Source organism: Metopolophium dirhodum, chromosome 7 (genome assembly GCF_019925205.1).
Source record: "Metopolophium dirhodum isolate CAU chromosome 7, ASM1992520v1, whole genome shotgun sequence".
Classification (NCBI taxonomy): Eukaryota; Metazoa; Arthropoda; class Insecta; order Hemiptera; family Aphididae; genus Metopolophium; species Metopolophium dirhodum.
Window position 1 is genome coordinate 18,117,011 of NC_083566.1, and position 72,089 is coordinate 18,189,099.

Genomic DNA, 72,089 nt, shown 5'->3' on the forward strand with positions numbered 1-72,089 from the left:
ATCCTTATCTTTAATGAACTAAATATTTTAAATAGTTTTTTTTGCTTAAGAAACTGGGCATTTTAGTTTGTACTTTGTATTGTGTAATCATACTGTTAAATTTTTTCAAAAAATTTTTTTGGTTTCCTATCATGCATTTGCCTGCGGGCGCCAACACCCTCCTTCAATTTTTATTTTTTGATTTTACCTCTAGCCAAATTTTTTAAACATTGACAATCTGGTATCCTTTAATAATCCTTGTTCAATGAAATAAATATTTTGAAAAAGTTATTTCTATTTAAGATTCTGGGCATTTTAGTTTGTACTTTGTAATGTGTAATCATACAGTTAATATTGTTCAAAATTTTTTTTTGGTTTCCTAAAATGCATTAGCCTGCGGGCGCCAACACCCTCCTTCAATTTTTTTTTTTTTGATTTAACCTCAAGCCAAATTTTTTAAACATTGACAATCTGGTACCTTTGAATAATCCTTATCTTTAATGAACTAAATATTTTAAATGGTTTTTTTTGTTTAAGAAACTGGGCATTTTAGTTTGTACTTTGTAATGTGTAATCATACAGTTAATATTGTTCAAAATTTTTTTTTGGTTTCCTAAAATGCATTTGCCTGCGGGCGCCAACACCCTCCTTCAATTTTTTTTTTTTTGATTTAACCTCAAGCCAAATTTTTTAAACATTGACAATCTGGTACCTTTGAATAATCCTTATCTTTAATGAACTAAATATTTTAAATGGTTTTTTTTGTTTAAGAAACTGGGCATTTTAGTTTGTACTTTGTAATGTGTAATCATACAGTTAATATTGTTCAAAATTTTTTTTTGGTTTCCTAAAATGCATTTGCCTGCGGGCGCCAACACCCTCCTTCAATTTTTATTTTTTGATTTTACCTCTATCCAAATTTTTTAAACATTGACAATCTGGTATCCTTTAATAATCCTTGTTGAATATTTTGAATAGTTTTTTCTGTTTAAGATTCTGGGCATTTTAGACGTCCGTGAAGTTGGCCCTTACACTTTTTCAAAAAATGTTTTGCACAGTGCCAATATTTTGCAAGTAATTAGTAAGAATTTTCAAGTTCAATCCCAGAATTTGCAAGTCAAAAATAAAGTAATTATAAGGGGTGGAACCGAGGAAGGGCTTACTTCACGTAGCCCTTACTTGTTCTCAAAACTTATGAAACTATTCTCAAAACACTCGTTATAATTAGCAAGAATTTCCAAGTCCACTCCCGAAATTTGCAAATCAATATACCCATCCCTACGATTTTTCAAAGTTTTCCACCCCAGCCCTTACTTTATGTCAGAAACTTTCAAAACTGGTGTCAAAACACTCGCTATAATTAGCAAGAATTTGCAAGTCCACTCCCGAAATTTGCAATTCAAAAATCTCACCCCTACTATTTTTCAAAGAGATCCACCCCAGCCCTGACTTGTTGTCAGACACTTTCAAAACTAGTCCACCACAAATAATTACGTAGAATCATTAGGTTTGTAACAAATTAACATTGGTATAAACATAGTTATGAGTTTCAGTTTGATACCTATTTAATTATTATGTACAGTAATTTATTTTGATAATAAGAAAAAAAAAATTAAATACTTCTAAAGATATCAATGTATTCATTTTTAATATGTCAAACGTAATATTATAAATTATAATGTTTATTTAACACTTGTTTTTCTAGAGATTTAAGAGATAAGTAATACATGAAAATATGAATTATTGAAACCATACCAGTTTATTTAGCTCCAAAGCGATTTTTGTGAATTTTGTTTTTTAAAATGTGTGTTTTTATAAGCATAATAATGGCACTTTTAAAAAAAGTCGGTTAAATTTTCTTTGGAAGTTATGGTTGAAAATCTTCAAAATCTTATTATTAAGTTTAAAATTCTGTTTTTTTAGGGTTCCGTAGCAAAAAACGGAACCCTTATAGATTCGTCATGTCTGTCTGTCTGTCCGTCATGGTGTCACTGCCACTTTTCTTCGAAACTATGAGAGCTATACTGTTAAAAGTTAAAACTTGGTAAGTAGATGTATTCTATGAACCGCATTAAGATTAGCCCTTCTTCGGTTCCACCCCTTATAACTCCTTTATTTTTGACTTGCAAATTCTGGGATTGGACTTGCAAATTTTTGCTAATTACTTGCAAAATATTGGCACTGTGCAAAACTTTTTTTGAAAAAGTGTAAGGGCCAATTTCACGGCGGTGGTCGACCCCGACCATTATATTATCCATATTATACTATATTAGCATTATACAACATTTATGCCACCAAAACGGTTTATTTTGGACCAAAACGCACAGCAGCCTACGACGTATTTGATGGTTTTGAACGAATAACTCGGAAAACTAAAAGTTGATGACTTTTAAATCTGTTTTTAAAATAATGGAAACACAAGAGTGTAGACCTTACTGGGCATTTAAAACGGTTTTAGCATTTTTTTTTTTGCTATTCGGAATAGTCAACCAGCATAAAATATTCATATTAATATATCACTATAGTATACATGGCTGGAAATACTCGTAAGTCTCTCATCGTTTATTTACATACTTATAATACGACACCACGTGGCACGTGTGCTACGCCGAATTCATATTACATATATTTACATATATTCAAAACCCATATTATAGAATAATGACGACATATTAAAATCCCTATGTAGATGCGTTTTTTTTATTTGTTTTGACGATTTTGGGACAATCAGTGTTGAATCCAGGTTATAAATAATATTTTGTTTTAAATTACGATAATATATATTATTTGTAATATGCCTCGTGCCTACATTTAATAAATTATTGTTTGATAAATATTATTATTATTACTTATATTTTGTATAATATTTTTGTATACTATGTTTGTGAAGTTGTTAAATTAATTAAGTTGAATTACACATAATATTATTATGTATAATGTATAATTTTTTTAATAATATAATATAATATAATATACGTATTTGTAATTGAATATTAATAATGCGGTAAATGATAATTATAGATACATGTATATGTTACATGTGGTTGTGAGTAATATTGTAGTCTAGGGATTTTTTTTCCGGGATTCTGTAGATCGTGCATCGTGGGTTATATCTTATATTCATATTATAACCTCCCTGCATGACGAGCAAACAATTTTCTTTCATGAAATTGTTTTTGTAGAATAGTCTGGTTGTTGCATAGATCCCTGCATAGTGCATTACCTTTGATGACTTGCTGTGATCGATGAACGTAGAGGCGTGCCAAAAAATAGTATGTTCGGTGGCTCGTGCTGGAAGGCAATTTCAGCCTTTATTGAAATGAGGCTCGCTACACACGTCACCCACGAATGAAATTGCTCACTTCCAGCCCTTGCCTCACAATATACTATTGTATATACCTACATAAGTAATACCTGAAGTAACTTTAATGACGTTATATACCTATTGGCTATTATTAATTTTTATTGTTATTGTTATAATAATATTATTATGACGTATAAACAGTTAACACTATGTCGTTTATAAAATAAAATTGTTATTATACTGTGTTGGCTAGTATTGTTTATTGTTGACGACGATTGTGCCTATACACTGTTTAATCGAATAGAATTCGTTTATTTATATTATATTGTAATATTTCTACAGTAAATTGTTTTAATGAATGTATCCAATAAGCGTTTAACTTTTTTTTTAGTTTAATATTTATATAAAGTGTTTAAAGTAAAGTAAAGCAAAGAAATGTTTTCAATTAATTGAATTATTTTTCATCGACTTAAAATAGCTGCCAACACAGTACTTAGCGTGCTAAGTTTACGCGTGAAGTGATATTCCGTCAACCAATTAAGATGTGGCTGCAGGTCATTGTTTAGATTGCATTAATTAAAATTAATTATACAGTTATATGTGCACTTAGGATAGATTTGATAATCCAAATTTATTCAAAAACCGCTTTAAGTTAATTAATTTATCAGCAAAAGGCCCATCAGCAATGGGTTCATATGGGCTCGTTATATTATGTTTAAAATGTATACGAGACTTATTAATTCCTTTCAAAATTCAAACCCTAAGACCACCTATGGTTATCGTAGTAAATATTAGAACTAATTTATTCTTGTTGTCGAGTCCGGTTTTATAATACGCCAATAATAATAGTACTAACATAATATATACATTTTTTTATAAAAACACAACAATAATAAAAAAAAAGGAAAAAATTCATAATACAAACAAAACACAACTTAATAATGGAAAAAAATAAATGAATACATTTGGTAACGAATTCGGTAAATCTAATAAATAAAAATCACATACCTATTTGGTAACGTCCTAAATATTGTATTTTTAAACGTAATTTCGCTATAATAATAAGTTATTAGGTAGGTACTATGCAGACTTCAGACTCTACAAAATGTAAAATATTATAAACTTTATAACATCAGGTCTATATAAATTAATGTAGGTACTTTAAGTATTTGATTAAGATTTTAACTCATTAGGGTTACCTAATCATTTTTTAATTACAACAAAAACATCAAAATAAATTTAATTCAAAACTAGTGTAGTGTAAATATTTCCGTTTTACCGCTGATTTTTGTTGCCAAGTTGTTACCTATTATTTGCAATAGTTAAATAGGTATAACTTATATTTATAAATATTTTAATCTTGTTTTGAACTTTTAGTTCTTGGCCATAAAAATTGAACATTATATACATTTTTAAATACAAAATAATTTGATGATGTTTGCGATTATGATTGAGTTTGTCAAAATTTGAAATTTAAATGCTCAAAATAAAATCGTACCTTTAATCTTTATATGTTCATTACTTTTGAACTTCTAATATGAAATAAATTATGTTTAGGCACATGGTCTTCTAAACATTAAAATTGTATTTGACTATGATCCTACCTGGTTTATTATTTCTATGATTAATAAATAGTTAGGTTAGCCGTTTAATTCTTACTAATGCCAAATAACATATTTATTTCCCAATATATTTTTACTATATTTCTGAAACCTTAATTTTCTAAAATATACAAGTATCTACATTAAATCTTTTCATAATCACCTTTTAAATATAACAATCAAGTTACTTAAATATTTGATTTTATCAATGTGGTAACGATCAACAAATGATTCAATTTACACTAATCTGTATATACCATTATATATTTTAATACTCAGTACTCTTGTTGTATTAAGGACTGTAATATTGTATACAATTTTTCTTAATACCTACGTCAAATGTTACATATAATACATTTGGCAAAAATTTAAACTGGTAAAAATATAAACATATAATATACAATTTAACGTGGTATTAGAGTTCATTTTATGGTAACCTGGTGAAGCGTAGTGATTGAACGCAGTCACTAATATAGTAATGTGTGCACTGTGCAGCGGTCAAGCAGGCTCCCAGATGGGTGACCACCCGGGTTCTTTGTAACGATCTATCTGCATCACATATTAAAACGCGTACCAACCGTAGCCCCCACACAAACCGAATGGTGTCAAAAAACGAAGTTAATTTTATGATTTATTTTTGAACTTCTTGCATGACATAGTGAATTGCAAGTATAAAATAATGGTGTGGAATATTGTCCACAGTAAAATCTAGGTAATAACCATGAAGTTTGAAGTCTTAAAAAAAATGATACTATAACCTTATAGTTATTTACCCGAGGACTTCAATTTATTGGCTGCGACGAAAAAAGTGTTTACTAACTTATTCTCAAACGTTACAGCATTGAGATTATCGCTGTACCTAGCACAGTGCTTGAATGTACACTTATTAATTAGTTTTTACAGTCTCCTCTCATACGATGCCAGCTCCATCTTCATCTCTTTCATAAAAATAATATACTGATAATTCTCAAACATCAGCAACAAGTTGTAATCATTTAACAACTGCAACTTTCGCCTTAGAGTAAACTTTATATATATGGCAGAGGTTGCATTGCGTCGCTGCTTCATGGGCCTGGACATCATCCACGGTTATATTTATTGGTACGTATTTGTCTTCAGTAATTTTTCGATGTTCAATGATATTTTGGTGACGGTCTCCACGAAATGTCTCACTACATCCGACCGACTCTCGCTTCTTCGGTATATTATAGGCTCAGTAGGTATTTCATGTTCCTCCATTAACTCTGCCAGTACATCTTCGCTCACCTTCACAACGAGTCCATAGCTCATTGCCTCATGTTTATGGATAATTGTTGTTTTTTTCCCCTTCTTCTCGTCCATCTTCATCAGAAACGTCTCAAAATCTGCGTAAATTACAATGGGTTATCTCTGCGTGTTTCTCCACGCTACAAATTCGGCACACTCACCATCTTTCGGCATTTATGTACTGTAATATAGGTTTGTGCGTCCCACAAATCAGCTTATGCTGCTCCGACGCTTCCTGTCCACTTCTTACAAAACACAACTCTCTCCCTATGTCCTGTTTTCCGTGTAAAATTGGATATGTATGTATGTCGTCTGCCACCAACAATAGATCGAAATGATTGGTCTTCTCTTCGTCGACTACACGTATCGGGTATACCTTATAAGTCGGGTATTTTCTAGGTGACTGGGACTTCTTATCGAGTCCGTAAACATTTATGGACACTTTCGAATTTAGAAATATCCGATAGAGGTGTCGGGAACGAAATACCCTCAAAATTATATTTTCCCTCGTGCAGTTTATAATTTTTACCGACACACAATTTATATTTATTTGCTAAATTCGCTGCCTCATGCCTCGCAAGAATCGCCCACTTGAAATATTATTGGTCGCTGTTTTGAGGGTTGTAGTGGCCGCTTATTATCAATAAACGCTGGCAATTCGATATACGACGATCCGACCATCGTCGTATATTTATATACCGTCAACAATAACCCGTCTATGCTCTCCTTGTTAAAGCTACTTCCGCGTGATTTATATTCCTCTGCCACTGCCATCAACTTCATTTACGCCCTCTCAATAACCTCCGTAATATTACTATCATTAATAATGTCGACCGCCGTTGTCTTGAATGCCCTCTGAATGAATTAGTCACGTTTGGTCGGTTATTGTAGGTCGCCTCGAGTTTGAGATTGAATTTTATCGGGTGGTCTCGTACTCTAGTTTTTAATAATTGTTTTATAGCTCAGGCATGGGCGAGTGGAGAAATATTATTAATATTTTTGGCATACTACCACACGATTTTTTTACCTGCCGATGACGAAATCTCGACGAACCCGAGGGACTATACCATATCCATATGCGCCTTTTTCGCCCTAGCAGCCTGCTAACACGTTGTTGCCAGTTGAGACGCGTTTGCCATTAGTAGTAGTAGTAGTAGTAGTAGTGTAAGAAATAAGAATCTTTAGAAAAATGAAAAAACCTAATTAATAATCTGGTAAAATAAATGTGTTGTAAGAATCTATTAAAAATCTAATTAACCTCGCGACTGTTAAATAAAATCGAACGATACAACTATTTCACAAATCTATTTAATTTGTATCGAATAATAAAATAAAACTAATGAACGCGTCTTTTAAAAATCTAATTAATTCATGTAAATAATCCACGATTGATAAGATAAAATCAGCGAGTCTTTTAAAAATCTAATTAATTCGGGTCTGATAAATAAAATAAAACTAACCTGAAATAACGTCCTGACTTTCATACTCGTCCATTGCAATCATATACACATGTCGTTGTCAGATACATGATTAGATCCACCGGTCGGGACATCGGGGACAAATATTTGAGGGCCAGTGTGTATATATTCTGTTGTTGAGTAAGTTGGACAATGCCAGGCGCAAACTTACTGTAAACACTCTCTGTTGAGCAATCGGTGGATCAGGTTGGCGATAAGCCTGAACGTTGACGATAGGTACACCTATTAAAAATAAAAGATATAAATTAATATTTAGTGAAGAGAAAAACAAATAACATTATATATTTAAATATAAAATAAAAATACACACCATGGATGTTTTTCAGATGTTTGCTTACGTTGGACTTTTCATTGAATAATTTAATACATACATTGAATGGAAAACACATACCGGTATGAGTTTTTCCATGTCTGAGCAAACCGTCTTTACGCGCGAACACTGACGCGACGGGCACTGTACGCATTGAAACATATTTAAATTGCTTAAGGAATAAACGAAAAGAAAAAAAAATGTTTAAAAAATTAAACACAGGAAAATTTAAACGGACTGTGTAAAGCGTGAATAATGTTGAACGAAATATGAGGATAGTTGAAACACGGAGAGAGCGAAGGCAAGGTAAACGAAAAGGTGTCTGTAACAGACTGACTCTAGCTTGGTGAACGGCAGGTCTGGTGTCTAGAAATCTCCGCATTTCTTGGAGAGGGAATCATCAATTTAAGCCACGGACTACCAAAATATTAATTGGGTATTTACTATGCTAATTGGATAATACGTCATGGATTTCAGACTATTTTGGGGATCATTATTTCTCGGTACAATTCTAGGAATAATTGACCTGTGCGTGTTGACAACAACGCAACGGTAGAGTGGTTGGGTCGTTACGCTAACAATAGGAGATGTAAAGATGTTTACCGTACAGCATTTTATCAAACGCGCTTTGATTATTCGCTCTCATTATTCAGAAAAAAAAACAGATAATCAGATATCGACGTGGTTAACACAAGTTTACACAACTATATTTAAAAAATCTAGTGCACATTTGCACATCACATTCATACTGCCTGAAAAAACCACTACTAATCTAATAGAAACTTAGTTCAACAAATTTAGCACCACCTACGTTTCATAAATTGTCTAAGTTTGCCTCAATCGTAACCATTGTAGTAACAAGTAACTACTTACTAACTACCTACGTCCGTGCGTCACCAATATTCTATTTTAGTTTAACTAACTTAGTTTTTACCTGGATCACAGATTATCTTCGTATATAATCTGTGCCTGTATATTGGGTGGGTAAGTACCCAATATAAGTCTATAAGTATTAGGTAGGCGTATGATGTAAGTAGGTACCTAGGTGGTACACCAGACACCTTATACGCCATACGGAACACAACACCACGACATGGCGATTGCCACTGGTGAATACACCGTAAAAACTACACTTGAAAATGGTTATTGAGATTGGTGTATTGACTATCGACACAGAATGGATCATCATTTGTATAAATTATAAACAACCCAACTGGACTTTTGCGATCATACCATGTTGTTTAATGTTTATATCATGGAATAGATTTAAATAAATAAATTTAATAAATTTAATCTTTTCTGTGGTATACACCTTGATTATTGGTTACAGTTTTGTTTATAAATAATCATATTTTTATAATATGTACCTAGTCAATGTATTATCAGTGGTATAGGTATTTATCACGGCTCGGTGGCTGTAGATTGTATAATATGTATTATACTATTATCAAATAATATCAATATCAACAATAAAATTGCAGCCGCAGCACAGAATATTCTGTGGCCGTAGTACTCAAGTAGTCAGTCATTACTCAATACTAATTACTCATTTAGTATTTACTCATTTGTTCATACTTTTAAATTAGAAACTAGAAAATGAGTTCCTTCTGACCGCGACTCGGAGTTATGTTCACTCATCCGAGGTCAATAAAGAAAAACAATTCTTTATAGATTTTTGACCTCCACAACTTCCACATTGATCGATGGACCGCCGACTTAAGAACGCCCTGTGCGCAGTGTCCGCTGGGGTCTGCGGTTCATCAGCCGGCTTGTTCGGCAAAATTGGAATGAGTGTCAACGAGTTCATCGGCTCAAACGATCAAGTAAAATTGTTTATATTAAATCCTATAGATCATATTATTATTATTATTGTATTAAACATTTATAATACTGTGAAGTAAAATGCACAACAAATCTACACCATCTAAACTTTTTTTTACTTACACACAGCATTGGGATTGATTATTAACGAGGGATGTAAAAATTAAAAACATTACGAATGCCAAATAATATTATATTGATAATTAAAAACTAATATTTTTATCGTTCAATAATAATAATAAATATAACAAATTTGTTGAATTATTGCGGGCCGCATGAGACCACTGCCCTAAAGAGTCGATGACGACAGCAACAACATTGAAGCCCAGGTCCTGATAATCTGTTAATTTTTGTTTTCCTCTCACAGGCTTTGTACACAAATTTAGCCAGATTTGTCATGTTGGCAATGGTCGTGCTGGCCAACATTGGCGGTTGGCTAATGTATACCAGATCCCTACGATTTGGTTCCACGTTGGTATCCACTGGCATCAGCATCGCATCCAATTACATTTTCACAGTGAGTAACTAGAGACTAGCCATTTGGACTTTTGCATGGCTTCCCCATTTGTTTTCAATATCATAATACTCTATTAAACCTATGCCATAGCCACTCAACATTTACATCAATAAATTTTTTTTTTTTATTGAACAAAAAAATTTATATTTACAATCTGTATTTACACATTATACACTAAGTAAATTTGATGTGGTTTGATTGATAGGAGGGGGAATTCACCCAATGGGGGCACCCTGTGGCAATCAATAATTTTATAGTTTTTATTTTGATATGTTAAACAAGGGGTAAAACATTGATATTTTGTCTCTGATTAATTATACCTACCTATGACAATTCAAAATTATTTTATGTTTTTGAAACTCTAAAAACTTGTAATTAATAACTAAATTATTTTAAATGTTACATTCAAAATGAAAATGATTTTTTCTTTAAATTTTTACCATTAACATAAGTAATATGATTTTTAGTGCAACTATTTAAATATAAAACAATATATGTTTATATCAGCAAAAATTAATCTAAAAATGTATAATAATAATTTATATTTACGGGCAGAAAAAATAAATTAAGTTAAGTGGTTGTTAAATTGAGATGGCTCCTTAACAAGTTGACTGTCTTGATACAAGTAAAATTTTCAATTATTATTGCCCTTCATATTTTACTTATATTTGCCAATTTCATCTTGAGTATCATAATATATAATACTCGACAATTTTTTGATGGTATTTGCCAATTTCATCTTGAGTATCATAATATATGATACTCGACAATTTTTGATGGTATTTATTAATTTATATCTAGGGAATTTTTCATGTCAGAAACTCTTATGAAAATCTGAGTATCATGATACTTAGCCTACTTTTATAAAACTACTGGGTACATTATGATACTCGAAGCATTTGTAAGATCATCGAAATTGATATGGAAGTCAACTTGTTAAGTAGGTACCTACCGTCCTAACTTCTTGTCTATATTCTATATTATATATTTCTATATCAACTTATAAACTTATTGTGCATTTAATCTTATACATTGTTCATGTCAAATAAAATGTATAATATATATCTTGAATCAAATTCTTCAGCTATGTAGAAAAGTTTAATATCACATTACAATCCTCAGGTATTCACTTCAAAAGACTACTATATACATTACTTATAATGTTATCTTTTTGTGGACTTTTGTAAGATAATCTCTTGCATAATCCTAATCAAAACATATTTTAATTTAATACTGTTTTCTCGTTATTGTAATTTGTAAATGTTCTTTACTATAATTTGTTTTTTATCACTCGCATCCAACATTTAATAAAATAATACCTAAACAATAATTAGTTGATTGAAGATTTTTATAATTTGCCTTTACTACCTACTAATTTTTATGTTGGTTATTACCAACTATTAAAATTAAAATTTAGTATTTGATGCCATTATTTTATAACAGTGTATATATTTCAGGCTCTAACTGGTGTACTATTGTTTGCTGAGAGCTGTTCAGTTCTGTGGGCATGCGGCACACTTTCTGTCATGATTGGAGTTATACTGATGTCCATTTGAATGTTTTATAAATAAAAATATTTACTGATCTCATGTATATAAGTATTATTACTCAAAAAAATGTACTTATAATAATTCTATTTTTTCTATTTTTGATAATTCAATAGAATTATTATTTAATAAAATTGACATCTATGTGTAATCAACCAATAGTTACGTAACGATCCGGTCAAAAAATAAACCCGAGACTTGTAAAACAAGATTAGGTACGACATATTATTATATTGCAAGAACAAAAAATACAATTTTTATGTTGATTTTGTTTTTGTTTTTTCATATTCCTATAAATTTGTCAAAATTGATAAAAAAAATGTTAGAATAGTATGCACATGTAACACCTGCAGTATAATATATTTTTATCTTATGAACTATTCATCAAGTATAAAACCATAAATCAGTCTAACTTGTTAAAAATTAGAATTTGCTGTCTATTAAATCAGCATAGTGATTAATTTTTAATGAATATTTTGAGTTCACACTTTCAAATTTTTTTAGCCCATTGGTCAAAAGTGCCGATGTCGAATGTTGTCAATAATAGAATATACATTAAGATCAATTTAATTTATTTAGCTGATTTTCACTGTCAGTTTTTATGATCTTAAAGAAAAAAATATTGTAAAATAGAAGTTTAAAGTACCTGCAATGCTAAATTTTTGCAAAGAAATTCAAATTAAATTAAATAATTTAGTTTACTGTGTTTTCGTTACTTAACTACACTTTTCTAATCTACAGATGTCCTACTTCAGATAAGATTATTAGAACGATAATACTTTATGTAAGTACCTACTTTGATAAATGTAAATATATAATTTAGAAAAGACTCAATGTATATGATTTATTAGAGGAATATAATTAAACAGAAATATGCAATACAGTTCTTTGAGTTGTTGGATGTAAACATATTGTTATTTTCCAAAAGTAGAAAAAACAAAAATGTGCACTAGCAATTCACTATAACAATATGTAAACAACAATTAATTTAATTACTGCACTAAAGGATACAAGTTAACTAATATCATGAGAATGTATGATAAAATTATTTTTTAATACATTCATTTGGTTTTTTTAGGATAAATAAAACAAAGCCTTTTCTTTACTAAAAAAATACTGTTATATTTTATGTTGTGAACTGGCACAAGACTCAAGTATTATAAAAAATAACTGGCTAATATTGTTACCACATCACAGTCTCTTTGGAACAGATAACAGTTATAAAAATTAATTAGCACTCCAATATATTATATAAAGTAACAATAATTATATTATAACATATCGGCGGACTATCTAATATTATATACTTTATCTTTCAAAAATTTCAAATGATTACAATACAAATGGATGCGAAAAATTAAACAACATAATTGTATGTAAATATAAATAATAAATTGTAATAACTGGACGGATACAATTAAATATAATTTTAAAAAAATGTTATCCAATATTTCTTAAACATATATGATAATAGTTACATTTTTATCATTTTTATTATGCTTTTTTTTAAAAAAAAGTAACTGTTTATATACACAACAAATTATATATAATATAACACACATATAATTGATAACATTTGTTGGAAATATGTAGTGGAAAAAAAATTGGTAGACATTAATGAGGTGGCCACATAATAATATTATGTAAGTACGATGACAACAACAATAATTGAGATAATGTCTATTGAAAGACACTGGTCTCCAACTTCACCAATCAATAGTATTAGGAACATTGTGTGTATGTGTATGCGTGAATATCTGTTATTATAATCAAATTATAACGATATTTCATAAATTTTGTTTGACTTCCAACAGTTCGGGATGGTTTTCGACAATGTTCAGCAGAATATTATCAATGTAAGCCCGTAACTGATCGTTCACCTCCTGTTGATCTTTCAAGGCGGTTTTCATCTGAAAACGATTAAAATCATCAGTAAAATAACCCATATATTTTATTATTACATTATGTAAATAAGAAAATAAAAATGTACAACGTGCAGCCAAGATAGTTATTATTATTACCATTTAATATTTAAATGGCTTTAAGCATCTTCAGGTGACATAAATAAAGAAAACATTGAATAAACACTAAAATAAAACATAAGTCTACACCAAAAAGTTTAAAAGTTAATAAAAAATAAAGTTGTACGGTAATAAAATTGTGTTCAATTTATTTACCCATTATGATTAAAATGTATTTTATAAGATTTTATAGTATAGATATACTCATGAATAATGCATTTTGTTTATACAATAGTTATTAATTCTTTTTGATATTTATGAATATATTGGAAATTATCAATTAATTTTCTAATATAACTATGAAATTAAGGGACACCGAGGCTATATTGTGGTTAATTTAGCATTATAATATGTACCTAGTTAGAATATATTAAGCTCAAGTGAAATTGTTTTTTTTTTATACCTATAATATTATTATATTATAATGTAATAATAATTCAATCTTTTCGCAAATAATATAATATATTGATTTTTAATGAAAAAATTAAATTATATAACAATTCCCAACCAATAAACTAAATATAAATGTAGGTATTACTTGTGTTGTCAATCAAATAAAATAATACCTAAATAATCAAAAAAATCATAAATTAATATTTATCAGTTTTAGTACGCATGCAACAAAGCATACACAAAACGTAATAAAATGTCAAGTGTGTTATATTAATTAATTCCATGCAAAAGGCTTTTGATAATATTGAATTGTTTGCAAATTCTTATCGCTTTTGAGTGTATGTGTACATCTCGTATATATATCGATTGTGTCGATCGACATTCCTATAAATTTGCGTCAACACAATAAAAATGTTGTAATCATTCATTCAGGCTACTCGACGACACGGCAAAATGAATGTAAGAAGGCACCACCGTGACAATATTATCGATGTTTGTATTCCCGCAGCTACTCGACGACGAGACGACACCGATGACATTGAGTTAACGACCGCGACTAGATTAAATCGTTTTCAACTACTATTGTTAAACCCTCGGAATACGTACAATATCATGTCTATTAATCAATATTAGCCGATTCTATTTTTGCGGGTTTTATAAAGTACGATGTAATGTTATGTTGTGGTATAATTACCGGGTGCGGTTAGAAAAAAAAATTATGAAAAAGCCAAACACTGTTAATTTGATCAAAAAAAAAAAAACATATTTTAGTAACCAAATTGAAATTACCTTGTTTATTTGCAAAGACGAGGGACTGTGCTGTGAAAAGGAGCAAAAAAAAATAATAATTACATATAATATTACTTCAAGTGTGTTGTTACATCAACATTCTACATAATATTATTATATTATAACTTATAAGGTGTATCATAATATTATCATTTGCATTTTGCACGCGTGTGATATTATTTGCTCATATTATTGCTCTATTATGTGTACTACTTCTACTTACATATTATGACAAATTGTATTAACATAATTCAGGTTAGATGTATTATTTGGTATTGTTTTTGTTTTTTTAACGGTTTAAAAAAATGTTATTTGTAAGCACGGGTACGCGAGATTATTAGACATTTAGACGAACGACACGTTAAAAAAATATATTCCAAATATGAGTAACCATTAGTCGTGTATAATACAACAACACTTACGTCATCGTGAGTCAGTCCGTCGAGTTCGGACGCGAGGCTGGGCGACTCTGTCAATAGCAGCCTGCCTCTCTCGATGCCTTTGGCTATGGAGGAAGCTTGTAACTCGTCATAGGAGTCCTTCAATGCTGCCGAAAAAATAAAAATAAAACATTTGCAATTCACTCACTTTAACTTCTATAGGGTGTATGTTTTGCGATAAGAAAATCACCACGATATAATTATATTACATATTATAATCTTAGTAGCAGTGATTTTCCACCTTTTTTTAAACACGGTCAACTTCGAAAAATGTTCAGGGCACATGTCTCAACAATGAACAACTTTTTCTTATTTAATTTTTCAGAACAAATTGATAAATAAAATTGTATGCATTAATATTAAGAGGACGCTACACGGATATTTGTTGTCTTCGTCTTACAAGTGAGTAACATACCAAATTTATGCTCAAGAGAACGCGTTTAGCTCCGTTAGTTTAAAAATCAGGGTGAATCGATTACTTGATGGTAAGTAAATTATATGTGTATGTATGTGGTTTTTTACTATAGTTCATTTTTTTAGTAAGTTATGCGTATATAATATAGCGTAAATTAAAAATGCTCATAACTCGCTTGAAAACTGAATTATCGTAAACCCACATACAAACCCAGATAATGTTCTTACCATAAAGTTTCATAAAAGGTCTATTTACTCAATTTTTTTAACTAACTGAGGTAAACGTGATATTATACACTTGTAAGGCGGAGATAACAAATATCTGTGTAGCATCCTCTTAAGTGATTTATATTTAAAGATTGTAAAACCGATTATAAACAACTACTTTATAGATTACACTTACATCGATTCTGATGTTTTAGCGAATCCAGCTGGGCTGTAAGTTCAGTAACATACGGCGAAGGCGAATTTAGTTCGGCGATCATGGCTTCCTTTTCAAGTCGAGATATTTCCAACTCTTTGGTCAGACCTTCGATGATCTATAAATATATATACGACATACATGTAATATAAGAAATACAACCACACAAGGTACAAAAAATTCATTATATCAATACATAGTGTTGTCGTTATTAATGTTTTAATTATTATAAGCGGAGACGGTTTTATATTGTTCTATACTGACCTCTTCGTTAGCCCTTTCTCTCTGTTTCAACTTCCTGAGTTCGGCCTCCAGAAGACGTATTTCATCTTTGAACGATTGAGCACCCACGTTGAGATCGCTTACACGTTGTTCCAACGAAATCTTTTCGGTTCGCATCGTCTCTAACGCGGACTTGCACTTTTCAGCCTCCAATCGTAAATTCTCGTTAGCCGACTCGATACTTTGAAGTCTATGAACAATTATAAAATATAGTGTGAATTTATAACTATAAAATATTATAGGAACCTATATTACTGCTTAGTTGCAAAAAAAGTGCTAAAAAAATATCCATGTCTATACCATTAAAGAATATAATATTATATTGTACGATAAATAAATACACTTTATACGAAAAATACGCATATAACTTATACAGCATTGATTACTATGTTTAAAAATTAATAAAAAAGCTTTAAAATCGTTTCATTTATACGGCCTTAAACATTTCCTTATTATAAGTTAGCGAAACAATATCCATTCTTAACTATCGTTAAAAAAGGCAATTTCATAGCAATTATAACACTTAAAAATGTCACGTATTTCTTATAACAGAGTTTATTACTGCTGCAAAGAGTCATCAATTCATCCTTATATTCGTTCACACTACTGCAATTTACAATATAATTATCCTGAGAGTATCATACTTACATTTATTAAAATTAAATTATATCATATACAATAATTATACACTATACTGCAACTGATTACATAATATAATTAATATAATATGTGTGATTATAATTTGAATTGACGTTATTAATTGTTAGAAATCAATCAGAAATTATGAATATAACTTTTATAAGAATAATGATTTTTTTATATATAACAATATATTATTATCCCTATTATAGTATTATGGTAATAATTCATTACTATTAATTAATTTTATGAAACGTGACATTATAATATAATATATTTAATTACATGACTATTAGAACACTGGATGGATACTAGTGATACTACACGACGAGGCAAAAATGTAAATACGATGAAGCCAATTTATCATTATAAATATAAAATTTAAGCCCATATGAGTATTAGTACCTGGCTATAATGACATATTGTGTTGTATTTACCTTATGGCACAATTATCGATATGCAATTGTTTTTCCCTATCAACCCGGGTGACGAGCTCCCTGTGTCTGCGTTCTTCGGACGCAAGCCGCTCCTCGCACCTGAGTTCGGTGTCGCGGAGCTGCTCTTCAAGCATGTGGACGCGGGCTTGGAGAGCGGCGTTCTCCTCCTTGGTACGCGCGTACCGTTCGTCCGTTAGGTGTTGATTGTCGGTCAGGGAATTCATCTGTTTCTGCAACACTTGTACCTGCATATACACATACAAACACATTATAATTTATACGACGACATCGGTTAGTGTAATTGTTGTAGTAATTACTTCGAATACAACACGCGAGTACTTTTAATATATATTATAATATGGGTGGTTAAAACAAAGGCGCATTGGTGTGACAATATACATATATTATATTACATACCTATAATAAGTACATACGCAAACATTACGCACGCGAGTGATTATTATAAGTGTAGGTAGGTATAGTAAAAAAAAAAATATGTAAAAATAGTCATAAGCGAACGATGAGACGAAATTACTTTTTGCACGCCAAAAACATGCGAGTTTCGTGAAATTTTAGGCAATTTCAACACGTCGACTCCGATGGGGCCCGCGTCATAGGCGTTGCCCACAAATTCGAATTGTCCATCCCACATGTCGAACTCAAGCTCGGAGCAACAGTTTTCTAAAATGTCAGCCTTGTTCTTCATGGACGATGACGACGACGACGACGACATGACAAACAACATAACTTCTTAAGAAAGTGACTATGCGAGCGTAAGTATGAGACTACGGTGTAATACACTGCGGACGGCCTTTTGGCCGATTTTCAGAATAGAAGCCATTTCGCTTATCTTAATAATGAATATTGATAACGACAGCATCAATTAACTATATTATCGAACGCGAGCGTGTATGTAAGTGTGTGGTGTGTGGACTATTGGAGCGTTTGTCGAGATATGACGTGTTTTTTTACTGAACTTTGATCACACTGCGTCGAGAGAATATGATGTGCACTCTAATAATATCGACGATGACTTATTTTGGCTCGGTGACAAAAATTTTTTTTTTCCCAAAAGTCGACTATAATTTCTTGATTCGTATATTTTATGTAGCTGCCCAAGCCAAGCCACGTATATGCGCTTCAATGGACGGAATAATAATAACAATTAAAATAAGACCGTAGTAAACAGACGATAAAAGTATGCTGTACCACACGCAGGCCCCTTACAACGGTGTTATTGTCGTTGATAAATATTTCGACACAATTTGCCCAACGATATAGCGAAAAAAAAACGAGAGCGTACGCGAAAATGTTACCTCACTGACGACTACCATTATACATTATGTACGACTATTCACTGTCGACACACTCACATACACAGACAGATAACAATATCGGGACCGACAGCGCGCATATACTACTGAACGATATTATTAAAAAAAAACCTAATATAATAACTCTACATCGTTATATATATGTACAGTATGATATTATGTAGTATACACTAGTACTCTACTATGACATTATGTACAATTATTCGTTCGTTAAACGATGATGACGATGGGCTTTTATCATCTGCGACCACCACGTTGGTCCCCTACCCAATATACACGTGGTTGCCATATACTTATATACAGTTGAGTATACGACTTGAAAACGTTCTATCACAAATTGTTGTCACTCATCGAATGCACCACTATAATCACTTTATATTACTGCTACGTATCCTATACAAATGACAACTACAATTTATAGTGTGTGCCGTAGCGAATTATTTTTTCTGGCTTGTATTATATTATATTATATTATGTTTGATAAAAATTAAAAGTTAAGGTTTTCGAAAGCAAACCATTTTTAAGGGATCGGATTTAGGAAATATTCTACATCCATCGTTAGTGCTGTGTGACTGTGTGTGTGAGTTCCCCGAATGCTCTATGTAATTAAACATACACTATGGCCGAGATTTTAGGAAATGTATGTACACGCAGTCACACGTTACTATATTTTGCGATAAAAAAATATTCAACTCCCATGTGCCACAAAATTCCCAAAAAGCAGAAAAAAATTTCATCCAGTACCAAAAACCCTATTTTAATTTTGAAAACATATTTTAATTCCTAAATCTCTTTTCTAGGTTGTGTAGGAAATTGATTTTTGATTTGTTATATTGTTTAATTAGTATAGGTAATATCAAATTATTTTTTTTCAAAATTCACTATTTTTTAGTATTACTAAAAAAAAAAATTTGCATTCTACAAAATACAGACAAAAACGGAGAAATTCTTATATTTTTCGAATTTAAAATAAGACTTCTGGAAGTAAATATTTTTTCTGCTTATTGATCTAAAATCTAAATGCACGAAAAAACGACTAGATTTCAACAGTCTTAATATAGTCATGTATTCTTGTTGGTAAATTTTAATAATATTCGAATAAAAAATTGAAAAGTTCTGTTCTACAACCCATAATGAGATAATGATATATTAATAAACACATTAACCTATGGTTTACATTGTTTACAATAATATTAATAATTTGTTATATTAAATGTAGGTACCATAGTTGTTAACATAAATATATATTCATAAAAGGAATAGATACACTTTATAAACAAAGGGGTCATAATTATATATTCTAGCATTGCAAAAACTAGAGAAACAAATTAAGTATGCCCCCCAGTGTGCATCACACTCGCGTACACTATACGGACACACATCCATTATTATTACGAGATAGTTAAAAGTTACAACTAATAGAAGCGAAACGATTAGCCGCGAGGACGATACTGCACAACCAAAAATACGGCGACATGAACGATAGGCAAAAACGCGTGTTATACAAAAGCCACTCCAAAGACAAACGAGCAATTTAAATAAGATAAAATATTAAATATATTAACATTCTACGAAAAATAATATTCACGGAAATGTTAAGCCAATTATTGAAAACAAAAGTGATAAATATCTTCTTTCCAATGTATATACATAACCTATCTATATAAGATAAATACTTTTTATTTGTTTTAGTAATGCGCTAATTTTTATTTTAATTTTGTAGTTTAATTATTATTTATGATCTGTTTAAAAAGTCAATCGCTAAATGTTCTAAATTAAAAAAAAAATAATATTATAATTATTATTTTTATTTTTTGTATAGCTTATAAGACGTTATAACCTATATAACAGAATTTAAATTATAGCCAAATATAAATTTAAATAAATAATAAACTAGACGAAAAAGGGGGGACTAATGACTTTTATCACTATAAATACGAAATTGGTTCCCGGGTCAAAAAAAATTGTTATTAACGAATTGGTTCTCTATCTTACTAAAGTAATATACAACTGTTCGAATTACTTAAACGTACAAGTATTAAGATCTGAAGACTGTGATTTTTCACTAAAAATGAGGATGATATTTTCATTTCCTTCAGAACCAACAACATATATTATTGTTGCAAGTCTCTTAACGCAAAATGTAATTCCGCTCTCCCAATTGCCAATATTATATTGCATGCCATGTGGCAAGGACAGGAAGTGAGCTATTTCAGTCGCGAGCGTCGATTACGGCACGCAGGCGAGAGCTGCAATTTTCCCAAGACTGAAATTGCCTTCCCACACATACTATGTTTTGTCACGCCTCTGCCTCTTCTTCAAAAACGTCTCATCGATATATTATGGTAATCCATAATGAACTATACTTGCTGTACTCGGTATGTAGATTCGTCAGACAGTTTCATATTATTGAACAGCACGCGAGCAACACGTGGGTGGATTGGCCATTTTAGGCATACCGGGAAATTTAAAAAGCCCCCCGGAAAAAAAGCCGTCAGAGTCAAACGATAAAAAAGGACCCATTGCCCAAATACGGAGAGGTATGCCTACCGGGAAATTCCCGGCTTCCCGGTAGTCCAAATCCACCCATATTGAACCCACCCAACAGCTAGTATTTAATCTTTTTAAATTATTTATTTCATCTACATTACCTAAATGTAATATATAGATGATAACCTTTCGGACCGCTGTCAGAGTGAGTATTTCTACTTTACTGCCCGCTGAATTCTGGGATTTCCAATTTACCACACACCGGTCATAAAAAAAATTAATATTTACTTTTTTGTTTAAATAAATATTTACTAAATATTTACTTTCCACTGGACGTAAAGAGGTCATTTTCAAACGCTAAAATAAACTAGCATCAAAAATTAAACTTTTGGCACAGGTGTGACAATAGTATATTGTGTGGCAAGGGCGGGAAGTGAGCTATTTCAGTCACGATGGTCGCATTTCGCCCAAGACTGAAATTGCCTTCCCGAACGAGCCACACATACTATTTTTTGTCACGCCTCTGCATTCATCGATCACGGCAAAGGTAATGCAGGGATCTATGCAACAACTAGACTATAATTATACATTATTTCACGAAAGAAACGATTTGGTTTTATTTATTTTAAGCGTCACGCATGGAGATTATAATGTGAATATAAGATGTAACCAAAAGTTTATGTTTTTTAAAGACAGACAACTGTGGTATAGATTGCAATGTCTGTTTATGCAGGGTATATATATAACGCAAGTGAAATGTGCGCGCAGCACTTTTGAGGATTTCCACTTTGCCTCCCGGAATTTTTTGGGATATCCACTTTACCGCCCGGCTGGACGGAAAAAGGATGCTTTCCAACGCTTCAACCGCTATCAAAAACCAAACTTTCGGTGCAGGCGTGACAAAAAAATATTTTCTTCATTAACTGAAAAATATACCCGAACAGTAAAAACTGTACACGTTTTAAAGGTGTATCACGTTAATTTTTTTACTATCACATATTTTAAACTTAACTTAAGTATTTGGTATTTGACAGGGTGGACTATTATTACAGAAGCCAATGTTATTATTAGTTGTATTGAGTTGTAGGTTTAAAATACAATAATTTTTCAACCACGGTTGAATTAGTTAATTTTAACATGATTTTATTATTAAAATGAAAGTTTATAGGAGCGAATTCGTAAGTTACCTTTAACCCCCCAGGGAACCTATTCGTATGTATACCTTATATAGACTACCCGAGAACCAATTGGGTAATTGAGAACCAACTAGTATGGGGGTGTCCATATAAATACGTAGATAGCTAATAGGTACTAAATAGTAATAATTACAAATATAATCAATTTAAGATTAAATCAAAAATACATTTTTGAAAACTAACACTTAAATTTAAATTAATAACGTATATTTTTCTTTAATTGAACTATTGTATACATACAAATAATTGATTCTCCACTTGAGCAACATAATTGCAATATTGAATTAAAATGTTTTATTGATTCCCGGCCTAATTGCTATTTCTTTATTCCGTAATACACAGTAGTCAAATTCGTTCACCTTGCAAATTGGTTATATTTTTTAGTAGAATTTAAAAATAACTCAAATTGGCAATCACCGTTGCTGTAGCTGTCAAAACGGGCGAATAACAATGCAGATAGGAACTATTCTACGACGCGTACCTATATAAACAAAAATCGAGTATACTATACTCGTTTCCTGTGGACGGCGAAGGAAATCGTTTACACGCCACCAGCGCGCACAGGAATGCTGTTTAGTAGCCGTGATGGGATTTATCACGTATAAAATACGAATGTAGAAATAATAATGATACGTCTTGGTAGTGGCGGTGAGGTACTGAGGTATAATAATAATAATTACGCGATGGCAGCTATACCTATTATATGGTCTTACCTTATTGTTGAGGTCGTGAACGTCTTCTTCGATGGATGTATCGGAATACACATCGTCGGGCGTATCGCAAATGGAACTGCGACCGGACGAATTGAAACTTGAGCTCCGATATAGATCACTGAAACACAACAACGACAATGATATTATTATCTAATAATATGTAGAAACAACGAAGACATTAATAATAAACGCCATTAAATATTTTACCTGGCGAGTGCGTTTGAACTGATCCTTTTGCTCGATCTGTGTGAAACAAATCGCAAATATATTATTATTTAATAATTATATACTTAAATATTACACAATAATAATGATAATAAAAAAAAAAATGTTAAAAAGTAAAAGTGGTCTGTAAACTACGCTTAATATGCATTTTTAAAAGACCATAACGCGTTTTCCTCAGAAATATCTATTCATTAGGATAATAATAGCTGTGGCAGCATCAACGGCGACGTTTATGCTGCAGATATGGAAAGCTACTTTCTATAAACATTACTTACTATAAGCACTGTTCTTAACACCACACACGCACTGCGCGTCTATTAATTATCATTACAACAAATGTTATCAAATTTTCAAAGACAAAAAAAAAGAAATGCATTTCTTCTACATACACGGACTGATTTACTCAGATTACGATCGGCAAAATGTTGCAGTTATGCTCGCATTAACACGATATGTATGTTTTGCATGTAGTTTTATTTCGCCTCGATTGCAATTTTTCTACTAAATTGAGTGCACTTTTCGAAAGCCTATATACACATAACTTAAATGAATTCATTATTCTAAAACGACGTAGATATATTTTCACTATTTAAAAAGAATCATCGCTCCGTTTAATAAAAATGATAATCGAATAATTGTGTTTCAAAACAAGACTATAAAATAATATCTAATAATTAATAATATGTAAGAGGTTAACTAATTAGTAGTTAGTGATAAATGTATAATTGAGTGTAATCTTTTTATCAATTAATTCTCAATATTATTACAAACGAATTCGACATAATCGTTCTTAAATTAATGTGTATTCTTTCACATCTAACATTTAAAACGGTATAACTCCTATCTACCAATACGCAATCAAAATGTATATGCTTCCAAGGACAATGTGTAAAACATAAATTTATAATTTTTTTTTCACTGGCTCCTATTTTTTAACAGTATAATATATATATAGTGAAACTTACCGGGAAACTAAACAAAAAGAAAAACAGAGGTTTTCACTATACTCGTACGCGATGATAATTACATTTTCCTAGAACTCGGGAAATCATTCTTAAAAAATCATTGAAACTAGGTCGTTGTCCGTACGATAAGTATACAGAAAACGTACAACAGTATACACCCAACAATTAAATATATAGGTACTTGTATGATCTGTATTAAGAACAAACGGGTGAGATATCAGTGCATTATAAATATATTGATCTAAAATTAAAAATTAAAAAGCTAATCCAGAAAATTACATTATGTGTAAGATTTTAAGGATGTTTCTATTGTCACAGGGGAAACTAATATCTCGTGGACTCCGTTATTATATACTATTATAATATACCCTATATACCCTTACTGCTATTTCTAGCATAATTGTCACTAAATTTCTTGACCATGACTAAACTATTACGACGACGATGACGCTCATCGTGGGAATTTTTCGAAATTGTGAACCGGGATAAATTTACGTGAACGCCAAAAACACTACAAATAACGCGACAATAAAATTCACCATATGGAACGACGACGATGACTACTGTCTAAACGGTAAACCTACATATAACAATAATAGTGACGGATAGACACGTCTGTGATGAAGAGAAAACATTCTTTTCGAATTTTTAAATCAATACAAAAATGAATATTAGCTTTGTTGGACGTATAGAATATAGATAATAATAATTACCGTTATAAAAACCAAGAAAAACGTGCAAGTTGGTAGGTAAATACATATGATAGCTATTACATACCTTCTCCACGAAGACCGATTATATTCCTGTTTCATGTCTCGTCTATATTATGCACTACACACACACATTACACCGGCAAAGCATTGGTCATGACATTTTGACGAAAATAATAAATATATATTATAATAGGCAATAGACATTTACTCGCACGGACGAAAAGACGCGTTTTATCTCGGCGACACACGACCGCTCGCCAGAGAGAAGTGATCAAACTCGTCAGCCGTCGTACTATAACTATAATACGTAGGTGAAATCACACACACTATGAAATCGTACTATATATTATTATATACACAAGTCACGAGTGTGTGTGTGTGTGTGCGCGTTCGTCGAGAAGGGGTGTTGTGTACGTCAACTGTATATGTCTGCCGAACACACAGTGGTGGTGTGCGTATAGGTAATAATATACTTAACGCTTATACCACGTAGTCGGTTACTACGGCTACCACTACCGGTCTCACAAGACGGGTTATATTATATTCTACAGCGGATAAGAACAGAGAACGGCCCCTCAACTTACATTCCTTCCTATCATTGCGTATTTTCGCCTTTCATTTTTTTCAATGCACCACTGGGTCATACTCATAACGCTCAGTGGATAATGTTATTATTATTATTATTTTACTATGCACATTCGAGCCGGACGATGGTGGCGTGCACATGCGCGTAACCGCGAAAAATATCAAATTGTATTATATAGCTGGTACCAATGTACCATATATTAAATACCAGCCTACCTGCCTAACATGTATATATAAATAGCATATTATATTATTATATAGAGAGAGAATTCCAGTCACGGTTTACAACCGACTAGTATTCGTTGAACTCAAGGACACGTAGATATTTGGCGTAAACCACTTCGACAGTCCGACGGTGCAAAACGTACCGGGCCGAGAAAAATGTGAGGAAAAAACGAACAACTTTATGTACTTACACGAATTTTGACCCTACGACGGAATTTCTATACTATACATCCGTATATATACAAATATAATAGATTGCCTATTATTCACTATATGAGCAGTTTGCGCGAAAAGATAAAAAAACTATTGCGTCATTCCTATTTTCGGTTTTTTCAACATAATATAATAATCGTTTGGAACATGACAAAACGTTTGTGCTGTATGTATAGAATTGTTTCCTATCTGTGAAAAAGTAAACAATCGACGCACCCGCAAAACCACGTTTACTTTCGCCAAATACGCCCACAAACGCAGCCGATTCAGATTGCCAGTTGGCTGTATGTATATATATATATAAATAGTAAAAAATATCACCCTCTTCCGCACGATAGACAAGCAAATTTCAATAAAATCTCGTCGACTATACAATAACGACGATTGCTACAGTAGGTACAATATATTATGTAGTATAGTAGTAAATAGTAAATAGTAGGTTAGTGAGCGTTGCACGCATTATAATATATAAATCTCTATAAATCATATTATATATGTATATATAAACTCGTGATTTTATCACACGAAATTTGCGCGTATATAAAAAGTATATACCTAACGTCGCCCCCGCGAATCGTGCGTCAATGTGCACACGTTGAAGACGCGCGTAATAACATCATTGTGGCTAGAAAACTAAAATAATGGTCTATAGAGGAAATTATTACGTAACACGCATGTAGATGGTAAATATTAATCACTAGTATTGTCTCGATCTTTTGTGTGTGAATGTAACTATGACGACAACGGTATACACACACACCAATGGAAAAACGTTTGTTCGATCACGTGTTTTAAAAAGAAGGTGGACGGTGCATTGAACTAATTCCAAAACTAAAAATATATTTGATATATTTTGAAAAGCGTTTTACATATTATTTAATAGTATATTATACGGAAATATGCTTATACGCAAAACGTTATACCAGTTTACGTATTAGTTGGGAATGTTATCGTTAAAAAAACTTGTACCTTTATTTATGACAAAACAGTTGAGACATTTACCTATATGGTATCCGTAAACCGCTAAAACCTAATTTCTACTCGACTCTCATGAGTATTCAATAATCGAAACCAATTACTTCAAAAACCAATAAACAAACAGAAACGACTAACAATTCTTCAAAAAATATAATATATAATAGGTACACTTATTCGCATGATCGAATTAGAGGCATCGAGTAAACATGACAAATCATATAGAGTCCGCATGGATAACCGGGAATAATACTAAATACACGCGAAGCCAACTCCGGACAAATCGTATAATAATGACCTATTTCAGGTGCCACGATTTCGAATACACCATAGAGTTAAATATATATTTATAGACAATAGTTCTTTTGTGTCAAACGACAAACCCACATGCAATTATACAAATAATCTACAGTACCGAATAAGGGCCCACTGGTGGATTTTCGACGTAGAGGTCATACTACTCATACTTCTACTACTTTATAAATAAATACAACTACTCTCACCTTTCTCTCATATAATAAGTAATCTGTACCTATCTGCAGCCGCGATCAAAATTATTTTTAATAAGTATTAAACATTTAAACTACTTAATTTTGATGATCATCAAATAGACAAGTATGAATAGAAATGCATGGTATATCGTTTAATAAACCATTTTAAATACGAAGAAAAATATCAAAAGAAAAAACACCGCCGTAATCATATTATTAGGTTTTTACCTAACACGAAAATATATATAATACAATTATATTTGTTGGCACGATTTTTGTTCAAGACTTAAAAAATGGAAGTACAGTCACGGAATGTCTATAGGTCTGTCAAAATGAAATGTTTGTACCGATTTTAATCATTAAAAGTTGCAGTGCGTGCGTAAGTGATTAACTACCTACACGGCCGATAGAGTATACATATTATATTATGTAATAAGTTGAAAAGCAATGTTAAGTACTTACGAATGTCTCATCGAACCCCATTTACGGTTTGGCAGTATTTCAGCGCTAAAATTTTTTAAAAAAGAGGTGATTAACAGGGGATATAATAATTATTATGTACATTGTACACGTGATGTAAACAAGCCACAATGCAGTAATTTAAGTTTGACGATAATTAATTTATATACCTATTCCCGTTTGCTGTCCTCCTCAAACTTGTTCTGAGCCACGTATTCCTCTTTAGTCCCAACGCGTTGGTGATTGGATTTTCGACGCCACTGAAACGAAAATATCATGATACTAAGTATACCAACGCCGTGTTATATAAACAAATAATTTAAAATTGTGAAGTAATTATTATATTTGTTATAAGGATTAAGGAATATACAAACTTTGTGATCACGTTGTTGACAGGCAAAGAATTATCCATGTCGCCTTCACCGTAACATTCGTAACTCTCTTCGTCTGACATGCTCGAAAACTGGCTGTATCAAAGATAAAAAATTAAAATTAAAATTTCGTTTTGATATATGTCATTATTTCACACAATTTTACACACCTGTTATTCGTAGAATTCGAGTCCGTGTTCCCGCCGTGTACGGCAGTGTCTTCTATGTTGAGTTTGAACGCGGGCGAGTCAACTTTGTTATTGTTATTGACGATATTTTCATCTTCTTGTATTTTGGGCGCCATCATCCTAGCCGAAACCTACAAACAAACGTCATACAGAAAACTGACAATGTAATACCATTATATCGACATATATACAAATATATTAAAAACCGATCGGGATTCGAAACAATGCATATGAATGGTCGTCGTGATAACATGACATTACATCATTAATTGTATAAGTAATATTTGTAATAAATAATAATAGCTTCGTTGAAACGCCATTATAATGCGTGTAAATCATGTAAGAGAATTCAAAATGTACATTATAATATTGTTTTCCAATACCTGCGATCGTACCATAGTCATAACGCTTTTGCGGGCAACCTTCAAGATCGGTTCGCCTACGTCGCACAAGATTATATTATGCACAATTGTATGTATGATATTATATTATAATTTATTAAACTATGTAGTAAAACGCGTAAAATAAACTGAACTCGTTCGCGTAGGATAAATCGACACACACTAAACACCCGGACGAACGCCCACGCCCTTATATATACATGGACACGGATAGGTGTAGTAAGGCTCTGATGAGGGGGTTGTATTTTTTTTTCTTCGGAAAGGTGATAGGCACGTGTCCCGGCGGACAGATGTAGGTAGGTACCGTACCTATATATAGAAGCACCCGTCAATAAAGCGGAACATGCTGTATATATTGTGTCGCTGCACACGTTTGTCGTTACGTATATATCATATATTATGTTATTATATTATACATGAATACGGCGAAGTTTAGGCCAAAAAACAAGAGGAAACTACGATGCCCTAAGTATATAATATACTCCCTCTTTTGCAGCTGCGTCGCTCAAGACGACGTGTGCGTTTAGATACGGCACGTTCCCCGCTGCTGTTTCCGATCAGGAAACGCGTGTTGCGTTGCGTGCATAGGGTTGTTAGACGCGTTTCCGTTTCTTTTGTTTTTTCTGCAACCCATTTAGTCAAAAACTCGAAACCCGGGGTAGTTTTGACTTAAAATAAATGTCACGGACACTGCCAAAAACGATTTATCGGCTTGAGTTCACACTCGCTTATTTAAATATCTACTATCAAGTCAAAACGACAGATAATTTTTTATATAGGTCAGTTAGATTTTTAATTTTTTATTGAATTTAATTATTTACTCAACAAATTACTTAAGCGACTGTAGTATTATAAATTATAATATAATTACACGGTAATATTAATTAAATAATTTGAAACTATCTGCTCATTAAAAAAGTAAAATATGTAGGACCGTCAACCGTGGTTATGATTTATAAATTTAACATTTACATCAAATTCACACGGAAAATTATTAATATGTATACTTAACAAATTTTGCTGAAAAACAATAAAATTAATTATATACCTATTTATAATTGAGAAATTTTGTTTATATACATATAGTATAAGCCAGTATAAGGTTTTACGCGAATTTCGGAGTAACATAATATTATTATTATAATATGTTGTCTGTACAGTAATATACAAAACTAATTTACTAATACGCACTACCTATACGTATAATAAATACACATCTTTGCATTTTACTGACTTTTTTTACACATAGCCCATAAAGATATCAAGAATTAAAATTATATTGACTGTTGGATCAATGAATGAAAAATTAAAACATATTTAAACTGTTATAATTTATTTTAAATCAATAAACAGCATAAACAAACACAAGGGCAGGTATTGGTATTTTCTCAGAAAATTGAATATTTTTTTAACTAGAAACATTAAACTTATAAAATAATAAATGAGAAAATCCATTTATCTATTTCCTATAGCCTGCAGTGATGCAACTAGGGGGCCGGCGCATAGGCGCAATCAGGGTTAAAATTCTGAGGGCTACCACCTACATAACTCATAGGGGCTTACACCTAAATTAATAAGGGATATTTTGTGGGGCTTAGCCCCCTTGACTAAGATTTAGCTCTTCCCCCATATCCCTTATTAGTTTATATATAAGCCTCTATAGGATATGTGGGCTGTAGCCCCCCAGAATTTTAACCCTAGTTGCGCCTCTAGACTGTAGGTACATTACATTTAAATACGTACTGCAAAGAATATAAAATACATTACATTTATATTTTATACTCATTAATATTGTTTATTAGGTAGGAATGAAATAGATTTTTAACTTACATAATCAATGTTTAATGACCAGCATAATGAGAATAATTGGTTATCCTGTAGAATAATTTGTTGTATTCAATTAATAGTTATGGAATGTCTGATTTACTGATTTGATTATTTATATTATAGTTGATAACTATAATATATTTTATACATAATACAAACTAAATTCTAATATTTCGTATCATATATTCATATAAAGGGTATATTGTTATTTGTTTCATAAATAAGTATGGTAAGATAAATATGTAGGTATGTATTATATTTTATTTTAATTTATATAAAATTACATACAAAATTGAATAATTATGTGGACTGTATAATTTTTTTTTTCGGAAAAGAATCTACACTGAATAATACAAATTTATCATTATTAATTATCTTGCAGTAATTTTTATAAACCGAAACAATAATATTTTGAAATAAAAAAAACAAAAAATAAGTACCTATCTTTTATACGCTAAAGAATGTCATAAGTATTATAAACTTAAATGTGTTCCATAATAAAGATTAAATATCGTAAAACATTTTTAATTGTAACACAAAATTATAAAATATTAATTTATCTGTTCACAATATTTTTGTGAATGTGATAATGAATTTTATCCAAGACAAATACATCCTAATATGAAATATCCGCAAAAAGTGATTATTACTTATTAATAATATAAAAGCATTAATTATATTATTATCTTATTAAAAAGGCGATATTAATTTAATTTATAAACTGTATACAAAATCATAGAATAATGCACAAGTATTAAATACCTATATAGATACGTCAAATCCAACTATAAAACAAATAGTAATATAGAATGATACTTTGTACAATGTTGAATGTGATACACGAAACCCAAAAGATACCAAATCACTGACTGAGACACTTGAGTAATTTATTGTGTTACATAGAATTTGTATATTATTATATTAGATAAACTTTAATATAAATACCAACATAAAAATAAAATATATAAGAGTTCTGTTGTAATTCCACCCCACACATAAGATAACATAGTTTTATAATATTTGATTCTACTATTTTTGAATGACGACTAAGCATAACAACGACAAAACCAAGTAGATATTTCATGAATAGGAGAATCGGACATAATATTTCCGAATATGTAGTTTTAATTATTAACGAACAAAGAGTAGGCAAAATTACTATTATTTGTCGTATAATGAAAATATGAATATTATCAAAGCACATAATTTATATCATATAACATTATAAACGAACGACCTTATACAATATAAATTACAGCGGCAACAACGCCAACTATACTAACTATAGTAGCTATTCATAATTTTTTCAACGCGTTAAACAAGGACAATATTGTATTATGCTATTGAGTACCTACTGATATTTTCCTGGATCCACACACATTAATGTGTAATTTTTTTTCTTTGAGGGGAGTGGAACGTCGTAGATACATCAAAATAAAACGTGAGATTCGAGGAGAAAAAAATTCATGTTTTCCCAGATAAAACGAGTAAGTATTCTGGCCAGATGGTACTTGTATACAAATACTATATATGCCTGGCTTTAGGTTTAGTTATGAGTGGTAGTGTGGTCACGTTATTTATTACGGTTTTTAAAAGAATATCAGACGACATGGAAAATAAAATATGATGGTCTATAGCACTTAAATAATATTTTTAATATATGGAGTTGGAGCAAGCATATGACGGGTCAAAGCAATATTAAAGAATCTCTCTATTGTCACGAACCATTAATCCCGTCATTTATAAACTCATTAAAATGCGATGAAGGTTAGTATAGTTGTTACACAGTGTAACTTTTTCAGTTTCAAAGTCTCGTCCCCGTAGCACAATAATTATATTATATAGGTACACAATATTATTCTCTCTACCCGCAATGGCCCTGGTTAACACGCTAAACCACCGTTAGCCTAAAAAACATATACAATATGAAGAAATTGGTGGTGGTAGTTGCTTCACTGAGATACGGTCTAACGAATATAAACCGTGTGGTTTTATTATAGACCTATTATATATGTATAATAAACGCACAAAATATCGGTGTCTATAAAATATAAAATGCTAGTTACCACGTCTCGCGAGTAAATATGTATTTGGGATTCAATGGAAAACTCGAACATTATGTATATGTCGTATAATCGTATGTGTGTGACATAAACGTTTTTATTACCATTCAAATATGCAAAGGCACCTTGGAAGCAGTTATTTGGATTCAATTTAGTATTATACTATACATTTTTTTAGGTTAATTTTACTTTCTATGTACTTTTATATGTAACCCAATAAATTTTATGAAATATATTCATATACATATCAATATACAAACTTAAATTATTCGAGAAAACCAATGAAACTTCAATAAATTTACGATTTACAACACTATTATCTCGACGTTAATTAATATTTAATTCCAATTAAATAAGGTTTATTTACCTAATCGAAGTAATCAAATTACTTGATTTATAATTTTAATTAATAAGAGTACCTACGTTATGAACGATAGTGTGTAATTACTAATTAGTAAAACGTTTATAATATATTATAATAGGTAATAATCATCTGCAGTTTTCTGAATAACCTGATATTATTCTGTAGCGTACTCGTCATTTTCATTATTATCGTTTGACAACAGCCAGATGTCGATGGTAATTTTTTATTTAGCATTTAGCAATGGAAAAAATACCATATGGTCAAAATAAAACAATTATTAATAACTACACTAATAAGCAAAAACACAACTATGTAAAACCTATAGAAAAAACAAATCTAATAGGTATAACAACGTCATAAAAAGTAATATTTACCATAATTAAACATTTAAGTACAACAAAGTTTTCAAAATAATTATTAACAAATTTCAACGCCGATTTTAGGTTAAATTTCTTAGTTTTTCTGATAAGATCAGCGGTAATTCGACGATATTAATAAGGATCTATATAAAGTATTCCATAACTCAAAACTCGCTCCGTTAAACTTTCATCCAACAATCAACAATAAACAACTCAATACACTTATCAATATGGCGCAGAAAATCGTTAAAATAATGTGTTTACTATTTCTAGAATGAAGATGAAAACATCAGTAATACATATTATTTAGTATTTACACTTCCTCGGTTTGCGAATTTATAAATATATTAAACAAACGTGTTTAATTGCGTACTATAATAATAGAATATTTAGGAACTGGCCATGGTATTAAAAAAATAAAACTAAAGATGCATGTCAAATGTGTTTTGTATAGTTTCCTCATTTTCAGGTTAACGCCGTCGAAGGTCGTTGAGATTGACTTGCATTTTTTTCGTCGTAATTTATATTCTGTTGTTGAATATTATCATCAAGTCCTATTCTGTGTAGTTTGTTTCCTTTGTCATTGTTAAGTATGCAAGTCGAAAAAAACTAATTGAATATTGTTTGAAATAAGTATCCACACAGTTTTCCGCGTTGCAAGCAGATCAAGATATTTTTTCTCCGAAATTAACGAATTTTTGAATTATATTGATTGTAAATGTTGTGTTAGGTACATTATAATATTCCATAATATTGTGCAGATCCTATTTCGTGATTCATACATTATGAATAATTCACAAATTGTTCTACTTTTTGTTTTTAACTCGAGACTATTATGAGAAAAAACTTAAGCATCCAGATAGCACAAGATAAAATAATGAGGTCGGTACAATCTAAAACCTATTAGAGTTGTGAAAAATTAATGTTACTTTTTTAAACAGCCGTCTCTCCCCGTTATACTTAATTTATTACTTTTATAGTTAAAATATGTTATAATAATAATTAATAATATCCATATTCTACTGCAGTATACAGTAATACTCGCCAAATAAATAGTCAAAAACATTTCATCAATAATTATTGTGGAGGAAAATATTTTTTGTCCATATTATTGATATATTATTTCAACATAGAAATATGAGATTTTTCTTATACAATTTTTTACTGATCATTGTAAGTAGATAATTAATTAATGGAATAATATTATATCACACGTGTAGGTACCTATATTCTTACAATTTATAGTTCAACGAAAATCCATAGTAATTTACGACATGTTTGGTGTTAAACGAATTGTTGAACACCATTTAATTAAATACCAAGTATGATGGTGTTAAAGAGAAATATTAAATACTTAGAAAATGAATGTAAATTACAGATGAACGAAAAGGTCTATTACTTATATAAAACGTAAATAAATAATACAATAAATATATACTGCTACAGCTACAGCTGTTGAACTCGAGGTTAACTTGTGAGAATTTATTGAGAAGGACAAAAAAAATGCTGTTTCCTAGAATTTAGGTTCTTTCGGTTCTTTTTTACAGGTTTCCGTTTTAAGGGGATTAGAAGCGGTAATTTTCTGTTTTTCAGACACAAGTTATATACCTAAATTGGAATTTAGACGTTTTCTATTTCCAACGTGCCAATAAATCTAGTGAAGCAAGAAAAACTGTAAAAATAAATTTGAATTTGTCGTAAAGTTTTCATGACATTGAATTTTCCACATTTATGATTTATTCAGATTCATCAAAAATTTTAATTTTCAGTAGTTTCTAAATTTTTAAAGTAGGAACATTTTTTTATTTCGAATTTTTTAATAGGTACAACTTTTTTTATGATATAAGCGGGTAAAATCAAAAATGTACAGAAATCGATCTCTAGCAGACAAATAAAAATTTTTAGTTTTCTGAATTCTTATTGCATTTATAGATTAATCCGTATGTTAGAAATAGAACCTCGAATAGAACACACTAAATTACCGCTTTCAAAGTTTTCTTGACAACAAGATAAGGATGAACAATTTCAGGTAAACTGTAAAGTATATGTTCACATATTTCAAGTAGGTACTTGAAAAATAATTATTCTACACATTTTCAAATGTTTGTTATACCTATAAATCCAATTTTCCTGCATAAACCATAACATATAAATTATAATTTTAAAAATGAATTGTTTTTTAAGTGTAATTAAAATTATTCATAATAGGTATAATATTATATAATAATTTTACATTTTGTATAAATGAAATATATATTTTTCATTTATAGTACCTATTTTCAAATTTAATCAAATAACAAAATGTTAAGAATATTTTTATTAAAAAATATTATTTCAATAGATAATGACGGTTGTACATTGATATTCTTTATTTATTATTAATTGTTATCATTTAAACATTTTAAACAATGGGTAATACTATTTGTCAATAATGTTTAGTCTCTAACGAAAAAAGATATGCACAGAATTTTTAAAACATTTATGAAATACCTATATTAGTAACTATGGTTTGTATATTTTAGTGTTAATCGAGGTGTTAATACAATATAGTGATACATTTGTTTGATTTTTAAACTTCACAACAAATTAAATATTCTCGGAAGAATCAAATTAATAATAGCTACTAATGACTTATATATTATATTATAAAAAAGTGGTCAGTACATATTTCTTAGATATTATGTATCTTTATTATATAAAACAATAACATTAATAATTAAATTGAAATGCTCCTACCAGAACCGATGAATTGTAATCACCATTGTACTCCTTATTCCTTACACCCACAAAAATTATTATTTTAATAAAAAATTACAGATCTCATGAAACTAAACTTTTTGATTATGTAAAGGTAATTAAGTATAAACTGCAATACAAAGTCATGTTAAAAAACAACATTGTTATCAATTTAAGATTAATTGAACAATAAAAAAAAAATTTAGTATGTAATTTGATTTCTTAACGGTCAAAAGATTATCAGAATCTTTATAATTGAGTCAAAAAAATTATTTAATTAAAAATCAGTGAAAGATAAAAGCTAAAATAATCTTTCTGTATGTGTGAACACTATAATACATTTATGTAAGACATGCTCAATTCAAACACAAACTTTAGTTATGATTGTCACGCTGCAGACAATAGACTTAGTAACAACATAGAAAAATTGGATTGGTCCAAAACTGATTGGATTAAATAATTAAGGTGTTGGTGTAATTAGATTACACTGTAAATAAATTATTATAACTAGGTTAATCAATAGTACCTAATGTAAGGAGAATATTTAAATATCACCAACCTTTGACTGTCCTATGAGTGTATGTTGTGATATTATGTATTCAATGTGTAAGTGTTCACAGAATCTTCATCACATAACTATAGTAGAGATGTCCATATGTTGTGTAACACCAAACATCATTGCACGATTAAACATTTTTAAAAAAAAATTATAATATACACATAACGAATCACAAGCGACTTGGAAGTCGCTGACAGGGCTGAATAATAATTGACAACCCCCAGAGGGACTAATGAAATAAATAGTTGCAGATAACAGTGTACAGAAGCCAGAATCCGACTCACATTTAACCGATGTGAGATAATACTATGTACACGAGAACGTTGTGGGCGGGTGCCGTCGACACCACAGTTGTGAACAAACTGATGTGTTCATTTTTCGATGACAAAATAATTTTAAATAATATGTATTAAAAAAAAAAAACTATTATTGTTGTAAAATAAAAAAAAAACAATTGAACTGCGAGAGGAGTCACTGCTGCTGCTGCTGCTGCTACGGCGGCGGCGGCGGCAGTGTGGCAAGATATTTCACCTCACCTGTAAAGAGGTACCTCACTACCACAGTTGTACCTGTGTTACCTGTAATAATATATTCACCTGTAATTTGTATTGTGTTTTTTTTTTTGTTATATACACCCATCCACCATTATGACAGTGCGTGCGGCCGAGACGACTCAAATTATTTGCCATCGAACGAAACTGTTAGCGGAAGTCTGTGCCGGGATGACAGCGAAGTCTGTAGCTGAATGCTGATGTAGTAGTAGTTGTTCCATAGATCGGAACATTATCGTATCCGTATCGATACGGCTTCGGTTGAAACAACGTCGCGAACGTCTCCGTTGCGTTTGAAAACAATAACACGAGTGAGGGGATTCGGATGGGTATGGCATGGCCCAGGTATTTATACTAAATTCAAATAATTCAGTACCTCGATGGGCTTGATATTTTACACAGAAGAATAAAGAATAAAGATATCTTTAAATTTTAATCGTGTCCAGTTTGTTGTTTTCCGCGCGACGGGCACTGTGTATTATCAGAATCAGACAACCTATCAGAGATTACCGTGGTTCCGTTTATTCGACTGATAACCGAACTGCCGCCCATCGCCGGACGATAAGTAAATAAGGTTCGTTTGTCAAAATATTGTTTTTTTTTCGTGTTAAATATTAGTTTTTAATATTTGTTTTGTTTCCTTAGACAGTTTCTTTGAGACTTGGTTGTCTACAAATTCTTCATCGATTTATGTCGGCTGTCGCTAATCCGTCCACGTCATCGAAGTAAGTGATCGCGATGAGCGATTTTACGCCAATACACTTTAATCTTATTGACGAGTAACAACCCTGTATTTCGGTTTATGTTTATGTTTTCAAAAATTACAATATTTTCTTTCATATTTAGAACATTCACAATTGATTTTCCGATTAAACCTTATTTTTTTATAAAGACAAACTGACATTTCATAATATTGTGAACCAATACATTGAAACTTAACACAATGTGATGGTCAAAAAAAATATATGATATCAATATATACATTTAATATTGTCTGATTGTTTGAATATTGTAATATTTGTAAACTATAAGGATGTTACTTGCATATGAAAATCTGAATATTTATCTTACAATTGAACATTATAGAAGATAGACATTTTAGAAGTTTAAGAGGATGCTACCAATGAATTTGTTGTCTCCGTCATACACACGTACGACATAGCAAATTTTCGAACACTAGTTTCAATAATGTGCTTTTATTTTTGATATTAGAGTGATTTGACCTATCATCAATTTTTTAGATAATAACATTATCTGTGCTTAAGCATTGACTTTTATTCAATATTTTAATTTTCAAGTGAGATATGATCATTTTTAATTTTTGATATTTTATATACCCATATCTTGCTTGAAAATGAAAATTTCGAAAAATCGCTTGACAGACAATGTCCTTACCTAAAAGTTTTATTCTAAGTCAATTCACTCTAGTATCAAAACTTACAGCACACTATCGAAACTAGTGAACGACAATTTGCTATGTCCTGGGTGTGTAAGAAGGAGACAACAAATGTATGGGTAGCATCCTCTTAATTTCTTATAATACTAGAATGAAGGAATTAACACATCTTATTTAAAAGTTAATATTTCTTTAATTTAACATTTTAATAAATTGTTCAATTGTAAATACCAATACCAAAACCTAACCTAACCTACGCAATAGGTGCAATATTAAAAAATAGCTTTGTCAATATACATGATAGGTTGATACCAAATATCATTTCATAGTATAAACGAAAAATTTTAATTTCAAATAAGTACTATCGAAACTTGAAACAGAATATTTTTAAGTAAACAATTCAAAAAATTACCTATGACTAGGTATTTTGATGTTCTAAAAATTGTTAAATACATAAACCAATATTTTACATTTTAGTTTATCTAATAATTTATAATGATATGGTTTTGTTAGTTATTACTGCAGTTGACCTTCGTCAAATGTTTTCCATTTTACATACTACTTTAAAGACCCGCGTTGACTATAGCAGTAAAACTTAGATCTTAAATAAGAGATTGTCTATATAAAAAACAAATAATAAATTAATTATATAATGAACTAATGAAGAACTTTGTATTCTTAGGATAATGGACGAAGACAGTGATGGATCTATGTCTTATGAAGAAAAGTTATTAGCCAAGGAAAATATAGAACTGATATCAGGAAAAGATATCAAAGAGGAATCTTTGGATAAAAATGTAATATTCCGTAACATTTTTAAATGTCTACGCTGTGAACTAACTTTTGAGAATGAACACCAATTACATAATTGTGTAGCATTGCCTCTTAACATAAATAAACAAAAGAAATTAAAGCGAGTGTTCAAATGTTCACTATGTGATAAACATTATCTCTTTCCATCGTTAGCCATGCTCCATTTGAAACGTCATCAAAAATATTCGGAAAGGAAAATAGAGAACACATGTGATCTTTGCATTGCCAAATTTGAATCTGCAAAAGAATTAAAAGATCACTTTGAGGTGAAACACAATATTTTTCAATTTCAATGTAATATTTGTGATAAATTATTCAAACAAGCCAGGAATTTACAATATCATATGATGAGTCACTCAGGAGACAAACCATTTCAATGCGAGTTGTGTGGACACAAATTTACTAGAGCCGATCATTTGGTCAGACATCGAAGAGATAATTGTGATCAAATGGAATTTGAATGTGACGTATGTGGAAAAATTTACAATACTAAAAGAGGTACTGTATGATATTTATTTTATTTATGTTAGATGGATAAAAGTTTCTTTATTGCTATCATGATTATTATTTTCAGGTATAAGAACGCATTTGAAAGTACACTATGACAGTCCAAAACCTGGTGCCATATGGGCATTATATACAGAATCTGGACAAAAATATTATGAGTGCACGTTATGTAGTAAGACGTTTACTCAATTTTCTAGATTCAAGGAACACATACGAACTCATACTGGTGATAAACCTTTTGAATGTCAAATTTGTAATAAAAAGTTTACTTGCCATTATAAACTTAAAATGCATGGTGATGTACATATAAATGATAAACCATTCAAATGCAATTATTGTGAGCTCAGTTTCAAAAATCGAAGGTACCTTAATAAGCACATGCACAAACATTATGGAATCAAAAAATATCACTGTAGAATTTGCAATAAAGAGTTTCAATGGTACAATAGTCTGAAATATCATATGGCCTCACACTCTAGTGACAAACCATATGTATGTATTGAATGCAACAAGTCTTATTCACATCTTAGTACCTTAGTAGCTCACAAGCGGACTCATGGCGGTGAAAAAAATTATGAATGTCATATTTGCAATAAAAGATTTGGTCATTCTAACACGTTAAAAAATCACATTACCACTCATAGTGAAGATAAGCCATTCAAGTGTCATCTGTGTCCAGCTCAGGTAAAATTGCATAGTTTAAATACGTAATAATATCAATTAATCGATACTTGATTCTTACAGGTTTCTACATGTGCATCGCTGAAAATTCACTTGAATACGCATGGTGGAGATTATCAATGTAGTGTTTGCGGCAGTACTTTTTTCCAATTATCTAATCTGAGGTATCATGAAAGTAAGGTTCATGGCAAAACAAATTTCTATGACTGTGAAGTTTGTGAAGAAAAATTCACTTCAAAATCGCAAATGAACGAACATTTAAGACATGATCATCACATTCAGTTCACAAAAACTGTCACTGTATATGATGTTGACTTTATACAAGGTCTCTATAAAGATTGATAATATTGTATCAAAGAAAAAATTTATTTTATAAATATAACAAGTATTTAAGAAAATGTTAATGGCTAATAATCAATGATATTTTTAAAAGTTATATTATTTCACATTATGTAGTTAAATTAGAAAGTCGAAAATTATACCTTTTGTCAGGGTATTCTTGATGGCAGTGTAGTTGCATAGTCCCTTACACATTTAAATTGTCCGTGCCCAGCCTGAAAACTTAACTATTGAGCATTCATGGCTGGTTGACACATAGTCACACTGTTGATAAATATAGTCAATTTTTAAGGTATGATTAGTTATTACTTATTACTAAAGACCGGATTTATATTCTCTTAAAATACCTTAAATATGATGCTAATATTCTCGAAAAAACCTTAAAATATTCTCATTATATTCTCTTAAAAATTTTAAAAATATGCAAAATATACAAAAAAAAAAGCAAAAATATGCACAAATAATCAATAAACATCATTATATTTACTTTAATATGCATTAAAAAAATTTTTTTTTTCAATTTTATATTGATAGTGAGTTAATTATTAGGTATTTAAAGTTTCGTATTCTAATGGAATATTATTGCACTTTAGTAAGAGTTGGAAATGATAAAATAAAAAATTGTAATTGTTCAAAAAAAATTTTTCTGGTTACCGTAATATTAAAATTAAAAATAAATACAAATTTTTTCTCATAATTTACGAAATATTCCAAAATATGCTAAATGAGTTAAGTATTCTCTAACTCATAAAATATTCTCAAATATGCAAAAAAAACTTTTTTCTATGCATTCAGAATTGAACAAATCATCCACATTTTTTACTCTCATAAGACTGCATAGACCCAGTAACGATATGTAAAATCATATAAATCCGGTCTTTAGTTATTACTTATTACTCATTATCTATTATTATGCAATGTCAGTTTTATCAACTGTTTGTTTAATATTTATTTCCGCTATGAATTGGTTCTTGATTGTCTTGAATAAATTGTATTTATCCAGTCAACCAGATCCATTGATGTTCATAAAATTGCAGTCCCACCAATTAAGTACCATCTAAACATGCCACTAAATAAGCCTCTCAAAAATATTTAGCACATACCCGATAATCACCAAGCCGGTTCTTTGATTTAATTGTTTTTCAAAATGTATATAATGTTATACCCAATGAAGGATTTTTTCCAAAATTTTGAATTGTTTTTCTTAATTAGTTTTCTATAATTATAAGTGTTTAGGCACAATTCACTAAAATAACTAACATAGAACTCAACATTTATAGTCCTATAAATAAGATATTAACGTTAGATATTTTATTAATATTAAAACTGGATAAAATAATTATCAATAAAATGGATAATTTTAAATAGGTTTTTAGTTAAATTATCAGAGTATGTCACAATATGTCATTGTGACTAAAAAAAAAAGGAGGGAAATTTGTATGTACTAACACGTCTACACACACTAAAATGTAAAGTGACTTGACTTTCAAATTAAATTAAACACCTACTTAAAATTATAAATTATAATATCATTTTTATAATCAATTAATTGGTGTATTCTATAAGTAAATACTAGGTATAAAAATTAAGTAGGTATGTATTTTCTACATACCTACTGTTATTACATTCTCAATAATAACATTCCATTCAAAATGTAACATCTTATTTATTTGTACTGAAATAAAATAAACTAATTGGGTTCCTCTATTCCAATTTATCAATTTATATAGACTGCAATAATATTTAAAAAATATAACAATACTATAATATTTTAAAGTTACTTGCTAGTTTAAATTTTTTATCTCCCCCACCCCACAACTTTTCCACTTCTATTGTTTGATAAAACTATTGTGTACCACTGCAGCTATAAATGCATTGTTAGCTTATTGCCTATCTTAATCCTATTAAATAATAATTTCATATATTTTACAAAATTCTATGCACCATTATTTATTATATTTTAATTTAAGTGATAAACAAATAAACAATTATGCATATTAAAGAGTAAAGACTGAAAATACAACAGTATACCACAATATAAATTGAATTTAATTAATTCTGTAGTGACACCTTACAACTACACCTTACTAGGTACTACCCTATACTATCAACTTGAACTTAAACTTTTCATTATTTTATTTATTATTCTAATTTTTTTTTTCTAATATTAATAACTAATAATATATTTTAAAAGATTCGTTATCGTGTACCACTATGATTATTCCTAATTCCTGATGACCTGACCTACTAATTTGTTACATGAAGTAGATTATGAATATTAATTATAATAAAAAGTTATCTCAATTTTAAGTTTAAAATCAAAATGTGCTTTTTTATAATAGTGTAACATAGTTACTACATATTATGCAACATTTTTTGGTAAGTTTTTGTGGAATTGAGCAGTTAAAAACCAGAGAACAAGTTATTAAAATGTAACTAATGATTTTCAATATATTTTGCTTTTAGTCAAATCTGTAATTATTCTACATAACATATAATTTTTATTTAAATATTTTATACATAATATCAATCAATTAAATTGTTTGATGTGTTGATTGCAGAGAAAAGGTGATATTTACACGGTTACACAGCAAGAAACAACGCTCCACTATAAAATGATTGGTTATCTAAAAACAAACACTGTTTAGGAATAAATCACAGAGATGGAACATATGCAAATGTTTAATTAAACATTGAAAAATTAAATTATCTTACATCCAATAGTTACATCATAATACAATACTATACAAAGCCATAGGCTTGGACACCATCTACTACAGTATAATATTATTTTAATCTTTCCTATTTCAATGTATTTGTTATATATTCAAATTCTATGTATTATAAGAGCATTTTCATTTTACTGCAAATATCTTACGCAGATTTAAATGTACTACCTTATACACTAATTATTTGCAAAATATTCATTATAGTAGAATAAAAAATTAAAATTATTTTTTTATTATGTATTAAATCATTGGTTGGCTTGACTTCAAAATAAATGAAGTAGGTATGAACATTTTTAATTTAAAACAATTTTTATGAATAATTAGATTTTTAATTACAATTATTATTATAATCTTTTATTTAGCCAATAAAGTGAACTAATCAAAACTAACTTTACACATACAAAACATACAATTTCAAACAAATGATTTTGATAGACACCTTGAATTCGTTAAATTGGAAGATGATACAAATTGTTGTCCAATATTTTATGGAAGGACGAAACAACATTTCATAATAATGGACAGGTCCAATAAAATCAAGATTGACTGCTTCTATTTTTGTTAAATTTATATATGATAACTAACTTTATATATTTAAAGTGTGTTTCTAAATATTGAACTATTTTTAAGATAATTATTTCTTATAAATAGTGCTAGGAGTGCTATTTCAATATTTTCTATTGTTGGGCATAATAATGTCCAATATATATATATATAAAACTGTTGAGCCTATAACACAAAAAGCCGATTGGTTCGCTCGCTAAGGCCTCCAATTATAATTGAATACTGTTATACAATTTAAATCAAACAAACTATATCCACTTTAGATAACATATTACCAGGGCCGTATTCAGGATATAGGCCAGGGGTGAAATTATAAGAGTGTGAAAATTTCAATACTACTTACCCAAGTCTTATGTAATACATTTTCACTTAATATTTTTAATTAAACATGAAAATGTTTTTTTTTATTTTAACAACTTACTATAGGTAATTAGTGATATGATTATTATTAGTTAAATTAATAATAACTAATAACGCAAAGTGTAACGGTCAAGTAGGATGGTAAAGCATAATACTTAAATACAAAATATATTAGTGAACGGTTGAATGGTTGATGGTTCGTATAACATGACTTCAAGAAGTAGGTATTATGCTTTGATCCATTTTCATGAACGTTTAAAATATGTTCGATTGCAACTGTCCAATATTATTTTAAGTGTACCTATAGATTTCATATTATATGCGCCATGGCATCCATCGCTTAACTACGAAATAACGTTGTTTATAATAAATTATTATTTGGATAACAATACATTTATAGTTATGAGTTTGAGAACATAAGGCTTGTTTTGTATTGATTTAATTATTAAAAAGGTGGATAAGTGGATGTCGCTCTGCTGTACAGTAGGTTACAAGTGGGTCACTGTAATGGATGGTGTTAAATTTGAATTCAATGATATATTAATATTTAATATCATTGTATAAGAAAAACGATTCTGAGCGAAAACGTCAGCCTATGATATTACCAAGTATATTTGATGATATTATTGTGAATAAGTAATTTATATATAACCTATTTGTGGAGCCTTGTTTTAAATTTTCAATCCTTAGCCATAAAAGTTAAACATTTAATACATTTTTAACTACAAAATAATTAATAAATTATAAATTTGATAAATGTTGTCAAAATTTGAACTTTAAATGCTTATAAAAAAAAATTGTGCCTATGTATTTTTAATATTTTTGAACTGCTATTAGAACGATATATCAGGAGCCTTATATTAAATTTTCACGCTTTTTTACCCAACAAATAAAATTTTAATGATATTTATAGAAAAAAAAACTAAAATAATTGAAAACTGACAATGTCCGTAAACAGCTCAAAAAGAGTCAAAATATTTTATAAATTTTATGGTATATAGCAAATGCTAATATAAACATTCAGTGAAATTTTCAAGTATCTACAGTCATTCGTTTTTTAATTATAATAAAATAAGAAAATTGTTACATGAAAAATCGAGTGAATATCAAATGTTGTAAAAATATGAATTTCAAACGTTCATAAAAATTTAATTTGACTTTCTTGTAGACATTTTTCTTTTGATAAAGGTAGACAAACTTATGATTAATCTTATATTACATTTGCATATCTTAGATTTAAAAAGAAAAATTTTTATGAATTCTCAACTCAAAATAATTTGCTAATTTTTGTGATTTTTCCGTATTTTGTCAAAATTTGAACTTTAAATGCTTATAAATAAAAACTGTGACTAAGGATTTTTAATTTTTTTCATCTGCCTTTGAAACAATAACCCAGGAGCCTTCTATTAAATTTTCAAGCTTTTTTACTCAACAGATAAAATTTTATTGATATTTATAGAAAAAAAAACTAAAAAAATTAAAAACTGACAATGTCCGTAAACAGCTCAAAAAGAGTCAAAATATTTGGAAAATGTTATGGTGTATAGAAAATGCTTATATAAACATTCAGTCAACATTTCATGTCCCTACGGTCATTTGTTTTAGAGTTACACCAAAAACCAAAATCGATTTTAGGTTAGGTTAGGATTTTGTATTAATTGATTATATTAATAATAATAATAAAAGAAAAAAAGAAAAATAAAAATAATAATAGTGTATTATATTATATTGGTTGCTATTTATTTACTGTTAATCGGACATGTTTGTTGATTTGTATTATTATTTTTTGTCAATATATATATGAATGTTTGTGTGTAGATTAGACCTCTGGGAAGAAGATAAACTAATTTAAAAAGGGTTAAATTTGTTTTTTTTTATTCATCGGATTTTAGTACGGTTAGGTTAGGTTAGGTTAGGATTTTGTATTAATTGATTATATTAATACACCGTAGGTGGAATTAAGTAAAAACGACAAACTTGGTATAACTTTGATACTCTAGAGTTAAATCATACACTTACGTACAAACTGTACGGGGTCCGCGATCTACCGCAGGTAGATTGCCTACCTGATAATATACTGCTGCGAATCAGAATTTTTATTCCGGGCAACAGAAAAGTTAAGATAAATCTAGAACATCATAAACATAATTTTAAATAACGCATTGAACAAAGTTTGAGTCATACCTATACTGTTTGTACATTTAACGGGTAACGAAGTGCATGGGATCAGCTAGTATACACAGTTAATGAGTTATCGTTGTGTACTATGACGAGCAGTAGCCAGTATTTGAACAACAAATCGTGTTGCAAATTATATGAACGGCAGTCTCGCGGTCATTGTGTATTCAATTGAATTACGACGTAAACGCTCCATATATTGTCACATCACTGTCAATATACGTAATTGGCCGTATGAAAACGATCACAGCCGTCGTGTGTCAGTATTATGTCTATAAAGCATAAACTATTAAACTATTGCACACCACTGCACCATCCGATATACGTTCAGATTCCATGGTATAATACAGGAATGCCGCATACAGTCATAGTATATTTTTAGAAATACGGGCTTGGAAGGGGGAGGGGAGAGGGCCACGGCCCCTAGCTCTCCCTCCTGGAGTTGCCCCTGGGCCCTGAGTCACACATGGTAATATACCACTACAGCAAGGATCACCTGCAAATGGTGTCTCGCCGGCGATGGCCGAACTTTTTCCAGCCGTAGACAAGACATTTATTTTTGATGGTGAAATAAATTGGGTTTTCATTAATTTTCATTTATATTTTACTTTAATTTGAATTAACATAATGTACATTAAAATGTTGAAGGTTACACAGAAGACTTCCTGAAATTATAGTGTGACCAAAAAATATTAATTTGTAATCCATGTCATGATCCATATCCCGTGGGCCCTGGCGATGGAAAAAAAAACATTTCTTAATAATACTCGGATTGATATAACTATGTACAGTTCCATGCTATAACAATATAGTATACAATTATTATCTATTTTGATTTTAAATAGGTGCCTATCATAAAACAATAACTATTGCTTATAAGCTATAACAAATAAATATTATTACGTATATTTGAGTTTTTGTTTGAAATTCTGTCGAGCCGCACTAAAAGGGTTATTTTGCGACCGTTATTGCTACCCAGAAGGTTATCCCAGGAAATACTACGTTTATTTAGCCCGTATAGAAAACAATAAATACGCTGTACGATATTCATTAAGTATTGCCATATTATGGAGGTGGCGGGGACGCGGCGAAAAAAATTTATCGAGGCACTGAGCTTAAAATACAACATATATTTCCACTGTGGACTATTTTATTTAATTAAATTTAATACGTTTTGAATTTGACAATGTGCCGACTGAAAATGTGGTTCAATGTGTTAAACCCCACCTCCCACCGGTCCTGAATACCTCTACTTGTTGCACTACTGTAGGGAGCATCATTCTGCAAATAAAAATTAATATACCAAATTTGTACAACGAAATCTAACAAAGTTTTTTTTTTTTAAATTTATTTAAGCATATTTACAATCTATACAATTTGTACAATAAGTAAATTTGATAACATAGGTAATATTAAAATGACTTGAATGTCTTGAGGGGGGGAAACTGTCCATCAACAGTACGTCCTATATTTAATTTGATGGGTAACCAAGTTAAAAATTAAAATGTATAATTTATGTAGTCGAAGCATATAGTTACTGCCATAACCTACTGCAATAGTTAATAATTATGTAGTAAAGATTTTCAAAAATAAAAGTCGTAGGTACGTGAACAAAATATGCAATACTACGGCTGATATAAGTACCAAATATATTTGTATCGAATTCATAATTCATATTATATAGGACACGAACCAGTAGGTTCCGTACCTACATAAGTTATAACTTATAAGTAGGAAAACAAGTATAATAACTCTAACCATTACACGTTTGCACGCATATGACGTATAGATATTTTTCCAAAATCTTCAATATTTTTGGTCGACTCGATTAGTTTATAAATATTGGTGAACAGGAATTGCATGAATATTATAATAATATAGTAACATTGATTATGATCGTGTGATAAAATAAATTAATTCCTCATGGAAAGTGTAGTTGAGGGGTGACCATAGACCGATAAACAAGTTTACAGGTCTATCGTCTATGGGGGCACTTTTGTAAAGTATTTGAGTAAATGTATTTAAATACTTTTATAGTATTTAGAATACTTTTTATATACTTTTTGGTTTAAGTATTTGGAAAGTATTTTAAATACTGTCTTGGACGTATTTGTATTTAAAAATCAAATACTTTTGAAAATTCAAACAAATTATTCGTCGGTCGTCACTTTTTTTTTTTGAAAATTATTATACTATTTTATTTATAAATTATAAAAATATTTTTCTTTCATAATTGTTGAGAACTCCTGTCCCCTAGCTCTGTATATCCACATCATTTATATTTCATTAAGAACTGTTTAATTAGGTACCTATTATTAAAGAATTTCTATAATATTAACAAGTTTTATTTATTTTCATTTTTCAGTATACAATTGAAAGTGGTACAAAAAGTTCTAGTAACACCTAGGTGAATGTATCATGACAATTTTAAATTAGTAATTACAAAATTAATTTAGCAAACTAACTAGTGGAAAAGTGAAATAAAAAAAAGTATTTGAAAAGTATTTAAATACCTACATGGCAAGTATTTATATTTTGTTCTTAAATACTTTTTCTTAAAATTATTTGAAATGTATTTTAAATACTTTCTGAATGGATGCATTTGTATCTGTATTTAAATACAAATTTAAAAAGTATCTTTTACAAGACTGCATGGGGATGACATTCCAAAACGTACTATTGCCAAAATATACAAAATCGATTCTTATGGAAAAAAAGGCGGGAAGTCGATTGGCGCTATCAGAAATAAACTTTAATCATCTATTCCGTGAAAAAATCGGTTCATAAAATATGTATAAATCATCCACACGGACTAAGATATAATGGACTGGAAACGAGCAGCTCATCACGGCCACGAATGTATGTACATGAGGCAAAGTGCGGGGGGTCGCTATGTGTTCCCGGAGTTCACAGCGCCCTCTGCATTTAACACGGACTAAGATACAAATTGTGTAGCCAAATAAAACCACCGGCTGAAAACTTCAAGAACAGTATTCTTATCAGCTAAGTGACATATTTTCGTGGCCGTCCCGCGATCCCCGTCGACCATGTCGTTTCCAGTCCATTATATTAGCTTAGTCCGTGAACGTACTTATTTACACAGTATCACTATAGGAGATAATGTTTAGCAAAAACAAAACTGATCTTCCTGGAAAATCAACTTTATGGCAATAGTACGTTTTGGAATGTCACCCCTCAGTCTGTTTAAAAGCTGTTTATTATTTATATAGATAATTATGTTGTATTGACAATATTATAGTACCTAGGTACTCTGGCTATATAGTGGCTACTACTTTAGTAAGTTTGTACCTAAGTAGTAAGTGTTATTTTTGTAACTGATGCAGTTATATTGGATATTTAAAATTTATTTTTTATTAATTTACGCCTACTAAAAACATTCATTGATTTTATAATAATAATAAACACATTAACATTAAACTGTTTATCTGTAAATCCCTAACTAAAGCGTTCTGGACGTATGGTATCTCCAGGAAATCTTTAAATGCAAATAAAATCAAACCTAAATGAAATTCAAATGTTTCAAAATATAGCACTGAGAAAACTAGGTAATGCCCCACTTATTTACCTTAAGACGACACTAATATATTCCGACATTAAGTTAAAATTAATCCATGAAGAAGCTAAAATAAATTAGGTACCAATGCTTCCACAACCGTCTAACAATAAGTCAATAACCCATTAATACGAAATCTCACAGACCCTTCCACCTCAGGAAACCCTCTCGGACGTCCCAAGAGAAAATGGCGTCTAATGGTAAAACGGTAAAATTAATATAAACAATTACCTATAACATAATACACTTTTATCTATATTATTATTCTGATAGCCGATATGTATTATTATTATTATGAAAATGGTAAGGTCTTAGAAATAAATGTATCAAAATACCTAAGGCATATTATTATAGTCAATAATTCGATGATGCTATCAATAATTTGGGGGTGCTAAGCACCCCTAAGCACTCCCCAAATTGCGCCTATGCTGCACGCCTGCACTAGTGATTAAAAAAAAGTCAACTGTGAGTGTCATTATGACTGTTTACAATATAACCTATCACCAAAATATTTTGTAATATGCGTACACGTGGTTAATTAATATTAATATGTATAAATATGGACCTATCCTACACTTAACACATATTATATGAATAATAAAATGATAAAAAACGTTTTAGTACCTAGGCAATAAAATATAAAAGGGTAGGTATTTTAATAGCAGGTTGGGTTTACCACTACGCCACAAATTTACAACTGCTATTTTTATTTGTTTGGAATAATGTAGGTATTTAAAAAACAGTGACTCTCAGTTAACTGAAAGTAAATTATAACATCTTCTTCTTTATATTATATAAAATACAAAAATGATTTTTTTTTATGACGTTTGTTACAGGTAAGTATGCTATAGGCTATTTGTTATAATAGTACCTACAAGCTAATCTCCATAACCATTTATTTCAATTGTTATTAGGTATATAGCATTAGTAAGGTTTTAGCCTCCTCCCCACCAAATCTAAAACGCTATTTGCATCAATGTTTTGCACACATAGGTATATCTATTCCTAACTTATTCTTTGAGTCTCATACACAAATTTCATTTTGGATCACTAAAAATTGAATATTGTTCTGTTTATAGTCGTATAGAGTTGCCATTGGTTACAGAAATAAGACCACCGCCTTTTACATTGTTAACTGTTGAGATGTGTGTACCTACCAGCCACCAGGTACCTTACCTACCTAACCTAGGCTTGAATCGATTTTATTCATAAATCATACTAATACAATAAAATATAAGCTGGTACCTATAATCATTGATTAAAATATATTTAATTAATGCTATAATTGTATAATATTGTTATCAAACCCACCTTAGATCATAAGATTATACGATATACGTATATGATCTAACTATTTGATCTATCATAAGATACACAAGGGCCGGTTAACGCTCATCGACTGATAACAGATTTTATTACCGGCAGAGAAACATAAGTGTCCGTTAACCAAGGTGTATCAATACACCTTGCCGTTAACTTTAACCGGACATTATATAAGATAGATATAAGACCTTATAGACCTTATATTAGTCCGTGTCAATACCTTATAGGTACATATCAATAACAAATAAAACAAATAAACAATAAATAGCTAGGTACTATAAATAGGTAGGTAAGTTATTTTATTTTGAATTGTTTTATTCAGTGATTGTTGACTGCGGTAGGTACTTACGGCCGTATAATAAACTTTATATAGGTGTACTTATACAAAATCATCTGTGCACTTACGACAGTTGCGAACCTAAAAACATTTTTTAATTTTTAATGAATTAATCCTTGAATAATAATATTGCTGGGGCGATTAGATTATCACTTGTTTGTGTAGGTATATACACTAATATTGTTCACGTATATCATAATATTATACACGTTTCGGAGAGCGGTTACCGTCGAATGCGATTTCCATATCCTGGTCGTTATAAAACAATAAAACATTTTCCCCACACATATTATTATATGTTAATCAGTCTAAATTCAATTTGCTCACTTAACACCAACTCAACAGGTCGGAACTACAAAATATAGATAAAATGTGTTAAAAACTCGGGAATAAGTCGTAATAGGGGGGAAGGAGGTTTAAACAAATGTTATGTAAAATTGTAAACTGTAAAGGCATCAGTAAATGGGCCTTTTGTAGCCATTTAATTTTTTTACACCTCTATATGTGTCAATAATAAGTAGGCAAGTAGTACCTACTTATAATTAGGTAGGTGCTTATATTTATGTATTTGCAGAATATTTGATACTACTTAAATTATACAAGTTTTATTCTTCTAAAGTCCATTGATAATCATATTATTATATAATGAATATTTCGGTTAGGTTGACAATTCAATAGGATTTCCCATTACTATTTCGGAGGTATACCTATATACGTATAACTTATGCGAGGTGATTTAGGTACACGTTCGGTTAAACTTCCTTCGTAAACGGACTCAAACTAGGAATCTGGAATTTTGTTAAGGCCACAATGTATATTTTTTTAGTGATCATTTTTAGAATAGGTATATGTTAGGTAAGTATGTAGATACCCACATTAAAGTCTAAAGCACCCCCCCCCCCCACCATAAAAATTCATCTCTAAGTCTATGAACGGACTGTATGAACTAAAGTCTCTGCAAACCAACTATATGTATAAATGAGGATCGCGCGTATGACTGCAGCACGACTGCACAGTTAAAAATTTCAGACAGTGCGTTTTCAGTTTACGTGAACAAGAACTTCGCTGCAGTTATATCATAAACATATAATGAGTAGGTGGTTGCACACTTGCACAGTTTTCCTATGTGTGTAAACGGATAACTGTACATTTTGGACACTTTTAGAATATGATATAATATATGTCATAAACAGTGGCGGATACGAGGGGCGTTAGCCCCCCCCCCCCTTGGGAAGTTTTTTTAACGTTATTTTTTATTTAAATATTTGGCCAAACAAAATGACAATTTAATTTTTGAATTCCCCCCTCCCCCTTCCGGTGACTTCTGGATCCGCTACTGGTCATAGATGGGTAATCGATATATTTGTCGCATCCATATCGCGTTATTGTACGTTTCACGAAATGAACAACGTTTGCATCCATTTCACGAAATGAAACCGTGGTTTCTCCACTTCACGTAATTAGGTACACGCAATATAGATAATATTTCGTGAAATGGATAGGTACTTAAACCGTCATCAACGGAACTTGTTACATCATTCAGATGTCCAAACAGCTAAATTAAAAAACTTTCATTTTAAATTCTGAGCGGAGCGATGAATGTATTGATTTTACAATGATGTGTGTCTATCACAAAGAGTAATATTACTCTATGGTATATCACCACCGTTTGGGGCAATACCACTGCTTCGATTTTTTTCAACAGTATCTTGTTCGATGGGAAAGTGAATCTAGTTGGTGCATTCTAAACTATTGTTTAATTTTAACATTCTCAATAGTTTTTAAAAGCGCAGGGACTTACAAAACAAAAATTAAGGAAACACTGTAACTTTTACGCAAAATATTATAATAATAGTCGGTCTCATCGACCATATCGTATATTAATTATTAAACGGTTCAATGCGCCATGTACTAATAAATTATTTTAATTACGATTAGAATTTATACTGAACAAACATATTTTAACATATTACTTTTAAGTTTTGGGCAATTCAGATAATTGATTAGGACAAATTCGTTGTTAATTGTTATTAATAATTAATAATTTGTTAATGTAACAAAACTAGACGAATATTTAACATATTATAGGTACCTATATAAATATTGATTGGTGTTTTCATTATCTGTTTGACTGTTTATATATTATTATAGAATATTGGCTCGTATAATATATCGTTTCATGTTTGTCCCTACTTGTCTACGAGTCAAATAATATCTAGTGTGGAGTGCGGATTATTATGAATTAATTTTTAATGAAGTAGACTGGCCTCGAAATCAACACCATCAGCGCTACAATGAAACCAATGAAAAACGTGGGGGAACTTATAAAACGAAACAAAACCACTATACACATCACACATGCTATCTCAGTAGTATCCAATTCGGTGCGATCATGTTATGTAAAAATTACTTTACATTTTTAGAATATTTAAATGTACAATAGCTAATAGTTATAGACTACTCTTAGTGTTTTTTATTGTTTCATAACCAGTTTTGTAATAATTCTAGGTGAGTAGAATATATATATAATATATACATACACGGTTTTAAATAATTCGATTTGCTAAAATCATTTAATTTCAGAAAAATAAAATAATATTAAAACATGTCGAGAATAATAAGAGTAGTGAAGGAAACTTTTAGAAAATACCCAATGATAGCTAATTCAACTGTCTATGGTACAATGTGTGTCGGAGCTGAATTTTCACAACAAATATTGACCAAACGGATATTGGTAAAGTACTATATCAATGGCATTGTATTTTGCCAATATTAAACATTGAATACATACATTTTCCTAGAATAAAACCGAACCACAAGAGCCGATTGACACAGATGTATTAGGACGATATGCCATAGTCGGCACTTTAATTAGTCCTAACATTTTATACTTTTGGTAATGTCTATAACACATTTTTTTAAAAACGTTAGTTTATGTATTTTGTAATTAATAAATCAATAATATTTTTAGGTATAAATGGCTGGACAAAGCATTTGTGGGTACTGCGCCAAAAATTATTGTTAAAAAATTATTAATCGACCAATTTATAATGACTCCACCATTTTACGTAGTATTTTTCGTTAGTAAGTTCAATTTGTTGTCTTATATAAATGTAAACCTAATTATTACTCTTAATATTGTGTTAATAATTGTGTATAGGTATGAGTCTCTTAGAGGGGAAAAAAGATCTATTTGAAGAATGCAAACAGAAATTCATTCCTACATTCAAAACCAGTTGTGTGTTTTGGTTGCCAGCACAAGCCATTAATTTCATGTTGGTGCCACCGGCTGCTCGTGTAATTTATGTTGGAATGTGTTCATTTGTATGGATAAATATGTTATGCTGGATCAAAAGAAATGATTACAATGCGATTAAAGAAGAATAATTAATTAAATTGCACAAAATCTGGTACCAAATATTAATCACCTTTCAGTTTTATTATATTCATTTTATTAGTCTTTAAGTTGTTATAGTGTAAGACGTTTTTTATTGATGAAAACAATAGAATGAATAAAATTAGACCTAAGAATTTTATTTTTTTATTCACAATATATCTTAGAGGACCAATATGGATAAATAGGAAAATCCAATTTATATGCAGAGCTGTTTAATTTTAGTTTTATTTGATAAAAACTTAATTAAACTTGAGCAGCTTTGCATATAAATTTGTGATTTTCCTATGGTTGATTTATCCTTTTCATCTTGTTGAATTGCTTTTACTAGATTTGATGCTGATTCTTCATCTAATACAATTAATGACATCATTGCAAAATCAAGTTGCATGTATCTAAGTATGTTATACCAATATAAGAAAAATTTCCAAAAACATTAATATCCAATATAAAAATGTATTCTATATTTATGTAAATTAAAGTTAAAATTGTAAGTATAATATGTCTGTTGTTTGTATATTATAGTAATTTTCTCTGTGAGATGTTAAGTACTTATGTGAATATATATAAAAAAAAAAATTACAAAGAAGCTTACTTCTTAAATATAATTAACATTAAAATATAATAAATAACATAAATATGTATTATATAGGTAAATAAATTCAATTAAATATTCAAGTTGACTGTAGAATCTAAAAAAAATCTATATGTTAAAAATGTATTCATTATATTTTAATATATTTTTGGATATGATAATTAAATCGGTGCTGCTCTTGTATACGGACTACAGTCATATTTCTGATATAGTATGCGGTCTACAGTACCTATATGTAGACCGCGTTATAATCACGTAAAAAAATTAATTAATGTAGTTTTATCCATAGTTTAATTAAAAATATATTATAATCACGTTAAAAAATAAATGAAATTAATAAAAATAAATCACGTCAAAAAATTATTTAATGTAGTTTTATTCATAGTTTAATTAAAAATATATTATAATCATTAACCACATTAAAAAATAAATGGAATTATTAAAAATAAATCACGTTAAAAAATTATTTAATGTAGTCTTATCCATAGTTTAATTAAAAATAAATGAAAAAAAATTGATAGTATAGATTTAACAATAAACTGCTTTAATGCCCCTCAAAAATGCAATGAATAAGTCAGGCTCCTCTTTTTTAGCAACCTTCAAACAATAATGGTCAAGGTGGGACTGAAGTAGTTGTGGAGTAGTGCCTCCCATCGTTTTCAGAATTTTTGTCTTCGCATCCATCCATGATCTTTCTATGCTTTGTGTGTGAGTGCCCGTTGAGGGATCAACATAGTTTTGCTGATGTTTTACAGTGTTAAAAATATATCCACTACTATTTAAACATCTATAAGCTGCCTACTCGTCTGAGTGAATTACAGAGCCAGCTTCACACTCTTGTTAGATAATTAGAAGCAAAGTGTTTTTGTCCCTTCAAAGTACATAAAAATATCGGCAGTCAGAACCATTTTTGAGCCCAAAAACCCAAGGCTCATCCACTCTTCGTCCATGGTTTTTACCGTTGTGTATTTCAACATCACTGTCTTCCAATGAAAGGGGTTGATCACCATTAAGTCAATCTGTATTGGATTGATCACAGTACCCATCATCTTTGGTCGTTTTTGAACAATGTTCGAACATACCTCACAACAGATATTGAACCAGTCAGTGACCATCTGCTGGCTTTTTCCTGTTAAGGTGGCGGTTGTCTCAAAGGTATGTCCATTACGGAAAAAAAAACTAATTCTAAAATGTACTATGCAATCGACGACTGATAGGTAACAAATTTATTAAATACGTAGGTATTTGTCTGGAATTAACAATTTTATCTCTATACCTACTTTAAGCAACTTTATAGTGGGAAAATACCGTATACAATCAGCAATTTTACTTATATATACTATATTATACATAGGTATAGGTATAGGTATATACAATTTTTTTTCTGCTCTAATATGCGGTCTACGTATATGATTGTAGACTGCATGCATTTGCAGTCTGCATACAAGATCAGCACCATTAATTTTATATTATTGAGATTATGATATAGATAATATATTATTATATTTAAAACAATTATATTGCGCTAAATTTAATTAGTTTTATTGACTTTATTATTATTTAATTCAAAAATTAATTTTTTTAATTTTGTAGTAACAATAAAAAATATAAAATGCGTGACACAAAAATACTTTTAGGTAGGTATCTATAGATAAATGTATGGTATGTATTATAAAGGTGTCAAGATAAAAACATTATGATTAAATTATAAAATTACTAACCAAATTTAAAAAAATGTTCTTATGTGATGATATTATTTTAGCAATATTGAGTTTTTGTAACAAGTTTTTTCTTTACCTAGTATCCAATAGTTTTGTACATCCCGATACTTTTCTATGGTTATATACAAATTAGAAAAGGATACAAGCAATGGAGACATGTCCAACAGTCTTCTATCCACATGACATGTTCACGGACTGAATGCTTAAGCTCATTATGTTCTTCAAATGATATTTGCTCAAGTCTGATGTTAATTCTATCCAATTTAATTTTGAGACATTCATTTATGTTAAACATGCGTCCACTAATAAAACATACAATTACAATACAATCTTGATTATTATCTTATGTAGAAACTAAAATAATGTAACTGATTTAGATAATACTTACATGAGTAAACGTAAGATAGAAAGTTGGTCATTTCCAAGCCATTCAAGTTTTTTTACCACTTTAATTCTAATATCAGGGAATTCTTCTAAAAAATATGTATCCAAAGGAGCCCTGAAATAATGAATATAGTATTATTTTTCAGGAACAATTTTTTATTTGGTGATAGTATATTGTGCGGTAAGGGCAGGAAATGAGCAATTTCAGTCGCGTTTTATTATATGAGCGCTACGAGTCGCAAGTGAGGGCTGCATTTTTTCCAAGACTGAAATTATTGTCTTCCTGCATGGCTGTACCAGACACATATACAATTTTTTGTCATGCTTCTGTCACCTTCTTAACCGCCTCTACTGACATATAAGTAATAATTTACTGTTCTCGTTGTTCTCTGTATCTAGATCTACAAATTGTTTCATAGAACAGTATGGGAGTAACTCACCTATGACCTGTCCAATTTATCTTGGACATTGGCGTGTGTCACAGTTACAAACACAGTTGGTAAGTTGGTATTACTTTACATTATAAGATAGTACTCGTAACGGTCGCTGATGGTCAAGATTAGCTGGACAGGTTTTACCGGCTATGTTTGATATATTAGCCAAGACATATCGGATAACATTCATGTATATTAATCTGATTTGGTATATCTACTTACTGTTTGGTATAAATAAATCTCTTTGTATAAATAATATGTGTTTGGTATATTAACATTATTTATATTATCATTCTTACATATTAGGTATATGATGTAATTTACCAATAAATTATCAACATAGTGCCTAATGTTGTAATACTAAATTAATCTTTAAAAAAATACAAATCTATGCAAAACAAAAATAAGTAACTACTAACTTTAACTAATTCTAACTTGAACCACGATTATACTTTACCTCCAAGCCACGTTAATTTTGTCCACAACACCAGCGTACAACTGCGAGCATCGGCCCCACGTTTCTACTATTTCTGCAAGGTTAGGCAATATGCTTCTGGACACGAATTCGATGCATTGCAAAATATCGTTTAGAAGTTCGTACATTATGTGTGACTTTTTAGAAATAAAAACTTCCTAAACGTTTTAAATGCATTCTACAATATTGTATTTATACACCGGACGCCGGTTTCACCGGAGACATCGACAAAGAAAAAAACAAGTCATTACTCAATACTCATTATCGCGGTCTTTTCATGAAGTGATAAAAAAGGGAGTGATAAGCCGATACATACCACGTGGTACATACTGTTAGATACGTTTTGTGATAATAGCACAGAATAATTCTGTGATAATAGTTTTTAACAACTGATAAAACATCGGTCGATACTCGAATTAACTCGATACTCGGCAGTCGGCATACTCGAACTTGATTGACAGTCGACAACAAATAACAATGCTGAAGACTTACAACATTTACTTATAGATTATGATATATATATATATATTATTATACCTACATTATGAATATTGTGATCTAAACCTGCTTTAGATAGCATATTTTGTTAAAAATACCATTATAGATGCCACCAGCTGAATAAGGAGACCAAAGATCAAACTAATTTTCCATTACCTACTTTATATTAATAAAATTACAGTACACGTTCTGAAAATAGCGTCACGAAAATACATACGCTGTGGGCGTATCCGTAACTACTAACTTCACGCTTTGTACGACCATAACAAATTAGATAAATAGGTAGGTACACATTATTAATTTGTCATACTTTAAACGAGTAAACGACCTACATGCCTAGCTATGTCACGAAAAAATATCAACTTTAAAGACATAAAAAAATTCGCTATTCTATGTAAAGTTATATTAGTATATTACTCATATAGTCATATACGGATATACGTAGAAATAGGTATCTATAGGGTCATAGGGAAATGTTAACAGTTTTAAAAATAATTTACACATTTTGTCATAGCCACTCATAGGTTTTGGAAATATTTAATAATGACACTGTGCAGATGTACATCTATAACATCTATAACCCGAGTTATGATAGGTACCGGTTTATATTATATAAACATCAAATGTTTTTAGCCAAATTAAAATATTAATGTAGAACAAATTTGAATTTCCATGAATACGGAATAATGGACAATTTTTCATTTTCAATTGTGCTATATATAATTTTTTTATGTATTGGTAAAAAATCTTCATATCTATTATATTAACCATTTGATAATTTTATTTAAATATATACAAGTAAACATAAAAGTGTTTTTGAAGTTTTTAAAGTTCTTAATATTATTCATTAAAATTTGATTATAAATAACCTATATTATCTACTTACATGTAAATTGTAAGCAGTATATAACCTATATTATAATTTATAATCAATAATCAAATTTCCTAGCTGTTTGGATTATAATATTATAACTTATACGATATACATGTAGACGTCGTGTTATTATAGCTATTTTTATAGTGTAAGGTACCTACAAAGTATACCTGCTGTTGTATAATAATGGAAAAAAACACAATTAAGATTTTCTAATTAAATATTTCTTAAACTTTAGATGATAGATAAATACACATGTTGAACATAATATTCATAATAATAATTTGCCAATTCGTTTGTTGACATAAAACATTCGTGTAACACAAATCACAATGTATACAGGGTGGACCATGGTGTTTTCCCGTTTTTCCGTGTGCTAACCATGGCGGGATATTGGGAAAACACCACAAGCCACTCTGTATAATAATATACAATGTACATGCGTATACCTCCCACCGAGTGGTACAATTGCCAATTATGTGAGCAAACTGTTTCGGAAGACGCTATATGGTATACGCATCTCTTTCAGTTGGATTCACATTTCCAGCTTAAAAATAGCATCTTAAACACGTCACAGGTCCCGAGATATTACTCCATCGAGAATAGTAATTAGCGAAAATTAATAAACGTAAAATACGGTCGTAAAAAAGACTACCGCGATACTATAGGTATGAATTATAATAATATATATAATAATATATTATAATATACTATAATTGTAATGCGGTGTCTATCGTAATGCACGTCGCTGATGACCGTACAGTACATGATATTATATTATAACATACTATTAATGCAGTTGTCACGTTTTTAAGACGTACTTTTTTGTTCATTTTTAGAAATGGCAACAATTTTTCCGGACGCACACATATTATTATCTAACAATTTAATATAAATCAAAGAGAGAGAGAAAAAAAACATTCTACACGAAAACGAATAAATAATTGGTAAAACAATAATATTTGAATATTAAACAATATATATGATATATATCAGCTGTATATTTTATTCGATGGGTAATCGGATAATATCGTCGTGGCATTTTCACGGCACCTCCGTCACCAGTTGCTCCTCTTGTCTTTTGTATTGGCCGATCAGGTCGGGCAGATCATAGGCAATGGCCATGTCCAGCTTGTTGATCGGACAACCCCGGAAGTACGTGCATGTATCGGACAGCCGCTTGAACTCGTACACGGGGTTCAGCCGGAAGAAGTCTCTGTACACGTCCGGATCGGGCAGGTCGTATCTAGATATGTTGGTCAGTGTGCTCAGGCCCTCGTAGATGTGATAGTTCTGTGGGTTCTCTATGATATCGTCGCTGACGGTCTTCCGGTTTGCGAAGAACGACTTGTGGTTGTAGTACGTAGTCAGATAACAGTCGACCATCTTGGCGTGGTTTCGCACCCTCACCTGCAACACACACCGTCGTGCCGCATTATGTATTTATGTGTAGATATAATATTATTTATCAAATTGTCAACTATAGCAGTCTATAATAATAATAGGTATATAATAGTATATAATAAAACGGAGGCATATATACGAGGTGATCCGTTATAATATTTTACAGGCTAAAACGATGGGGGTTTAAGTTGATGGCAACTAGAAAAAAAATGTTTAAACATAGCTTGAATTAGTCTATAAATTATAATGACACCTATTAAGTCTTATTTTCTTAAAAAATATTAACTTACAATTACATTTATTTTATAATATAATAAATACAATTAGATTTTTGTAAAAACATATTATAGCTTCGAGTATTTTTTTTTTAGTTAAAAACTGTTAATTAATACACTAGAGATCATAATATATTATTATAATTTATGATATTATTGTACTTACCGCGAATCGCCGAGCACTGGCTATCTTGCTTTCAACGCGCCTATCGATTGCCGAACGAATGTCTTTCAAGAATGATAGTTCTTGAGAATGTAGCAGCCTGGCTGGAGACCCGATTTCATACGGGTTTGACCACAATGACACCGAATAAATGACCGGAGGCTCTGCGCTGGACATGAGCGGACTTATGTTCCATATGAGCGTGCCCTGTATGCGCATCAGTTCTTCGGCGCGAATTTTGTCAGCCTTATTCAACAATATCCTTGTCTAAACACGAGACACCGAGAAAGAGAGAGAGAGAACAAATTTAACGTGGGTATAATAATAATATATTAATAATATAATATATATAGGTAATATAAGTCATGTATGTAATAAAATTGTTGTAAGGCGAGAGACCTGCAAGTTAAAAAATAAACCCTACTCAACGATGGTTATAAAAATATACTCCACTGCATTTAATATAACATTGCATTAACCTGATATTCTCTGCCTTTAAGTTGGTCCAATATTGCTTCGGTTTCGGGGCCTACGTCCAATTTCGCCGGGTCGTACACTAAGAATATCATGTCAGCCCTGTCGATGAACCATTGACACACATCGTTGAACGGGAACACCCGGTCCACGTGTTTACGCATTTCTAATATTCCGGGAATCTCTACGATGTTTACCTGCGGAAAAAGCACAAGCGATCGTTAGTATTAATATGCTACTAAATGTAGGCCGATTCTTTTAACAGTGAACACCCGTCGATTTTCGTATTTAAAAAAAATACAATTAGTTCATACAATATTATATTATAATAAATTATAAAGTTGATAAACCAACGAAAAATATAACGGAGTATCAAATGCTGTTTCACTTTTCTGATTACTTAAAGATAAAATGCGGATAAATAAAAAACTGTATTGACTATTTCTGCAATAAGTAATAGGTACCTACTCAGTTGATTTATTTTGTATTTATTCATAAAAATATTCTCATTCGGGTAATAAAGTTAAAAAAAAAAATAAGTCGTCATTAAAAATGTATAAAACATAAACACAAAGATTTGTCAAATTAACGAGCATCTGTTGTTAAAATAATCCATCTATACTCTGTCCAGCGAGAGAACACACCAATTTTCTCGTGATCTCTCGCCGGGACCGAGTTAATTATTTTAGATTACGAGTATTATACTAATTTACTGGATGGACCTTATTGCATCGCAGCACAAGTCGGTATGACCATTAGCTAAAATATAGTATAATCTAAAGATTATAATATTGTTTACCTTCTCTAACAAAGGATGGGGTAACTTGAGTCCACGGAGTTTGTCCAACAGACCCTGTCCGAATTTCTGAAGACCCGAAAACGTCCAGTCAGCTGCTAATTGCGTTCCGTCTAGAATCGCTTCGCGGTTATTATACATCATAATGTTGAAATACGCTGGAGATGGCTCCGCTCCTTAAATGCAAGCAAACATAAATATAACAATTAGACAATGTGTATGAGGAAATTATATGTTTAATTATTTTAATAAATTAAGTTAGAAATCAGAGTTTTCTTGTATTTTAGTACAGCGTACTTCATCTGCAGACCAGCATTCATTATTCTATTAAGAATCCACGATGGCTGAGTAAAATATTGAGACAAATTAATGTCTATATAATATGATTATTACGTATCGCTGTATCAGATATCAATGCTTAAACATTTAGTAAACAGTTGTTTTTTTTTTTAAAAAAATTTGTTATTTTGTAAAAAAAACCTAAATTTAGTACCGACCCTTGCCCATGCACCCTAATTTCAAAAAAAGTAGAGGTTTACTAGAATATCTGTAACTGTACTTAGCGTCCCCCCACGTCAAGAAACAACAGAAACGTACATATTATGAAATACGATTTTTCGTGACCCGGTGGTAATTATTTTTTTGCAAGTTATTTAGTGTTCATACCGCAACAATTTATTAATTTTATTCTGTCCTGTCACTTAAACGCACGTTGGTAACATTAACACAATATGCGTACGTCGATCATCTCGCCCGTGGTATATACTCTGACGAGTCTGACTGTGCGATCGCGGTCACCATTGTGTACTGTATAAACGCGAGCGGTCCCTAACCTAACCTAACCATCATGAATTATGATTTTATACGCGTCCGCCCACCGTTCAATTCTTGATCAAACCGCTTTCCCGTTGACGTCCGAAGATACTTATGTGGTGTACAGTGAGACGAAATTTAAATAGAATGAGACCTATATTTTTATAAGATCATTAAAAAAAAGACCCGAGTTCGTATCTTTGAAGTAGCGTGTTACATATACCGTAGACACTCACTTCTCTCACTCCACCACATCCTACTACAAAATATAAATAGTACCTACATTACATATTATTTAATTTATAGTACTTATACAATAAATACATATATATATATATTAATAAAAAGAGTACATTTTTTTATTTAAAAAAAAATCTAGTTCATTTTACCGATCATAACTAAACGACAAACGTTACATATATATTTTCACAAACTCAAGTTTTAGTATTAATTAATAAAATACATAATTATTAGTAGGTATATACTTTAAAATAGTATTATTAGGTATACTCATTTGTATATGTGAAAAGTGTTTGACGTGATGGTCAATTAAACTCGTACCTACGTAAAAATACGCACAGGTTATGTTAGGTTTATTATTACATTAACTATAATCTTAAGATTTTGAGTGATTAAAAATTACTTTTAAATATTATATTAGGATTTAAAACACATACCGATAATATCGAATTAAAAATAACTGTCAATATAAACGTTGAGTCTATGAATTCAGATTAATTGCATATTTAAATATGATATATTAAGGTCTACATAATGGAATTACTCACCAGTTCTTAATGCAAATTGAGAATGTTCAATGTCTAAAAGATAATTAACTATTGAAGATTTACCACCACTCCAAGGTCCCATAAACAGAATGAGTGGTTTAGAGAATATTTCTGGCTCTAAAACATAATAAACAGTACGCGTATGATTACCGAGTCGTAATGCAAATATTGTATATGAATAATTTCTATTACCTCCGAAATGTCTGTTACTCAGATCTCTGTACTTGAAAGTCATTTCCAAAGGTTTAATTGCCACTTCATATACTTTTTTTAGTTCTTTTAATGTCGAATCTACAACTTTTGATAGAAAACTATCATGCTGTGCAGTATTTTCACCTATTTTTAATGTTTGTTTTATATGACTTTTATTTCGTAGATTCTTTGGTACCACTTCATCCTAAACAAGTTTTTTATTTAATTATTACATTAATTAATTATTTTTTTTTTATTATTTACAACTTTTTTAGGACATTTTTTCATTAAAAAATGTATAATGTTATACTATTAAAATAGTCAACGTCAATTTGTTTTAATATCACATGTCCACATGATTATATACATAACTTACTATGACTTAAGAGTTATTAAATTAAATTTCAGTATTACCATTGTCAAATCTTCTTCTGGCAGGTATTCTTCAACTGTTACATCATCTAAATGCACAAAAATAATCAAAAAAATGTGTCTATCAATGAATCCCTTATGGTTTTTATTTTTTTACCTTCGGTAGTTTTGATATTTTCGTTTTTAGTTTGTTTTTCCCATTTTGATGATTTTTTTTCTTCGTCTAGTTTCCAATACATACTTCTTTGAGTTTCTATTAACTTTTCTTTTACTGCATCTACGGGTTTTTCTCCTGTTTTCCAGTATTTATTTTTTTTAGATGTTGTATCTTCATCTTTCACTTCATTTTGTTTTTCCGTTTCTTCTGTTTTCCAATATTTATTTTTTTTTGCGATTGGTTCTTCTTCTTTTATTACTTCATTGGGTATATTATTTTCAACTTCTTCTGTTTTCCAATATTTATTCTTTTTTGGTTTTTCTTCGTCTTTTTGATCTATTGTTTTTGTATCCTTATTTGATTCATCAGTTTTCCAATACTTGTTCTGTTTTGATTTGTCTTTTTCTTTATCTTCTAATATTTTTATCTCTTCAGTTGGTTCGTCCATTTTCCAATATTTATTTTTTTTATGAGTATCTTTTTCTATTTTATTTTCTTCAACCGTTTTTTTATGTTCTTCGAGTTCGTTGTCGGGATCGAATTTCCAGTACTTAGGGTTTCGCTTAGCTTTAGCTACTGGCTCTTTTTTTATTTCATCTTCATATTCATCTGGATCAAATTTCCAATATTTTGGATTTCGTTTTTTTGTTCCTTTGAAAATTTGATTTGAACTTTGTTTTAACGTATCATCAACTGTCGAATGTTTTTTGTTTTCTACTCCTATTAACTCTTCGTCTGGATCAAACTTCCAGTACTTAGGATTTCTTTTACCTTTCTGAGGAGCTGATTTTAATATATCTTCAGTCTTTTTAGCTTCTGCTAGCCTGTACAATTTTTCTTCTTCTGGGTCTATTTTCCAATATTTAGGATTACGTAATTTTGGAGTTTCAGCTGGTTTGGGTGCTTGTTCAAGTGGAAATTCATCGGGATCAATTTTCCAGTATTTTAGATTTCTTTTTGGTTTTTGTTTTACAATTGGAACAGAATTTTCAGGTTCATCGTCTGGATCAAACTTCCAATATTTTGGGTTCCTTTTTTTTGTTCCTTTAAATAATTGTTTAGGGGTTTCCATATTTTTGTTAACATTAGTAGTTTCTATTGTTTCTTCTACTTGTATCTCATTTGCAATAGGTTCTACTATTTTATCAGCATTTTTAATTTTTATATCTTCAACATCAATTATAATTTCAACATTATTGTTAACTACATCTTTGTCTAGAATAATAGGTACAGATTCTTTTTCAGGTTCTATAACTTCATTTTCTATGGCACTTACACTATTATTTTCAGGATTTTCTTCTTCTTCACTAACGATTTCAATCTCACTATCTTCTTCTGCAGTATTATAGGTTTGATTTTTTTCAGTTATATCAAGTGGACGGATTTCTTCTGCATCATTTACTTCATTAATATTATTTTTAATTTCATGTCTTTCATTAACACCTTCATTTAAATTTACTTCGTCTCTGGTTGTTTCTTTTTCTTTTTCGAACTTTTCCTAAAAATTATACAAAAATAACTTTAGTTTAATCTTAATAAGTATAGTTATTATTAGGTACAGTAATAATATTTACCGGTTGGGGTGGTGTACTCGATCTGCTATCATCCGGAGAATTACCATCTTGAGAACTCGAGCCTGTAACATCATCATTTGGAGGGCTTCCACTTGTGGGGCTTTCATTCTGAATGTTTTGGTCACGTTCTGTACTTCCTGAATACGACACACTTCCTGAATATAATATGTAACGAAATTTACGTATTTTAAATATCTAACTACCAATAGGTTCTGGAGTAACTAATTCTTTGATGGCTTTCTCTACGTATTGTTGACAATCCACCTCCGATGGAGCTATAGACGCCGATGGTACACTGGCAAAAGTTTCACAAAATGTATCTAAACCAAAATCAGCGATGGAGTAAAATTGAATCATGAAGTTTTAGATAAGACATTTTATTAGATAGACAATGTAGGTACTAAATTAATACAAGAAAAAGTAATAATAATCGATAATGGACAGAACAATAAAATAATAAGTAATAAGTAATGACTAATGACTAATGACCGTCAATTGATAAAAAAAAACGCCAACGATAGTATTTAAAAATCCCAGACGGCCGCTGGTAATATAAAAATAGAAAATTGCAACCAGAGTGTCCCAGTTGTGTTCTGTCGGTACACTATTAATACACAACATAACCTAATGCCCCTACAGAAATAGAAATGTCGCCAGCGGCAGGTTTGCGTTGAGCGAGGGAGTTTCCAATTTTATGAAAATTTGTGTTTAAGATGAATAAGGAAATTTTGAATTATCTTTAAATATTATCATAATGGTTTTGAAAGTGTGCTAATGTTTTCAAGCACTTTTAAACGTAAAAAAAAGTATTTAATAAGAAAGTAAATGTAACAACTTCAATCAGAATGTGGTATTTTCAATGGTACCTATGTAAAATTATACCTGCCTACAAATATTGTTGAAAAATTGAGTGTAATCCTAATATTATCTTAAACGTATTGCACTATAATATAATAATTATAATATCATTGTACACAAAATTTGTAAACATGAAAAAAAAAAACGATAAAAAAAATAAATATGAAAATGTAATAAATTGCAGTTAATATTTAGATTATATACAAGTAATATTAACTTATAACCCACATTAAACGAAAACCGCCGAAGTTACTTAAAAAGACTATTTATTCATAATTTATTGGAATAATAATAATAATAATAATAAATTTAGTGTTATCGGTATTTGCCAAAAAGAAAAAAATATATCTAGAAATGTATTTTCTTAAAACGTTTTTGATATTTTTCAAACATTAAAATATGAAATACTATTTTTACTCGGATAGTTTATTTACGGCCTTTTAGTCATGTTCCAATTATAATATTTCCCCGCACAGCCTAATGGGGTCGTTTATTTTATAATTTATTATAATATGCTACATTATAAAAATACTCATATTATAAATACACTTTTTAATGTTTTATATTATATAAAAAAAATTATCCCATTAAAATACATACACAAATTTCGTACCTACAGGTATGTTTACAATTTATCCACGTGAATAATTGTTATTTCCATAAGACAAAATAACGATAACTATCTACAAAATATTATAAGAAATACGAATTACCTCTGACGCTAAGCAGGGCGATAATCAAAATCCATCTAAAATCCATCGAGCCCCCTAAAAGAAAAAATATTCACTACCGAAAGCACATCACACGACACTCGGTTGACGCGTTCGTTCGTACTTACAGCCTGAGCTTAACTCCCCGTCGTCTGTTACAGTTCTGCTGGCTGGCAATGAGATTTTTTGTTAAACATTCTTTTTTTTTTCTGGCAACTACTTTACTGTCGTCATCTGTTCTGCACAGGGCAATATTTCGGACAAAATATATTTTAAAAAAAATAGACAAAATATCACAAGATAAAATAACACTTGATAATAATTGCTTTTAAAACAAATGAACAATTATTAATACATATCATTACATGCATAATATTATTTATATAGTGGGGGGAATACATCTAAACTTAAATATTTAAAATAAAAACTATAAAATTATTTTTGTAGTTTTTTATGTCATAGATAAACGATAACTGATAGAGTGGACTACCGAATATGTACTTCGTATAAATCAAATTCATTGCAAAGATCCCGTAAATAATATATCATTGCGTACATACAAAATTACATTATTATTAATTATATAATTTTATTTTTAACATATAATATATTATATACCTATATTATATGTCTTTTTAATCGGTTATATCTAGGACCTAGGTGGCTATGTGCCATGTTAGACTTTTGATGATCGGCATTATTTTTTCGATGTTATAAAAAAAAAGGTATAAAATGAATGTCTTTTCGTGTAAATTATCAGTGCCTGTTTATTACTTTTGGCGCAGTGATATTATTATAGTTTCGTATTTTATACAAATTAATGAAAATACGAAGAGAATTTATTTGTTGAGAAATAAATGTTTTGTACGTACACAATTATTTTTTTCTCACTATGATTCAACTTATCAAGTACCTAAGATGAGCAAAAAATATTAATTAAAAACATTTTTTTTTTTTATTTTAGTTACAGTAGTGCCCAAACGTATTTTTTTATATTGTGGAATTCGACCTTTGTTCTTGTAAATATTTTCGATTACTTCTTGGTTTTGGGGCTTGAATTCCATACAACTCTTGTGTAGCCCTATAGGTCAAGGTACCTTTGATTTATTATTCCATTTGGTAAATGAACATCGTACAGTGTAGGCGTGTAGCTCTATTAGAATCCGTTGATATAATTTCTGAATCGATAATTTATGGTTGCAATGTGTATAGAGTACTATAAGCATAGTGTATACAGTAATATGTATTCCAGGCATATTTAGTTTCTAATACTGATTAAATTGTAAAAAAAACAAGTATCTATCGATAAGTTAGTTCATATTGTTATAACAATTATATTTTTGGGCTGGATTTGGATTTGAGCTGGATGGTTTTTAGTTCTGATCGATTTTCGGTTGGCATGATTATGCTTATTAACAAAAACATATTTATGATTCATAGATTTTCCCTGTAGAGGAAAAATATCGGTTTTTTTTACACCAAATTTAAAAATATAACAAAATAGATTGATTACAAACAAATTGCTTAAACTATAATAATATACAATAATTATGTCAATACCACAAAATAAACTAACGGAAGGACATTTTTGAAGTTATATTATTACCTAATGTGACCTATGATAATATTTCAGTCGATGAAAAACTTGAATACGTGTATTGTGTAAACGTTAAAGGGTTAACACGTATAATATAAACGCATAAAGGTTTGGGTAAAAGAATATTATTATATTGGTAGCAATTATACACACACACACGTCATACAAACACATATTTATCGTTAATCGCTATTATTATTGTAATACCGTTAAGCTCTACAACAGTTCAGTGCCATTCAAATCCGATTTGTTAGTACGTTACACACATTATAAATAGTAGTGAGTTTGACCACATACAGAGTGGTGAGGGGGCACATTTAACGATTTATATAGTATACGTCCTATACATATTTCATACAGCAAGACGTCCTCCAGACATGTTTCCATACAATCATAGAATTATCGACGGCAGATTGTTTAAATTAAAAAAAAAAAATCAATCGCAGTTTCCAGAGACTTCAAATTATCTACACTCAATATTATAATTTATAATATTACGTACAATAACCGATAAAAAATGTTCGTTACAAGCCATCGAAATGATTTATACCTCATAAGGTGTTCGACGTCAGTAAAGCTGACGATTTATTTCCTAAATAAATTCGTCGTTTCAAAAATGATGTTTGAAACTATTTTATACAAATTCCTGGCTATAAAATACGTATAGATATTATGTGCTATATGAATATTGGCCAGGTCTTTTGGACATCAGCCAAGGCAGCGTGCGAAACTAAAACGGTACTCTTATTTTTATTCCAAAAATCTTGTATTACCTATAATATAATAGTGTTATGTTCTAAGCAATAAGCAAACTACTGTGGTCCGTTGTAGAAATATTATATAACCAATTGGAATAAAATAAATATTCTCAAATTTTAAAATTACTTTTAATCATTGCGATATGGTTTAGGTAAATTATAAATTAATTAGATAGCATTATTATATTAAGTTTGTTTTAATAATATGTAATAATTAGATACTTTTTTTACAATAGATTATAATATGTAATTGATATGTTGCAGACAATGAACACATATCGTTTACAACTATTATTAACTGTGAACATTCTTAATACCTT

The 72,089-nt window shown here is 30.1% G+C and overlaps 6 protein-coding genes across 12 annotated transcripts; 3 read left to right on the plus strand and 3 right to left on the minus strand.

Annotated features, from left to right (window-relative positions):
• The first annotated feature begins 9,336 nt into the window (after nucleotides 1-9,336).
• Nucleotides 9,337-12,089, plus strand: LOC132949511 (uncharacterized). Of its 2 annotated transcripts, none has more exons than XM_061020447.1 (4): nucleotides 9,337-9,458; nucleotides 9,525-9,761; nucleotides 10,127-10,276; nucleotides 11,734-12,089. In XM_061020447.1, the coding sequence occupies exons 2-4, from the start codon at nucleotides 9,642-9,644 to the stop codon at nucleotides 11,830-11,832; spliced, it is 369 nt and encodes a 122-aa protein (XP_060876430.1). In that variant the 5' UTR covers nucleotides 9,337-9,458; nucleotides 9,525-9,641; the 3' UTR covers nucleotides 11,833-12,089. The 2 variants fall into 2 exon arrangements, with proteins under 2 accessions (XP_060876430.1, XP_060876429.1); XM_061020446.1 differs by having other exon boundaries at nucleotides 9,345-9,455.
• Nucleotides 12,090-12,919: 830 nt separating this feature from the next.
• LOC132949510 (rab11 family-interacting protein 4) lies at nucleotides 12,920-37,948 on the minus strand. Of its 4 annotated transcripts, none has more exons than XM_061020442.1 (13): nucleotides 37,708-37,948; nucleotides 28,785-28,933; nucleotides 28,618-28,710; nucleotides 28,414-28,503; nucleotides 28,247-28,291; nucleotides 23,600-23,635; nucleotides 23,393-23,510; nucleotides 17,660-17,904; nucleotides 16,566-16,773; nucleotides 16,284-16,419; nucleotides 15,449-15,573; nucleotides 15,027-15,056; nucleotides 12,920-13,733 (listed from the first exon to the last, which is right to left on the minus strand). In XM_061020442.1, the coding sequence occupies exons 1-13, from the start codon at nucleotides 37,798-37,800 to the stop codon at nucleotides 13,611-13,613; spliced, it is 1,491 nt and encodes a 496-aa protein (XP_060876425.1). In that variant the 5' UTR covers nucleotides 37,801-37,948; the 3' UTR covers nucleotides 12,920-13,610. The 4 variants fall into 4 exon arrangements, with proteins under 4 accessions (XP_060876425.1, XP_060876428.1, XP_060876427.1 ...); XM_061020445.1 differs by lacking the exon at nucleotides 37,708-37,948 and adding an exon at nucleotides 37,112-37,606; XM_061020444.1 differs by lacking the exon at nucleotides 37,708-37,948 and adding an exon at nucleotides 29,186-29,330.
• LOC132949509 (zinc finger protein OZF-like) lies at nucleotides 37,868-44,507 on the plus strand. 2 transcript variants are annotated; one of them, XM_061020440.1, is made up of 6 exons: nucleotides 37,868-38,007; nucleotides 38,109-38,236; nucleotides 38,308-38,387; nucleotides 39,741-40,369; nucleotides 40,446-41,062; nucleotides 41,123-41,458. In XM_061020440.1, exons 3-6 carry the CDS (start codon nucleotides 38,353-38,355, stop codon nucleotides 41,399-41,401), a joined length of 1,560 nt encoding a protein of 519 aa, XP_060876423.1. In that variant the 5' UTR covers nucleotides 37,868-38,007; nucleotides 38,109-38,236; nucleotides 38,308-38,352; the 3' UTR covers nucleotides 41,402-41,458. The 2 variants fall into 2 exon arrangements, with proteins under 2 accessions (XP_060876423.1, XP_060876424.1); XM_061020441.1 differs by lacking the exons at nucleotides 37,868-38,007; nucleotides 38,109-38,236 and adding an exon at nucleotides 43,960-44,507 and having other exon boundaries at nucleotides 38,243-38,387; nucleotides 41,123-41,384.
• A 10,300-nt stretch (nucleotides 44,508-54,807) lies between these two features.
• On the plus strand, nucleotides 54,808-55,999 carry LOC132949305 (mpv17-like protein). The gene is made up of 5 exons (XM_061020128.1): nucleotides 54,808-54,971; nucleotides 55,047-55,197; nucleotides 55,265-55,359; nucleotides 55,435-55,547; nucleotides 55,624-55,999. The coding sequence occupies exons 2-5, from the start codon at nucleotides 55,069-55,071 to the stop codon at nucleotides 55,848-55,850; spliced, it is 564 nt and encodes a 187-aa protein (XP_060876111.1). The 5' UTR covers nucleotides 54,808-54,971; nucleotides 55,047-55,068; the 3' UTR covers nucleotides 55,851-55,999.
• On the minus strand, nucleotides 55,870-59,737 carry LOC132949304 (uncharacterized). Its single transcript, XM_061020127.1, has 4 exons — nucleotides 59,449-59,737; nucleotides 58,562-58,672; nucleotides 58,317-58,475; nucleotides 55,870-56,252 (listed from the first exon to the last, which is right to left on the minus strand). Exons 1-4 carry the CDS (start codon nucleotides 59,592-59,594, stop codon nucleotides 56,057-56,059), a joined length of 612 nt encoding a protein of 203 aa, XP_060876110.1. The 5' UTR covers nucleotides 59,595-59,737; the 3' UTR covers nucleotides 55,870-56,056.
• Nucleotides 59,738-61,040: 1,303 nt separating this feature from the next.
• On the minus strand, nucleotides 61,041-69,576 carry LOC132948466 (golgin subfamily A member 6-like protein 24). 2 transcript variants are annotated; one of them, XM_061018924.1, is made up of 11 exons: nucleotides 69,418-69,576; nucleotides 68,050-68,166; nucleotides 67,847-67,983; nucleotides 66,273-67,770; nucleotides 66,158-66,204; nucleotides 65,744-65,948; nucleotides 65,552-65,668; nucleotides 63,954-64,126; nucleotides 63,160-63,351; nucleotides 62,684-62,947; nucleotides 61,041-62,248 (listed from the first exon to the last, which is right to left on the minus strand). In XM_061018924.1, the coding sequence occupies exons 1-11, from the start codon at nucleotides 69,461-69,463 to the stop codon at nucleotides 61,883-61,885; spliced, it is 3,162 nt and encodes a 1,053-aa protein (XP_060874907.1). In that variant the 5' UTR covers nucleotides 69,464-69,576; the 3' UTR covers nucleotides 61,041-61,882. The 2 variants fall into 2 exon arrangements, with proteins under 2 accessions (XP_060874907.1, XP_060874908.1); XM_061018925.1 differs by lacking the exon at nucleotides 68,050-68,166 and having other exon boundaries at nucleotides 67,847-68,001.
• Between the last annotated feature and the right edge of the window lie 2,513 nt (nucleotides 69,577-72,089).

Coding starts and splice junctions, on each gene's coding strand:
- LOC132949305 (XM_061020128.1), top strand. CDS start 55,069: ATGTCGAGAATAATAAGAGTAGTGAAGGAAACTTTTAGAAAATACCCA. Junction 55,360..55,434: donor CCTAACATTTTATACTTTTG/GTAATGTCTATA, acceptor TAATATTTTTAG/GTATAAATGGCTGGACAAAG. Junction 55,548..55,623: donor TTACGTAGTATTTTTCGTTA/GTAAGTTCAATT, acceptor AATTGTGTATAG/GTATGAGTCTCTTAGAGGGG.
- LOC132949510 (XM_061020442.1), bottom strand. CDS start 37,800: ATGGCAAATAATTTGAGTCGTCTCGGCCGCACGCACTGTCATAATGGT. Junction 28,934..37,707: donor AAACACAATACAAATTACAG/GTGAATATATTA, acceptor GTTTGTTTGTAG/GTTTCGGCTAGGATGATGGC. Junction 17,905..23,392: donor TTCACGACCTCAACAATAAG/GTAAGACCATAT, acceptor GTGTATATGCAG/GTACAAGTGTTGCAGAAACA.
- LOC132948466 (XM_061018924.1), bottom strand. CDS start 69,463: ATGGATTTTAGATGGATTTTGATTATCGCCCTGCTTAGCGTCAGAG. Junction 63,352..63,953: donor CCCATCCTTTGTTAGAGAAG/GTAAACAATATT, acceptor CTTTTTCCGCAG/GTAAACATCGTAGAGATTCC. Junction 62,948..63,159: donor TTAAAGGCAGAGAATATCAG/GTTAATGCAATG, acceptor TCTCGTGTTTAG/ACAAGGATATTGTTGAATAA.
- LOC132949511 (XM_061020447.1), top strand. CDS start 9,642: ATGGACCGCCGACTTAAGAACGCCCTGTGCGCAGTGTCCGCTGGGGTC. Junction 9,762..10,126: donor TCATCGGCTCAAACGATCAA/GTAAAATTGTTT, acceptor TTCCTCTCACAG/GCTTTGTACACAAATTTAGC. Junction 10,277..11,733: donor CATCCAATTACATTTTCACA/GTGAGTAACTAG, acceptor TATATATTTCAG/GCTCTAACTGGTGTACTATT.
- LOC132949509 (XM_061020440.1), top strand. CDS start 38,353: ATGTCGGCTGTCGCTAATCCGTCCACGTCATCGAA. Junction 38,388..39,740: donor AATCCGTCCACGTCATCGAA/GTAAGTGATCGC, acceptor TTGTATTCTTAG/GATAATGGACGAAGACAGTG. Junction 40,370..40,445: donor AATTTACAATACTAAAAGAG/GTACTGTATGAT, acceptor TATTATTTTCAG/GTATAAGAACGCATTTGAAA.
- LOC132949304 (XM_061020127.1), bottom strand. CDS start 59,594: ATGTACGAACTTCTAAACGATATTTTGCAATGCATCGAATTCGTGTCC. Junction 58,673..59,448: donor AAAATTAACGTGGCTTGGAG/GTAAAGTATAAT, acceptor TCATTATTTCAG/GGCTCCTTTGGATACATATT. Junction 56,253..58,316: donor TGGACATGTCTCCATTGCTT/GTATCCTTTTCT, acceptor TAACATACTTAG/ATACATGCAACTTGATTTTG.